The 72,089-nt window shown below is 36.8% G+C and overlaps 2 protein-coding genes across 7 annotated transcripts in view; one reads left to right on the forward strand and one right to left on the reverse strand.

The window, feature by feature from the left end:
• The first annotated feature begins 5,004 nt into the window (after positions 1 to 5,004).
• LOC308697108 (uncharacterized protein) lies at positions 5,005 to 37,127 on the forward strand. 4 transcript variants are annotated; one of them, XM_081376205.1, is made up of 6 exons: positions 5,005 to 5,080; positions 21,107 to 21,140; positions 26,285 to 26,385; positions 29,388 to 31,078; positions 31,202 to 31,229; positions 32,399 to 37,127. In XM_081376205.1, the coding sequence occupies exons 3-6, from the start codon at positions 26,286 to 26,288 to the stop codon at positions 33,949 to 33,951; spliced, it is 3,372 nt and encodes a 1,123-aa protein (XP_081232331.1). In that variant the 5' UTR covers positions 5,005 to 5,080; positions 21,107 to 21,140; position 26,285; the 3' UTR covers positions 33,952 to 37,127. The 4 variants fall into 4 exon arrangements, with proteins under 4 accessions (XP_081232331.1, XP_081232332.1, XP_081232334.1 ...); XM_081376206.1 differs by having other exon boundaries at positions 32,402 to 37,127; XM_081376208.1 differs by lacking the exon at positions 26,285 to 26,385 and having other exon boundaries at positions 32,402 to 37,127.
• A 4,823-nt stretch (positions 37,128 to 41,950) lies between these two features.
• LOC308697129 (GTPase IMAP family member 8) overlaps positions 41,951 to 72,089 on the reverse strand; it is a 49,126-nt gene continuing 18,987 nt past the window's right edge. For all 3 annotated transcript variants that reach the window (XM_081376241.1, XM_081376243.1, XM_081376242.1), the window contains exons 4-5: positions 68,474 to 69,160; positions 41,951 to 45,292 (exon numbers count right to left, since the gene is read on the reverse strand). In XM_081376241.1, coding sequence (XP_081232367.1) covers positions 43,704 to 45,292; positions 68,474 to 69,160 — 2,276 coding nt within the window. In that variant the 3' untranslated portion in view covers positions 41,951 to 43,703. The remainder of the gene's footprint in view (positions 45,293 to 68,473; positions 69,161 to 72,089) is intronic.

Genomic DNA, 72,089 nt, shown 5'->3' on the forward strand with positions numbered 1-72,089 from the left:
ATACACTAATTCTTGATGTCTGTGTGTGCCTAAAAGAAAGATTTTGTTTTATCAGAACAATTTTTAAGAAATCCTTTAGACTAGATAGAAAAAAAGATCTTATACTGTAAAATCACAGTGATGCTGTAATCAACAATATACATTTAAGTCAGAGATTAGACTCTAAATGAGGTCAGTGATTCAGGTGAAATTATAATTATGTCAAAACATAACCAACAAAACCTGATCAACTTTCTTTTTGTTCATCTGGCAGTTATAAGATGAAGTCAAAATTAATATTATGTTTACAGTTTATGGGTCAAGAGCCCAACTAAAGCAAACACTATTCTCCATAACGGTGTCTTAAAAAATTTGATTTTCTCCTTTGGTGATTCTGCTTGTTAACATCAGGTGCCTTCAATAATGATCAATCATCACTCAATGAATCACTTAATGAGCTCATTAAGTTTAACACTCTTGAGTGTTAATTTAACACTCATATTTTAACACTGACTCTGGAGCCATATAAACTCCCAGGAGAGTTAATTTAACACTGGACTTTTTGCTGTGTAGGCTCTAAAAGAGTTCGTTTATGCAGGTCTAATAATGATTATGTTAAACCCCAACCAAAACCATCAGATCACTTTTTCTCTTTATTCATCTGGCTGTTATAACTCAGTTACAGCAATCAAACAAAATAATGTTTATAATTCAATGGACAAAAGCCAAACTAAAGCAAACACTGATCAAAATAAAGCCTAAATATAACAAATATTTTGTATATTTGTTTGCGGTTTGTTTCTGTATGATGCCAAGACCGTACTGTGAACAAGACGATATAGAAATCAACAAGAGGTTAACTGGCTAAGCCAGAAAGGACATGATTTCCAGTAAATGATGCAGAGAAATAACAGGATGTAACACTTCAGCAGAATAACAACTATGAGAATGTGCGGGTATACTGCAAAAAGAGATGTGTCAAAAAACAACACGTGACTGTGTAGATATTTTGACACATGTTGTGTAGATTTTAGCACACAATGTGTGTTAAAATGTAACTCTGGATAGAATAGCACTGGGTGGAGGAGAGTTTGTGTTTATGAAAAAAATTATAGGTATATTTTATATGGTATCCCATAAAATGCTCTAAAATAAATAAAGCAATAAATTCAAATAAATAAATTAAATCTTAATTCATGAAAACTTAAAGATTAACGTTTTTTTTTTGCAGCCAATCACATCATGCCTCTTTTTCAATGTCTTTTTCAAATGCTGCTTTCACTTGTTATTAATAACCAGGAGCCGTATTCACAAAGCATTTTATCTTACCACTAGGAGTACTCCTAAATCGCACTAAAATATTTTAGCTAGGAGTTTTCTCTTAAAAGTTATTCACAACGCCTTTCAGACCTACTCTTAGTAAAGAAAAATGACAACTCCTAAACTAAGAGTGAGTCTTTGTTGCTATGGATGACGTCATTACTCATGCACGAGCTTGACTGAAGTGACCACCTTGATTGGCTGATGATTGTAACGCGGGAATGATTCCAAACACCTCCCCTACGATGATGAGTGACAGGTGACAGGTCTGAGAATGCGTGCGCTACACAAGTAGTGTGAAGGATGGAAGATGATGAATAACTGAATAAATAGCCTAAATGAATAAAGAGTAAGGCTAAACAAATAGCATTGTAGCCTAATGAAACATATGGATTGATGCAATATCTTTGCAACATTATTGAATTAATCTATCACTATATGCCTCTGCCTACATTTGCAAAGAGAAGAACATTTTAATTTGATTCACAATGAAACGATACAATTAGTTTACATGGAATGAGTAGCCAAGTTTTGGTTGTTGTTGGTGGCGTTATTGCATTATGCCTACAATGCAGAATTGTTCCCTCGCGATTGGAAGCTCCTGTAGCCGCCGCATACGCATTTCAAAACATGGCAACGTGAAATGCCACAAAAAGCGGTTTGTGAATAGGTCTTAGTGAGTTAGGAGTCCTCTCGACTTCTTTTAAGCTGCCCCAGGCTTAGGTGCTACTTTTAGGGCTAAAATGCTTCGTGAATTACTCTTAGTCAAAAAAATTAGGAGTCCTAAAGTTACGAGTGACACGCCCATTATTTTTAGGAGTTGCTCCTAAATTCGCCAGTTAGGAGCTACTTTTAGCCTTAAAATTCTTTGTGAATACGGCCCCAGATTAACTTTATTTCTGTCAGACTCTACAGAAGCTTTTATTGAGAATGAACAGGTTTTGGTGTTGACGATTCACTGAATGTTTCATTTAAAGTCACCAGAATTGTGATTAGTGTCAGCTTTATTTGGGCTCTTGACCCTTGACTCTTTAACATTAGTTTTCTCTGATTGCTTTAAATATGTATTTAATTTAACACATTTGAAACAGCAGAAATAATCATGAGAACAATAAGCTCAGATGATAATATTGTCATCATGGACATGTAAGATTGCTAAGCTCAGCAGGAGTTCAATATTAGAAAAATGAGTATGACATATGAAAGATAATTTTTACATGCATTAGCATATTGTAAGTAGATTAAAATTACTTTTTAAATACACAGTTTGTACAAAACATCACGGACTAAGGTATCAAAAAGACCTCAAGAATCAGCGTATGAATCTCAACAATGGTGACAAACGAAAAGCTTCATGCAGCAATGCATGCTGGGTGCCACCATAATACAAATCTCATCCATGTCTCCCAGCATGCATTGCGGCATGAAGCTTTTCGTTTGTCACCATTGTTGAGATTCATACGCTGATTCTTGAGGTCTGTGTTTGACTATATTTTATTGCAGAATAAATTTTTCAGAAAACATTTTTTTTTATTCTGCACTGTTGGATATGAAATGAAATGAGCACCACCCCTATACTGATCAGATCAGGACTTGCTGATTATGACATCTAGCCTGACTTCGTCATACTCATATTCTAGTCAGAATGTGAATCTGAGACTGTTCCATAGAGATTTGATTATGGGGCGTGTCTCAACCGAACCAGGAAAAAAAAAAACTCTGCACTCAATTGGATAGACCTACAACCAATCAGAGTAACGGAGTAAATGACGCATGTTCTTCATTCATATTTTCAACCAACAAAATGTCGCGGCTCTCTGTTCCTCTTTTAAAATGAATGCGCTGTGCATATCTTCTATCACAGACGCGATGGCGGAATCTACACATGATGTTTCATAAACAAAGTTCGGGAGGAGCACGTACAAATAATCAATCCAATATCAACTTGTCATCAAACAATACCATGTCTAACGTTACCCTATATCAGCATGAGGAAGCATATTCACTCTGTCAACTTACCTAACACTCCTTGACAGTTTTTCAGCATCCCTCCACCACCCCGAATCCTCACTCTTGTCTTGTTCTCTCACAACCAGGAACACGGGGGGAGTATGGCTACCGAGCCCACAGCCCTCGGACAGCACGTCATATACGCATTTAGTCTATCTGACTTATTTGTGTGAACTCGTGAAATCTTATATACGCATTTATTCTATCTGACTTATTTGTAAATGTGAACTCGTGAAATCTCAATTCTCCAGCTGCCCTCGTCTTTGTTGTAAACTAATTCAAATCAAGCGCTCTTTGGTGACGTGGGTGATTACGTTACCGTTGCTCATCTGTCAATCATCGTATAAAGCCCGCCCTGACATTGTGATTGGTCCGAACAATTTTTGTTCGGGCATAATAGCTCCTCAACGGAGCGAGTCCAGACCGAACTTCCCAAGCAAAAAATATTGTGGGCGGGGTTCGGGCTGGCACCCAGGCTATATGACATCATCAAGAAACATCTGATCATATTTTCTCTCACCATTACAAATGTATTTTATTAAAATACAGTTAAAGCAGCCAGAGAAAAACTAAAAGAAGAGTCAAGTGCTCAAATAAAGGAGCTATTAATCACGATTATGGTGACATCAAATAAAACATTCAGTGAAACATCAACATCTAAAACTCAGTTAATTCTCAATAAGAGCTTATCTATGTAGATTTATGATGTCTAAACCATCCAGCTAATAAAATGTCCAAACAAACTCTTTATGAAACGTCACTGGATAAACACAAGTTAACAATACGTTTCAGTTTTCATCCAAACACTCAGTTGTAAAAACACAGGAAGTAACTCTGGCAAATACACACCGACTACAGTCACATGTGACACATATCTGACACAAGTTGTGTAACTATAACACATTAGTGTGTAAAGGGTTTCAACACACTTCTGTGTAAGAGGAATAACACATTAGTTGTGTTAAAGGTAACACAAAATGTGTAGTCCTTATAAACACAGATATGTGTTAAGCATCGACACAGGTTGTGTGTTAAATTTGACACAACATGTGTTGTCCCTGAACATACTCACTACATGCATTAAAACTGACACAACGTGTCATTTTTAACACATCTCTTTTTAGAGTGATACTTTCAAATCATACTTTTGGTTTAAAAAAAAGTAGCAAGCGGAACTTATCGAAAGTGAAATTTAAATTGAGATTAATATATTAGAATAATATTACACTCATATTTTAGTTTATATTTCCATAAATGCATATATATTTTGGTAACACTTTAAAATAATATCTAATTTCTTAACATTAGTTGATGCTTTAGTTAACATGAAATAACTATGAAATATAACATACTTTTTTTTTCTTTTGCATTTACCTAAAGCAAAAAATTAATAGTTTTTTTTTTTTTTTTTTTTTTTTTTAGAAAAACCACAATCTCAACATTTTCTCATAAAGGCACACACAGACATCAATAATCAGCATATGAATCTCAGCAATGGTGACAAACAGCATATTCATATAAACATTGGGAAACAAGTGACTAAAACGTCACAAAAAACAGCAGAAATAAAAGGAAATTACTAAGACAATTGAACTTATTTATTATTTATGATGGGAGCCATGAATTAATTTTGATTGGTGGTACCCAGAATGCACTGCAACATGCTTTATAACAATGTCACCATTGTAGAGATTCACAGGCTGATTCTTGAGGTCTGTGTGTCTACAATACGAAACCACCACGGAGTGAAAACCTCAAGCAAAGTCATCCAGTGAGTACTTAATTAAACCTATATTTTGTTCTTGTAAAAATTATAAATTTAATATATATATGATTTTTTAGAAAATACATCTTTATCTATAGATATAATTATGCTAAATACAAGAATTAGTCAAAACACATCTAACAGAACATAAGCTTATTATTTACAATATTATGTGCTTATTTATTTAGCTAAATGTCAAATAACAGAAAATACAATACAACTATTTTCAAGATACAGTATCTTCACATGATAAAACAGATAACAGATATAACAGATTGTCACTGTAAAAACAGTCCATTGTGTCGTGGAACAAGCAATGCTGTATACAAATATATGGATAGCATTGTAATTTAAACTTTAATTTATCATTTTATTAGTTCATTAAGTAATTATGCTAACTCAACTAATTTAATGTAAAGAGCTGGATACTAATTAAATAATGTCAACTATAGTAAATTTGCTGATTAGAGTTGCATAGACTACACTAAAAAAAATAATTTTTGCCTCTTGTTAAAAGTTAATGAATTAAAAGAAGATAAAGTAACACGATTGTTTATTATTTTGTCACAACTTAATTTAATTGTGTTCAGTCAACCTAATATATTTAAAACTGAAGTTTACTTAATTTGTGTGAAAACTACATGAATCATTTTTGTTGACTACTAACTGGGCAGTGGATCTGTAGTTCCCAGCAGGGTAAATTTAGGGATTAAAGTGTTATTTTATGTGTTTTTCTGTAAATTGAAAGATGTTCTTAGTTAATGTTAGTGTTTAATATTCAGTTATGTTAGAAACTTAGAGGACCTTCTGTAATGTTTTTGAATTTTGTGGTTACCATTATGCAGAAGAGTGGCGACTGTGTTTAGCTTAAGGTTGTGGGCACACAGTATACAGCACACTACACTGAAAAAAATGATTCATTGACTTAGTTGAATTAGCTAAAAAAAATTATGTTAATTGGTTCCACATAATTAATTTTAGCTACATTTAAACAAATGCATTACGTTGAACTTAGTTCAACGTAATGCATTTGTTAAAATGTAGCTAAAATCAATTATGTGGAACCACTTACGATAAAAATATTTAGTAAATTCAATGAATTTACTGAAATCATTGAATTTACTAAAAAAAATTCTCGTAAGTGGTTCCACACAATTGATTTTAGCTACATTTAAACAAATGCATTACGTTGAACTTAGTTTGACGTAATGCATTTGTTTAAATGTAGCTAAAATCAATTATGTGGATCCAATTAACATAATTTTTTTTAGTAAATTAAACTAGTTATTGAATCATTTTTTTTCAGTGTACATGCATTAGTTTTAATTTAAGTGAACAAATAAATTAATTGATTACATTTTAATTGAGAACACTCAAAAGCTATTCTTTGAATTAATATAATTAAATCATGGAAAGGATTTTCACGTGATTAAATGGCTTTCTTTCAGCATTAAGTACTTATGTTAGGCTAACTTACATTGTATAGATTGGATCAACTTTGTTAACTAGTGTAATTGTACTACTGTAAAATAAGTTGGATTCAACTATATTTAATTAAGTTGAATGCAAATTAAGTAAATTAGTTGGTCCAAAACATTGCAAATTAGTTGGGCTGACACTATTAAATTAAGCTGTGCCCAACCATAGTAAATAAGTTGAATCAACCTTAATAAATTAAGTTGACCCAACGTAAGTACATTACATTGGAATAACATAATTGCATAATGCTGAAATAAAGCAATTTAATCATGTACAAATCCTTTCCATGATTTTTTTATGTTCATTCAAAGAGTTTTTTTTTTTGAGTGTAAATATTTAGACTAATTGCATGTTTATATTAATCTCTGCTTAAATATGGGTGCATGGTTATTAATAATAAATGTTTCTGAAAAAAAAAATAACGAGGCATTTTAATTGTCTATTAATAAACTAGTGTTTTGTAAATCAGTATTGGCTGCAAACATATCTCCACATATCTCCACTGTAAAGTGTATATATATATATATATATATATATATATATATATATATATATATATATATATATATATATATATATATATATATATATATATATATACTTTACAGTGGAGATATATAATATATAATATAATTATTAATTATTTAAGGTAGATTTTAACTTACAGTATATTAAAATATATATATGTGTGTGTGTGTATAATATCAAGAGACAGCCTCTGCTAAGCCATTTTTTACATTAGGCTATATATATACGGGTGATTCTTCAATTAGGGGAACTTTTATGTCCCCAGGTTATACATTCATGTTAAAAATACTATATTATAAAATAAATAGTTTAGTTATTTCAAATAATATTCATTGCACCACCAAAAAATGTTATACACTAAAATCAGTATGATTTCCATTTTTAAAAATGTCTTCATCACTAACATTTGGCTACTCAGGCCTTGTCCCCAACCCAGACTTTTATTGTGTATTCACACCTGCCTTGTTTGGTTCGATTGAATCGAACTCTAGTTCGTTTCCCCCCTTGGTGCAGACCTTTTGGGCAGGTGTGAATACAGCAATCGAACTCGGGTGCGGACCAAACAATCGAACCGAGACCCAGCTGAAGAGGTGGTCTCGCACAGCAAAAACTCCAGTGTTAAATTAACACTCCTGGGAGTGTATATGAGTCCACTCTCAAAAGTGTAAAGTGTTAAAATATGAGTGTTAAATGAACACTCAAGAGTATTAAAGTTAATGAGATAATTAAGTGATTAATTTAGTGATGATTGAGCATTATTGAAGACACCTGATGTTAACAAGCAGAATCACTGAAGGAGAAAATCACAAATTGTAAGCTACCGCTATGCTGATGGCTGTTTGCTTTAGTTGGGCTCTAGACCATTATACATTTACTTTAGATTTTGTTTGGCTGTTATATCTTATAACTGCCAGATAAACAAAGAAAAAAAAGTAATCTGATGGTGTTGGTTATAATATGACAATCATCATTTGAACTTGATCACTGAACTCATTAAGATCCTTCTTTCTGACTTAGATTTATATTGTTGATTACAGCTTAATTGTGAATCTGCATAAATATCCAGAATTTTAGATATAATACAAAGGATTTCTTAAAAGTTGTTTTGAAAAAAAAATCATTCTTTTCGGCACACACAGACCTCAAGATTCAGTCTATGCATCTCAACAATGGTGAGGAGCAGAATATTCAATTAGGAAAAGTAAATTACATAGACAATTCAGATCATAATTTATTCATACCGCAATGCATGATGGGAGCCATTAATGAGTTGTGATTGGTGGCAGCCACTGCAACATGCTTTATTATTGTCACCATTGTTGAGATTCACAGGCTGATTATTGATGTCTGTGTTTTAAATAAATTTATTTGAAAGTCTTTTGATCAGAACAATGTTATGAAATATTTTTGGATTATATGAAAAATACTGAAAATCATGTGCTGTAGAATCACAGAGCTGCTGTAATTAACAAGTTAAGCCATCTCAATAAGCTTTGTTTCACAGATCACAACATGATTATGTCAAAACATAACCAACACCATCCAATCACATTTTTCTTTGTTCATCTGACTGTTATAAATCAATAACAGCAGACAAAACAAATTTTAAAGTAAATATATAATGGTCTAGAGCCCAACTAAAGCAAACACTGATCACCATAACTGTAACTTACAATTAGATATTTTCTCCTTCAGTGATTCTGCTTGTTAACATCAGTTGTCTTCAATAATGCTCAATCATCACTAAATTAATCACTTAATTATCTCATTAACTTTAACACTCTTGAGTGTTCATTTAACACTCATATTTTAACACTTTACACTTTTGAGAGTGGACTCATATACACTCCCAGGAGTGTTAATTTAACACTGGAGTTTTTGCTGTGCGGTACGGTTCCAAACGAACTCTGGTACGGTTCGTTTACGGTGTGAACATGAACCGACCCAACTGCAGAAAACTGCGTCTTTTTATTTGACTGCTCTTATGAGGATACTTAACAAAACGGACATTTTGGCATAATGTTGTCTTATTATACAGACATCCCAAGTCTCCCGGAAGTTCCGGGAGTCTCCCGCATCTCGATAGCGGCTCCCTGATTCCCGTAAATCAGTTAAAATCTCCGCGAATCTAGAGCGAGCGAGCAGGAGCGCGCGCACGGCAGAGAGAGGGAGCGAGAGACCTTGCGTGTGTGTGTGCGCTAGTGTGCCTCACGAAGCGCATTTAAGGACCCAAGCAATCAATTGTCAGTGCGGGCGGGCTTTTATCTATACTACCATAGTTTCTTCATATTGCGTTTGTAGAGAATAACACCAAATCAGTAAAATAACAAATATTACATTATGAAATATCTCCATGCTGAGCCTGTTTGTGCACTTCCTGCTTTTCCCTGCTTGAGAATTCCTGTCCAATAAATGGACGACCTTAGCACACGTGTGGTTTTGTTTACACATTTTGGTTCACTTGTAAAAAGAGCAGTGTGATAGCGAACCGTACCAAACAAAAGAAATCAACATTCTATTTGGTCCGGACCAAAGCAAGTGAACTATCGGACTTTCCTGGTGTGAATACAACTTTTCTGCTCTGAAAATGTGATAAAATGTTATCAGTTCATTAAAAAATCATAATATATGTTTAAACAGTAACTTTAAAAGGCACTTGATGCATAATTCGGGTTCATGTCTGTGCAATTTGTGAATATTTTTAACAATTTAGTATTGTCCACAACAATACTGTCATTACCGCGACAGTCTATGATTACAACAAGGATATTTTTGAGGGTAAGACTAGTTTATGCCGTAACCATGGAAATGAAGACTAGCAGGGTAGCACGTCAGCCATGAAAGAACAGTGATATTTGATGTCTGAAAAAGTAAGTAATTTAATCATGAATTCCTTCTGATCATGGAGTAGACAATCACTGCAACCTTTTATGTGATGGGAATAGATCTAAATACTTAAAAAACTTCTCACGATTTGTTAATCTCAATAGCTGTAATAGTAAAAACGTACACAGCAAAAACTCCAGTGTTAAATTAACACTCCTGGGAGTGTATATGAGTCCACTCTCAAAAGTGTAAAGTGTTAAAATATGAGTGTTAAATGAACACTCAAGAGTGTTAAAGTTAATGAGATAATAAAGTGATTAATTTAGTGATGATTGAGCATTATTGAAGACACCTGATGTTAACAAGCAGAATCACTGAAGGAGAAAATCACAAATTGTAAGCCACCGCTATGCTGATGGGTGTTTGCTTTAGTTGGGCTCTAGACCATTATACGTTTACTTTAGATTTTGTTTGGTTGTTATATCTTAAAACTGCCAGATGAACAAAGAAAAAAAAGTGATCTGATGGTGTTGGTTATATTATGACAATCATCATTTGAACTTGATCACTGAACTCATTAAGATTGTTATTTCTGACTTAGATTTATGATGTTGGTTACAGCATAACTGTGAATCTGCATAAATATCCAGAATTTTAGATATAATACAAAGGATTTCTTAAAAGTTGTTTTGAAAAAAAAAAATCACTCTTTTAGGCACACACAGATGTCAAGATTCAGTCTATGCATATCTCAACAATGGTGACGAGCAGAATATTCAATTAGGAAAAGTAAATTACATAGACAATTCAGACCATAATTTATTCATACCGCCAGGGCCGGCTCTAGCCCTTTGGTTGCCCTAGGCAAGATTGAGTTTTTGCGCCCCCCCGCGCCCCCCCCCCCCCCCCTGCTCTTTATAAGAAAATAAGAAATAAGAAAATTGATAAGTATCAAGCCTTTATTTGTTATAATTTTGATGATTATGGCTTACAGCTTATGAAAACCCCAAATTCAAAATCACAGAAAATTAGAATTGATATGAATTGATATGTCATAAGCTGTAAGCCATAACAAAGTCTTGAAATATCTCACTTTGCATGTAATGAGTCTATATAATATATTAGTTTCACCTTATAAGTTGAATAATTGAAATAAATGAACTTTTGCACGATATTCTAATTTTTCGAGTTTCACCTGTAGTCACTCCAACACTTCAACAAGCAAAATATTACTTAAATGATACACTCTAATAAATTGCACATACAAAAAATGCTACAAAGAATGTTCATTGATGAACAAACAAAAATGCTCTAATAGTCACTCCAATACTTCAACGAGCAAATTTTGACTTGAAGAATCAACTGTAAATTGTTTATACACAAATTCTACAAAGAATGTTCAAGGATATTTACCAAATTGGATTCATTTAAGCAAATTATGATTGCAATTACTGGTTTAACTATACCTTCTACAAACAAATGTGCTATTATGGATAATGTATGTACCACTACAAAATTAAAATATTTAAGTTATTTTAGTTCTATCTCAAATAATAAAATATTAATAGTTGTTTCTGCCATTTCTATTCACCTTCAAAGTAACTATAGCTAGCAAACTATAGCTTAGTGACAGCAATGAAACGTCCAATATTAGGTGATGTAGGCTACAATACTAAGTAGCCTAAATTTATTTCAATGGACACCTTAATAGCTAAGACGAGAAGACTTACTCTATACTGAGCTGTATTTTTTATCTTCTTCCTTTCTCCGTTTTCGTCCCTGTGCACCAGAGGTTTAGACCGCTTCATTTTCAAACAAATGCGCCAGCAGCTGAGCACTTCCCTAACGTAACGTAACGCAACCACCCCCCCCCCCCCTCCAGAAATGGTCGACAAAAATCATAAATTCAATCAAATAATCAGGTTGACTAGTAATTAAATGTGTGGTTGAGGGGGCGCCCTTTGACCATGTTTAATAAACATGTTTTATTTCGCGTTTCATAGGGCGACACTAGAGCAACCGCCTAGTTCGCCTATAGCAATCGCCTGCCCTGCATACCGCAATGCATGATGGGAGCCATAAATGAGTTGTGATTGGTGGCCGCCACTGCAACATGCTTTATTATTGTCACCATTGTTGAGATTCACAGGCTGATTATTGATGTCTGTGTTTTAAACAAATTTATTTGAAAGTGTTATGATCAGAACAATGTTTATGAAATATTCTTGGATTATATGATAAATACTGAAAATCATGTGCTGTAGAATCACAGAGTTGCTGTAATTATCAAGTTAAGCCATCTCAGCAAGTTTTGTTTTATGGATCACTACATGATTATGTCAAAACATAACCAATACCATCAGGTCACATTGTCTCTTTGTTCATCCGAGTGTTAATATAAATCAATAACAACAGACAAGCAAAATCTAAAGTAAATATATACTGGTCAAGAGCCCAACTAAAGCAAACACTGATCACCATAACGGTAACTTACAATTTGTGATTTTCTCCTTCAGTGATTCTGCTTGTTAACATCAGGTGTCTTCAATAATGCTCAACCATCACTAAATTAATCACTTAATTATCTCATTAACTTTAACTTTAAATGAACACTCATATTTTAACACTTTACACTTTTGAGAGTGGACTCATATACACTCCCAGGAGTATTAATTTAACACTGGAGTTTTTGCTGTGTAGCCTAGAAACTAGACGCACCCTAGCGGCAGCAAAATGTATTTTGCAGCCTGGTGGGTCTAGACACTCTCACTAGACCTTCAAGCTGCAAAAACCCAAATTGGGTCAGGCCAATCACAACGCGTATAGAGTAGGCGGGGCGGGCTTAACATAATGACGACAGAGATGTGACGTTCCCTGGCTTGAAAACAAAGAATGGCTCCTGGCTTTCGAATCGGCTTTGGCCGTGACTCTGGAGGACTTGGAGTTAAGTTTTTCTTTAAGAAAAGAGCAAAGAACGGCACTTAAGTCATTCTTTAAAAAGGAAGATGTGTTCGTAGTTTTGCCGGTGTTACACCAGATTCTGTGACCGTCATAATATGTGACCGTAGTGGGCGCGGTTGTCACTGCGTGCTCCGTGATCTATGCAAACAGCATAACTTCTGACTATAAGCCAAAGGTGAAGTATTTACGACACGTTTGTTTAGAAATGCTTTTTTTTTGCCTGTCAGATATGGCAAAAGTTGAATCTATCATCAAACGTTAGCTCAGCTGTTGGGAAAACGTTCTGGTTGGTTGTAGCGCTGTCCTATTGCGTGCAGAGGGAATTTGAAAGACAGCCGTTTATCCCGCCCCTCGGATTGAGCGTGTCTATGGTGAGTTTCCAGACTAAACATCTTGATGTAGGTCTGGCTTGCCAGGCTAGTAAAAACGTATAATAGCTGTAATAGTAAATGTTTTCGAGAGAGTTTCACATGTAATGCTAAATATTTCATATGCAAGCATGTCAGCCAATCACAGCAGAGGGCGTTTATACTGAAGTCTCATAGCAGCCAATCACAGCAGTGGGCGTTTACACTGAAGTCTCACAGCAGACACACCCCTTCAAACAGAGCTAAAGTTCAGAGGCTAAAATCAGGCTATGAAATATGCCTTTTATTTCTAAATTATAACAACTTTTGATCTAAAAAACATACTAACATTATAACCCCAGGAAACATTCTAAAATAATAAAATAATTCATGCAATGGGACCTTTAAAGAGTTTCTGTTGAGTTTTGTGGGTCACCATTGTGCTGAAGAGTAGAGCCTGTGCTTCAGTTCTGGATGAGCAGAGAGACACTGATGTTAAGCTTCATGTTGCTTTATTTAACAGGTAGTGATTGTGTGCTTGTTGATGCACTGATGATATGTTTGTTAAAGGGGGTGAATTGCTCATTTTCACTCAATCTCCTGTTAATCTTGAGTACCTATAAAGTAGTATTGCATCCTTCATATTTCCAAAACGTCTTTAGTTTTATTATATTTATAATAGAAAGATAGGCTATACCGAGTCTTTCCGGAAAAAAACGAGCGGCTGGGGGCGGGCCGTGTAGGCGGTGTGCTATAGCTGTGCTAACCGAGCTAACAACAACACAGAGAGACATTTGAAGCAGTTTACTCACCGCTTGCGACAGCGAACCTTTATCATTGTGACTGCTCGATCCTTAAGCATTAGCACGATCTGCAAATCCGTCGATCTGGGCTTGGTTTATAAAACAATCATCGTCGAAATGCAGGGAACAAACAGTCTACACAACTCCGTTTATGCTCAGGAAAAACAAACTCCATGCACTGTTCCCTTAATGCTGGGTTCTTTCGGAATCTGTGCAGGGTTGTCTTGCCCTGGCAACCAAAAACCCACTTCTTTGGTGACATTGACTTCCCTAAAAGCCGAGCATAGCGCTTTGAGGTAACGTACTGCTTTCGCTCTCTTCTCTCTCTGGTCTACGAGTGCGCGCGCGCCCGCGGAGAAGTGCCCTTAGGACCCATATAAGGAAATTCCGCCCTCTCTTACGTAAGACAGAGCCATACTCGAAAAAAACCCTCCGAAACTTGTGACAAACCGGAAGGAGTATTTTTGGAACAAAAATACTCCTTCAAACGTACAACTTAACTTTTGAAACTTTGTCCATGTTTAGCAATGGAATCCAACTCTTTAACAGTGTAAAAAACTCAGTATGCATGAAACAGCAATTCACCCCCCCTTTAAGGTCTTCAACTCTTACATGTGTGCTGATGTTAACTAACACTTATATGCAAGAGGATTATGTTGAACTGATGTTTTGTTACCTCAAATAATTACATTTTTTAGAAAACAATTTTTTTTTGCCTCAAATGAAATAAGATCACAGTATACATATGAAATGGCAATTGATCAATTTAAGATAGAATCAGTTAAATCAGTTTACAACATCATGACATCTTGACGTCAAATAAATGTTGAATTCACATTAAATACCAACAAACAAAGCATGACATCAAAATAACATCAACAACATGACATCAAAATGACATCAGCAGAGGTCAAAATCTTGACATCAAATTGACATCGACACTTTGACGTCAATATGACTTTCATTTTTGACCTATTTCGTGATGTAATTTTGACATCAATGTTTGAAGTCACATTGATGTTAAATTGACATCAAATGCCCACTGGGTTATTCAGCGTCATTACCATAAATGCTGTGGCAGCAATATTTTGATAAATGTATATATATATATTCACATGATTTATGTGTATTTAAAGTTCTTTTTGTACTAGCTGTTGAGTGATGTTAGCAAATCCATGACCTAGCATCTTTTTTCCTGAAAAAACAAAAAAAACCGCAACACATCATTACCAACACACAACTTGTGATGGTAATGACAAGTGATGGTGGTGATAACATTTTCTGTGTCACTATCTATATCATATTATGTGTTTATAAATTAAGTTAAAGAAGCATAATAGTGTGATTATTAAGGCCTGGTCCGAATACCATTTTTTGAGCTTTGAAGCTTATGAGCTTCGAAGCTTATGAGCTTATGCGTGATTCAGGTGAAATAATTGTGAAATAATGATTATGTTAAAACACAACCAACACCATCAGATCACCTTTTCTATTTGTTCATCTGGCTGTTATAACTCAGGTACAGCAGCCAAACATAACTCAAAGTTAATAATTTAAGGGTCAAGAGCCCAACTAAAACACACACTGATCTCCACAATGGTGACTTTAATTATGGTTTTCTCCTTCAGTGATTCTGCTTGTTAACACCAGGTGTCTTCAATGTTGGCAATAAAATATATTTTGTAAATTTTACTCATTTTAAATGGTTAACTTTAAGGAATTAATTTGATTAATTATTACTCAATTCTAATTTGTTAAATTTAATTAATAATATTGCTTGTAATCTGTTGCCTCATTTTTATTGATTAGATATCAATAAAATCAATGAATTCTTTTTTACAGTGTATGTCATTACCAGAACAGTATGTCATTACCGCCACGTTGCTTAATTTACAGCAAACATACCTTTAAAACTGTTTTATGTTCAATCTTGAGGTGCTACATGAAAAGCCTAATGAAATACTCATCCACTTATTAAAAAAAAAAAAACATCTAAAATGAATTTTCCAGAAATTAAACAAAAGTGTGCTTTGATGAACACAGAAAAACACATTTTGATGGTGAGAACAAGAAAATATATGTAATTCGCTGAATGGAAACATTTAGTTTTTTATACGTATTGTTGAAGGTTAACAATGTTTGCAATACAAATGAGTTTAAATGATCTCCTTGATACATTTTTTGCATTATGAGACTTTTTGATGTTGTGACGGGAATGACGTTTTGCAGTGCCAGTTGGCAAATAGATATAAAATAGGCTACTCAAATTATATTTAATTACAGTCATGGCCATTATTATATCTTTACATCAAAGCATGTAAACATTTTCTTGACATAATTCTAACAAAATTTAACCAAATTTCATTAATCAAAATGTAAGATGGCTAAATAGCCCCCAATTGAAGAATCACCCATACATACATTAGTGGTGGGCCGTTATTGGCGTTAACGTGCTGCGTTAACGCGAGACTCTTATCGCGCGATAAAAAAAATATCGCCGTTAATCTATTCTCCAAGTTGGGTTGGGAGCTGGCTCTACTACACAAGCTATGATGACGCAATCTACCCACGGCCACGAGGTACACCCGGCTGCAACGCATTATATTCGTCGTCAACTTAAGTAAACACGGCTGAAAGTGAAAGCTGGTGAAAAAGATCGGTGCAACATCCATTATTTGGACTTGGTTCGGATTTAAGCCATCCGACGAGCAGCAGCAAACTATATAGACAGTGTGTGGGGTAACAGTTCGGTAAATTAACACACTACTAATCCGTTCTACCACCTCAAATTCAAAACGAAACATGATATCACTGAATACCAGCGCGCTCGTATTATTCCCAATATATCTTAGTGGTGTAGCACATAATCTCTGTCTGCACCCAATTTTAAGAATCGTTGTTGTGTTTCTTTTTAACTGAAAAGACATCAGTTAGACAATATTCTAATTTTAAATTTGGGGTTTCATAAGCTCCAAGCCATAATAAACATTAGACCTACTTAAGTCTCTGCAGCTAGTGAACTTAAATATTATTTATCTGCAAAATTATGTTGTATACTTACAGTTTTGCAAAATATATGTTCTCAAAACTACATACACCCTTAAAAATTTTTTTTTTTTAAAAATTAGCAGTTGTTTAGCAGGGTCTGTGTAACCTGTTCTGAAATGGTTTTATTATAATATGTATCGTTATCGCAAGAGGCTGCAATGTATATCATAATATGGATTTTATGCCATATTGCCCATCCCTAATTGATAGCCTATAGTACTTGATAATAACATAGGCCTCCCTAATCTTGCCTACGGACGGTAACAGTACAGTAGTAACCTTTTATAGTCTATGAGTAGAACAGCTTTCTCAAGCAGTTTGTGATGCATTTTGGAAACAGGGGATGAGCCCCTGGTCTAATGTGCCACCTGGCTTGAGAAACCCGTTCTCAAAGACTTACTTTTATAGTCATTATTTGGGTAGCACACATATTCTGAATGCCTTCGGCAGAATTCAAATGAGCCATTTTAATGTAGATTAATTTCAAAATTAATCTAGATTAAAAAAATTAATTTATGCCCACCTCTAATATACATGCATATATATATATATATATATATATATATATATATATATATATATATATATATATATATATATATATATATATGAAGAGTTCAGATGCAAAAGCCTCTAAATGCCATCTGAAATTTTCTTATACAATGATAATTTTTATCAAGCTTGTATATTTAAGTTCAGTAATTTCACTTAAATGACAATTAATAGGTAATCTTCATTGCCATTTGAGTGAAATTATTGAATTTAAATATACAAGCTTGATAAAAATTATCATTCTATAAGAAAATTTCAGATGGCATTTAGAGGCTTTTGCATCTGAACTCTTCATATATATATATATATATATATATATATATATATATATAATGTAACCCCTCTCACCGGGTCCTTCACACCCCGCTCCATGCGGGTCTCGAACCCGGGTCTCCGGCATGAGAGTCAGGCGCTCTAACAAGGAGGCTAAAGACTGCAGACCTACTGAGATCAGAGGAGTGAGGTTTACTCGCACACACACATATATATATATATATATATATATATATATATATATATATATATATATATATATATATATATATATATATATATATATATATATATATATGTATATATGTATATGTGCGAGTAAACCTCACTCCTCTGATCTCAGTAGGTCTGCAGTATATATCTATATAAGGAATAATTGACGACAGGCCATTGAATTATTAGAAAAATAATGCACACCCGAGGTGGTAATGCGGTCATGACGCGAAGCGGAGCATTATGATTACAAAGCCATCAACAGGTTACCATCATCACCTGCCCTGATTAAATTTAGCTTTCTTTGCTGCTGCAAATGTGCTTAACAAACACACTGTCACAGCAGCCAAAAAAGACGAAAACATAATAAGAGTTAAGAGCCCAACTAATGGCAACACTAATCAATGTTATGGTGACTTCAAATTAAACATCTCAATAAGGGGTTCTAACAGAAATAAAGTCAGTCTGGTTAGTAATAAGTGAAGCTGGTAATGCTGTTTGTGGAGTTGTTTAATCCTCCTCTGCTGAGATCTTCACAGATTTAAAGTCTTCAGTTTAAATCTCTCTTCAGTTGATTTCATCTGAGGCTGTGGCTGAAATTACTATTTTTTGGCTCAGATAAGGTCCAGTTCTGGTTTATTTCTTTACTCTTGGCTGACATGTAGTCAGAGGAGTAAAGTCCATTCAGAAAGTAAAAGTCCTCCTCAGTATTTTGTTCCAATCACCTGGATTATAATTCAGCAGGAGAGAGAACTAATTAGTGAAATCAGTTGACTGAGTTCATGGGTGGAATAAACTATGGCAGGACTTCTACTTTCTGACCCCTGGACTATACAACTCTGGTAACGGAGGTTTGAGCCACTGATAGCAGACTAATGCTGGGGACACACGACTAGCTGACACATTCTCTGACTGTTTTCATCGCAGCATATTTTAAACACCGACTTTGAACACAGACTGAACGCGCAGAACACGCGTTTGGGCATGATCAGTCATAAGTATCAAATTACATTCATAACCGGCCTTAAAGTGTGTCCTCGGCTCGGCTTTATGCAGTTATTAGAGAGAGAGATGTTGCAATAATGAGACAGAAAAGCATGTGCGTCAATATTATTTATTTATTTATTAATTTAATTTGTTTTAATTAATTCGTTCGTTCTTTTTTTTTTTTTCATTGACAGACAGTAAATAAATAAATGAAACACAAAGCCCTTTTAACAGGTTGGCCTATCAATAATTATTTATTTGTTATATTATCTGCAATACAAATCCGTACTGCAGGACTATCCATTTATTTAGCCTATATTCAGTGTAATTTTTTTATTGATTATAATAGGCCTATAGATAGGACTATATACTTCATTTATTAAAAATAAACTGCATGTTTCTATTGATTGTGAAGCTAGACATTGAAAATTGGTGATTAAGCGCATGCGGCTAAATGATTTTTCTTGTTATGAATTGTATCCTATTTTCCGTTATTACAGTTGACTACGCGAAGTGATATGGAACTGTAATGCGGTCAAGACCTGCCTGGAACTACTTTAGCTGTGCGTTTCCCTGAAAATAATGCACACCTTAGAACGTTCGTCAACCAATCAGATTCAAGCATTCAACGGCCCTGTAGTATATATATATATATATATATACATTATATATATATATATACATACATTATATACATTGTATATACATTATATATATATATATATATATATAACATATATATATATATATATATATATATATATAACATACATACATATATATATATATATATATATATATATATATATATATATATATATGCATTAGGGGTGGAACGGTACATGTATTCGTATTGAACCGAAATGGTACGGGCGTCACGGTTCGGTGCATAGATTTACACGGAGAATACATGGTATAAAAATAAATAAAACTCGCATGGAAATTAATTAATGTAATGCGGAGCTACTGTTAGATACGCGAGTTCTTAAGTCGCAAAGTGTTTACTTATATTTGTGTGTGGTGTGTGTGTGTGTGTGAGGAGCAGGCGCGATCGAACAGTGGAAACATAAAAACATACTCTGTCATTTTGTTTATACAGGACATCATTCAAACTGCAAAGTGTTTAAGTTACTGTTAATTAAAATTTTAAGGAAAACAAATATTTAATCTGAAATGTTGCAAATTAATTTTCAATACATTCAGGTACAATTACAAAACATATCTCAATGTCTTTTTGTCTTTTTATTAATTTAATTAATAAACTAATTATATAAAACTATTGTCAGTGCACTACAAATAAACTGGTTCTATGCCTTTACTTTATTAATAAAACTTATTTAAAAAATAAATACAAGGCTTAAGTAATTTATTTTCCTTTGGTGGTTCCTTTTCCCTCCATTGTACCGAACTCGTACCGAACTGTGATGTCTGAACCAAGGTATGAACCGAACCGTGGAGAGATGTTACTGCGTCTTTATATTAACATTTCTGATTGTTTAAATCAGTGGTTCTCAACCTCTCCTGCAGGGACCCCCTGACAGGTCATGTTTCTGTTTTAACCTTGAAATGGCACACTTATATTTAGCATTTTTAATGTAATCCAAAGGATTTCATAAAAGTTCTTCTAATACAAAAAAATAAATAAAAATAATAATAATAAAACAATAATAAATAATAATAATAACAATAATTATAATTATATATATATATATATATATATATATATATATATATATATATATATATATATATATATATATATATATATATATTGTATTAGAAGAACTTTTATGAAATCCTTTGGATTACATTAAAAATGCTAAATATATGATGTACAAGGACAGTACTGCTATAATCAATAAAATAAACCTATTAGGCTCTAAATGAGTTCAGCAATTCATTCAGGTCTAATAATGATTGTCAAAAATAATAAATTTCAAGGTAAAGAGAAATATCTAAACAATGTCTTACTTTTATTCATTGGTCTAAATACATGTTTAACTCCTTTTTAACAGGATAACAAAGGAAGAGCTTTGGAGAACAGAGAAGGTGAGTGAAGAATCATGTTAAACTACATGCTGCACATTTAGAAACGCTGGAACTCGTTTCTCTAATCTTTTTAAATAACATTTTAATGTTTTTACCTGGTCTACAAGTCTGAGGAAAGTCACAGAGATAAAACGTGTAAATATGCCAATAATTTATGTAAAATATAGAACTAATAGTAATTGTTAACATGATGATGTAAAATAAACTGGGCAAGAACTTTATTAAACCAGAAAGGACAGTATTTACAGAAAAACGATGTTAGAACAATGAACGCGCAGTATCACATTTAAGCCTCAGAACAATAGGCCAACTTAGTTTAAAACAAAAAGACACTATTCAGATTAATATATTATAATAATATTACATTCATCTTTTATTTTAAATTTCTTTGTAACCAAATACAATTTATAATTCCTATTCATTTTTTTGGCAAGTATACTGTTTAAATTAAAACATGAAAACTTGTGATATTCCTTTAAAATAATGTTTTATTATTATTATTATTAAAAAGTACATTTTTACTGTGCAATTTCTTTAATATTTTCTTCAAGTTATACTGAACTTTTATTTTGATAGGTTGTGAAAAGTTGTGTGTTTATGATATAACGAATGAATGACGATAGTTTTATGTTTTATCAAAATAAAATGGTAAAATGCTGGTGAAGTGACTCTCATAGCAGCTCTGCGATTAAGTTCACATGTTTATGTTCTCATACAGTGATATAGTTCTAATACACCACGTTTCACTTGGAATTTTGGAATGAACATGTCAAAAAGATGTTGATACGTATCCTCACGGATATATGTCCCATATATGTTTATATAACCAGAAAATATGTCCACCCTGTCATGGACAAATTCAAAGTAGAATAAATACATTTCCATTGCATAGTGAAATTATAAGATGTAGATATGCAGAAAGATAATGTGTCCCTTTCCCAACAAAACATTTTAGTTATATATACCTTATCTGAGCCACAAAATCTGTGTATATATTAAATATGAATTCATCTGAGCCTTAATAAGCCTGTTAACAAGCAGAATCACTGAAGGAAAGAAGAGAACAGAAAAAGAGATGAGCAGAAACACAAGAACTACAATTGACTTCAGCCACAGCCTCAGATGAAATCAACTGAAGAGAAAAGAAGACATTAAATCTGTGAAGATCTCAGCAGAGGAGGATTAAACAACTCCACAAACAACATTACCAGCTTCACTTATTACTAACCAGCAGTGTTCGGAACGTTACTTTAAAAAAGTAATTAGTTATAGTTACTCACTACTTGTTCCAAAAAGTAACTGAGTTAGTAACTGAATTACTCTATAATAAAAGTAACTCGTTACCAGGGAAAGTAACTATTTGCGTTACTGTAAAAAAAAAAAGTTGCTATATGTCAAAGAATTTGGATTTTTTTGAGCAGTTTTCACAAGTCAGTTGAAATGAGTAGAACAGACAGGCGTTTGTACATAACTTTAGATATTTATTGCACGTCGACAGACAGCAAGAGGTTTATCCTGCACTTCAAGCATTATCTTTGTAAGAAAAGTAAACAGTTACACCATATAAAGTGCACTTAACTCTGTAAATTAAATCAACCTCTCTCAACTTTTTATTAAAACTTTTATTAATAAAGTAAAGGCATTGAACCAGTTTATTTGTAGTGCACGACTGTGCACATTATATAAGATTAATATATTTGTTTTCCTTAAAATTTTAATTAGCAGTAACTTAAACACTTTGCAGTTTGAATGTCCTGTACAAAATTACGGATTATGTTTTTGTTTCCACTGTTCGATCGCGATCGTGTCTCACACACACACACACGCACACACGCACGCACACAAATGTAAACACTTTGCGACTTTTCGATCGCGCCCGCGCCTCTCTCTCTCTCTCTCTCTCTCTCTCTCTCTCTCTCTCTCTCTCTCTCTCTCTCTCTCTCTCTCTCTCTCTCTCTCTCTCTCTCTCTCTCTCTCTCTCGGTTCAATACGAATACATGTACCGTTCCACCCCTAGTTCTTGCCTTTGACCTCAATGAATTTGAAGTAGTGCTTATATCTCCACCTTGAAAATGCCAACTTTTCATCGGATTGCTCCTGACTCGCCATCTCTGCTGCTTCATCGAATCTCTGTTTAGCTGGTGTGTGTGTGTGGCGCGTGTGCTGGCATGTGTGTAAAAACACTGGCTCTGATTGGCTACCATGAAACACATGACCCTGCCTTAGCCAATCATAACCGCTTACCTTGTTATTAACCCACCTCCTCACTCGCTGTGCGAGCCAGCTAGGGGTGCGTTCGGATTACACAGTTTATTCAATCAATGCATAAAAACGCACCGCATTTAACGTCCAGTAATGTTAACGGCATTGTAACGAAGGGAAAAGTAATTAGTTATATTACCCCGTTACTGAAAAAATAACGTTGTTACTTAACGCCGTTCTTTTAAACGGCGTTATTCCAAACACTGCTAACCAGACTGACTTTATTTCTGTCAGACGTCTACAAATGTTTTTATTGAGAATTAACAGAGGTTTAACTCTGTGTTTCTGCTGAGATCTTGAGATATTTAATGTCTTCTATTATCTTCAGTTGATTCATCTTATGCCGAGTTCAGACTGCACGATTTTAGCCCCGATTTTGGCTCGCCGACAGGTTTTGAGAAATCGCCGACAAATGGCTGAAATCACAGGCAAATCGGTGCTCGTTCACGTGAGTGACAATCACGCAGTGTGAATGAGCAAAGACGCGATCTGAGAGAATCGCCGACGAGTCGCCGACGCCCGTGAGATATTTGGCATGCTAAATATCTGGACCTGTCGGCGATTCAAAATCCTGCTGTGTGAAAAGTGTTCTGACTGAAAACTACATCGGCGATGACCGACAGCCAATGAGAGAGCAAGATACAGAGCAGTGGGGAGTTCGGGGAGGAGTTATAGGCCACAATATCAGTATTTTAATAGATATATTTACAAATATATCAAACAGAAACAAAGCACAAACATTTGCTTAACCAGCAGCAACAGCAGCACATTGCAAAATTATTTATTTACCCCAAACTCTCTTTGCAGAACACACAGTCCTTGCTCCCCTCGTCTTCCCAGCCATTTCCTCACGCAGAATGTTTTTCTTTTTCTCCTTTTCGCTGCAAATCAGTGCACAGACAATTTGGATCGCAAGCTTCTTGCAGGCTATCATTTTTAATAACAATTTCAGACTCGCGCAAGAACTGCGGTCTTACGCACGCGGGATTTTGCGCTATTACCTTATCACTTCTCGCATGTGTTTGGTTGCGAAACGTAGTTTGCGGACCAGACAGAAGTTGTCGGCGATTCTTCCTCCTGAAAGTCATGCAGTGTGAAACCTCCTGTCGCCGATGCATCGTGCAGTGTGAACACACCAGCAACTGAATGTTACCCCAGATAGTCACACAGTGTGAAAAGAACAGTGACCAGACTACTTTGAAAATCGTGCAGTCTGAACTCGGCATAAGGCTGTGGCTGAAGTCAGTTGTAGTTTCTTTGTTCTTCAGTGATTCTGCTTGTTAACAGCAGGTGTTCATCATTAATGCTCAATCATCACTTAATTATCTCATTAACTTCAACACCGCTTTACCTCTTTAGTGTGCACACATATGAACACTGAGCAGTGTTCATTTAACATGGGTGTTTTTCTGTGTACTATTACATAAATCTTACCTGTTTCATTTACATATGACTGACAAATATAAATCACATTCAGTTTATTAATACAATTACATAAATCTTATCTGTTTCATTTATATATGACTTAAAAATATGAATCACATTCAGATTATTGATTGGTTTATGTTAAAACTATGTAATCCAAATGGATGGAAATTTTATATGCAATTCAAATACATAAATCTTATGTTTAGACTTTTTTTTTTTTTTGAGTGTTCAGAGGTGATCTGTTTGTCATTGTTGAGATTCATACACTAATTCTTGATGTATGTATGTGCCTTCCTGAAATACTTTAGAAGGATTTTTTTTTTTTTGTTTGTTTTTTAATTGATTTGATCATTTGGATTTCATTGAAAAGGCTAAAAATGTCATGCTCTAAAAGGACAGTGCTGATATAATCTATAAGGTAAACTTAACTCAGAAATTATGCTCTCAATGAGTTCAGTGATTCAGGCCAACTAATAGTTGGTGACTAGTGATCGTTGCGACGGAGGTGAGTCAGTCGGGACTAGCTTTGACAGTGGCTTTGTTCTGGTTCTGCTGTAAAGCCGAAGCAATCTCTGTTACTTTAATTTCCTATTGTCACTGTAAAGCCACTTTGGAACAATCTACATTGTTAAAAGTGTTATATAAATGATCTTGACTTGACATGACTTGACAAATCATGCACTATGGTAAAAAGTGTTTTCAGGTCATAACATAATTGTGCAAGGAGCCACATGAGTCTCAGGATAATTTATAATTGTGTGTGAAAATGATTAAAAGTGCTTGCTGTTTTACTGCCTCTAGTGTTTCTTTATGTTGGAAACTGCAGTGATATGAACGTAATTTGCGTTTTGCAAAAATGTTGCCACAGGTATATGTTTTTTCAATGAGCCTGTGTTGCCTTAAACACAACAATGCAATTTGTAGGCCTAATTCAAAATATGGGTAAAATCAAATCGAAAAAAAAAAAAAACTCTTATACTTTAAACTTAAACACTATATTTTAAAACAGTAGCCTATATTTTGCCCTACCTGGAAGCTCGTTTCTGTCACAGCATAAAATATATAAAAAAGTTAATTGCAACATTTTATCTCACAATTCTGACAGTTTTTCCTCTGAATTCTGAGTTTACATCTCACAATTTTGAGTTTATATAAAAAGTCAGAATTGTGCATACAAAAACTGTTTCGCTTTTTTTTTGTTTACTTTTTTTTCCTCCCATGATGAAAGGAACCCAGTTTCCAGACTTTTTATATACAGTAGTGTATTAATGTCAGTGCTGCATTCAGCAGCTTTATTTCTCAAAATGTGCATCTAAGACACTTAATTAGAAACAAAGTTATCTTTTTCTTTATATTGTTATTCCCTCCGCATGGCAACAGCTTTTAATGTGTTGTAGCCTAGTTCATATAACTGCAACCTCACTGACCTGTTTTTCTCATCTGATTGTCTTTAGTATGGATTCAGTGGGAGTGAACGTGATAAAAAAAGCAGCTTTGGGGAGATCCTTCAAGTTGGGCATGTTGTATGACTGCAGAAGAGATGCATTAATACCAGGTACTAACATATATATATATATATATATATGTATATATATATATATATATATATATATATATATATATATATATATACATACATATACATACATACATATACATATATATATATATATATATATATATATATATATATATATATATATATATAAATAAATGCATATACCATTTAATGAAAACAAGCGCAAATCCAATTCAAAATTAAAACAGAGAACTAATAACAACCCAGGTAACAATTTTTGGTTCCCAGAACGTTCTCAGGTCAATCCAAACACATGCATATTTTAAGAGGTGCTATAATGCCCTTTTCACAAGATGTAAAACAAGTCTTTGATGTCCTCAGAGTGTACATGTGAATTTTTAGCTCAAAATACCCCACAGATATTTTTATATAGCATATTAAAATTGTCCATTTTTGAGGGTGAGCCAAAACGCACCATTTTGTGTCTGTTCCTTTAAATGCAAATGTGCCGGTGCTCCCCGCACAGGGGGCGGAGCTACAACAGCTTGCACTCACACAGACATACACTGAAAATTTCTAAAAGGTTTAGCCTTTTATGTTCAAACCGGAGTCAGACAATGATGGAGAGACTCAAAGAAGTGACAACATGTAGAAGCAACAGGACATTTCTGAATGGTTAGTTGATTAATTGATGTAGCTTATGTGTAGTTATCTTCTAGTCATTGATTAGCATATTCTCTCTTGATAATCTATAAATTGTGTCCAGGGGGCGGGGTTTATGTAGATTTTAGGATTGGTGATGTCACTAACCCGGGAGGAATGTCATGTAGTCTCTACCAGCCATTTTTTGTAGTCCTTAAAAAGTTAATTATTTAAAAGCAAGTATCTCCTTTTGCTTTGAACTTTGAGCATTGTAACTTTTGGTGCCTTTCCACTGCATGGTACGGAACAGCTCGGTTGGGTACGGTTCACTTACGGCGCATTTCCACTGCATGGTTCAAACTGGTCGAATAAGTGCAATAATGTGTAATGACTCGAAGTCAGTAGTTCTTGTGTTTCTCTTTTTTCTGTTCTGGTTGTTTCTCTTTCCTTCACTGATTCTGCTGATTATCATCAGGTATCTTCAATAATGCTCAATCATCAATTAATAACTTAATTATCTCATTAACTTCAACACTGCTTCAGTGTTAATGTTAACACTCTGTAGTGTGGACATATATACACTGAGGAGTGTTAATTTAACACTGGGGATTTTGCTGTGTAGAAGATCAGAATGTCAAGAAGAAACAAAGCTATACAAAGCTACAATGTAATTCACTCAGGCAGACAGGAAACTTCTGTGCAACAGTGGAAGTGGGCCGTCAGTAAATAATGTAGGAGCGTGAGTCACGCAACCCTTGAATCAATTTAGTAATCTCATAAACCCAGGCTTGTCTTTCTCTTGTCTTCCCCCACGTCAGTAGATTTGTGTCGGTCTACGAAGCACCACCAGGCAAAGGGCCTGTATGAATTGGTATATTCTTAGAGCCCCGACAAGCGCATTATACTCGTATCTATCTTCAGACTTAAGCAGTAACAGTTCAGAATGTCATCTGTAAGACACATAGCCCACTCAAGAGCTTTGCGGTTCTCTGACCAGTTTCCAGCATGAGCAAACAGATTGATCTGTGCATAAAAAAACCTTCACATTTAGAATGGATTTACCTGATAATTTGGGGGCTTTACTGCCACCTTAGCCCGGGGAAGCTCGAGCGCCGCCATGTTTATTCACTTTGGAAAGCAGCGCAACTCCGAGAGTGCCGCCATGTCTATTTACAGCGGCAACCATCGTGGTTCCGTGGGCGCCGCCATGTCTGTTTACATCCAAAGACATTACTCGCCGGCACTCGGCTCTGGCAACGAAAGCCTGCCATCTGCAGCCATCCTCCTACTAGTAGCCTCCTTCACACAAGTTTTTTGCGATTCTAGAAGGTCTTTCTCTTTTGTGAATTTATTGGAAGGCCACGCTAAAGTGCCCAGAGCCTCATGAAACATCCGTCTTAAAGGGATACTCCACTTTTTTTGGAAATAGGCTTATTTTACAACTCCCCCAGAGTTAAACAGTTGAGTTTTACCATTTTGGAATCCATTCAGCCGAACTCCGGGTCTGGCGGTACCACTTTTAGCATAGCTTAGCATAATTAATTGAACCGGACAAGACCATTAGCATCTCTCTCAAAAAAATGAACAAAGAGTTTCGATATTTTTCCTATTTAAAACTTGACTCTTCTATAGTTACATTGTGTACTAAAACCGACGGAAAATTAAAAGTTGCGATTTTCTAGGCTGATATGGCTAGGAACTATACTCTCATTCCAATTTGACTATACTCTCAGACAAATTGATCTGCTTCATCAAAGCAGAAATGTTCTACATGAACACCTACAAATTGATAAAGCACAAACTTAAAGAAAGTCAAGGGTCAAGATCCCAACTAAAGCAAACACTGATCTCCATGTTGGTGACCTCAAACAAAACATTTTCAATAAGACATCAACATCTAAATCTCTGTTAATTCTCAATAAATACTTCTGTAGACATGACAGAAATAAAGTCAGTCTGGTAGTAATAAGTGAAGCTGGTAATGCTGTTTGTGGAGTTGTTTAATCAGATCTTGATAGAGTTAATGTCTTTTATCTTCAGTTCATCTAAGGCTGTGTCTGAATAAAGTTGTAGTTTGTGTTCTTATTACTCTTTCGAAAGATGATTGAAAGAATGTTTCAGGAACATCACACTAACCTTTAAATGACATTCTAGTGGCATTAAAGAAACTGGATTTTTTATGTTCTTGGAACATAGTTCGGAAGGAGCCTATACATTCAGTCCTGTCATTCATCATTTTGATCCCCTTCGAGGACAGCAAGTTTGTTTATCATTAACTATTAAGACTGAATGAGCAGGAGAACATGTGAAACAAGACATAAAATATTTTTTAGACAAAAAATGTGATTCTAATAAAAATTTATTGTTGAAAGCTAATACACATTTCCCTTCTTCAGGGATCAGACCTTGGAAAATAGAGGAGATGGAGAAGAATACGGACTCTCGTTCCCAAATTAATACAAAATTCAATGTCGAAGCTTCAGACTCCATTAAGGACAAATCGAAATTACTAGATATTGATGGTGGGATGAGCCTGAGTGTTTTAGGTGGACTCATTGAGGTTAGTGGAGCAGCAAAGTATCTCAATGACACCAAGAAGTCTTTCATACAGCAGAGACTGACGCTACATTATCATTCAACCTGTGAATTTAAAGAACTGATCATTAACCATTTGCCTAGCATGCAAAATATGCCAGACAATTATAATGATACAGCTACACATGTAGTGACAGGAGTGCTGTATGGAGCAAATGCCTATTTCATTTTTGACAGAAAAGTTCAAATAGATGAGGACACAACCACTGTGAATGGAGATTTAAAAGTGGCCATTGAGAAACTGAAGGGTTTTTCAGTGAGTGGAAATGTTGGTCTGAAGATGAATGACAATGAGAAAAAGGCAGTCCAAAATTTCACATGTACATTTTATGGAGACTTCCTGCTAGAGTCTAACCCGACCTCTTTTGAAAAAGCGATGGAGGTTTTTGCTGATCTTCCAAAACTGCTGGAACAAAAACAAGAGCTGGCAGTTCCTCTGAGAGTTTGGCTTTATCCTCTGGACAAACTTAACTCAAGAGCTTCAAAACTTCATAAAGACATCAACATGAATCTTATCACACAGATAGAATCAGTGATTGAGAGTTTAAATACAACTGAGATGAAATGCAGTGACCTAATAGAAGACTCTCCTGCTCGGACATTTGCTGCATTTCATGATCAAATTCAGCAAATGAAAAACAACTGCTGCACGTACAAGTTGAGACTCGTGAAGACACTCGGCTCTCTGCTGCCAAACATCCGTGGAGACGTGATGAAGGAAACTGCACTGAATGATCTTCTACAAGAACATGATAAATCTCCATTCAGAGGAAGTGATCTTGCAGAATGGCTGAATGAGAGACAAAGAGAGTCTGAAATCATTAAAACAATCCTTGGACGGCTGAAGAATGCTGGTGCACAGGTAGAGCTCAATGTAGATGCTATCTGGATGGGCCTGGAATACGGAAATTTGGTGAGTTACACATTCACATCATTGGACTGTTCAGATGTGCTTCTTTCTAAACAAACTGCCTATCTGAGTTCTTCAACACAAGGAGAAACTGGTGAGAACAGCCCTGGTTCAAAGCAAAAGTCTTGGCTCACTTCAGATAACAAAAAGACCATGAAGAGAAACTTGAAGATATTTGAGAATTTGATCAATTCAAAGGAAAGGTGTAAACAAGACAGATTCATTGTGTCCTCAAAGGAAATGGAGAATCATCCTGGATCCTGCATTATTCTGTACGAAAGTGAGTGTGATGAACCTGTTTGCTTTACTCCTCCATCCACACCAGCCTGTCCAATCACTGAAGAGGTTAAAGGTGACACTTTGGTTCTGAAGGTTCTTCCATCATGTCCTGCTACAGTGGAGCTCAGATTACTGTATAAACCAAAGCATGACACAGTCTGGAGATCTGAATCTGTGCTGAAGGATCAACACACAGTTACTCTGACTGATCTGAGACCAGGAACTGAGTATGAAATCAAGTGTGCAGCGGTGGGGAAACTCAAGTACACCCTAGACAGTGACGTAATCAACGTTACCACAGAGGTATGATCAAATAGATTTAAATCACTATTTAGAAATATATCCAACAATGCGACAGTGTGTTTTTATAATTAACTTATCCACTATTTGCCGGTTTCACAAATCAGTATCAAATGTGTTTTTCAGAAAAGTTCAAGGAAAAGAGCAGTTACAGGTGAGACATTTACTTTTTTATTTTCTACCTACTATGGCAAATTTACACCTATGTTATGAAAATAAATGCTGTAGTCATGTACATTATTTAGGCAATGGCCTTCAAAAAATGTATTTGATTGTCTCAGCAGTTTATGAAAGGCAAAAATTCAGGTGGTCATTCATACTTTATTGTTTTAATTATTATGAAATAAAGCCGAATGCAGTTTCTCCCACAGATTTGGATACAATCGGCACTGTGGTACATTAGCACAAAGTGCATTTAAAGGGATAGTTCACAATGAAATTAAATTTTGGTATGTTTTAGCTTACCTCAAGGGCATCCAAGATGTAGGTGTCTTTTTTTTCCGCAGTAGTTTAAATTTGGATATTTTTAGGTCAATCCGTTCTTGTCTGTCAGTCATATAATGCAGGTCGATGGTGACTGGTTCAAAACACAAGCAAAGAGTCCAAATTAAAACAATTCCCCATCGTCCAAATTAAACAATTCCCCATCGTAAGTACACATTGATGGCCTAAGACACGAAACGAGCGGTTTGTGTGAGAAAACGAACAGTATTTATATCGTTTTTAGCTCTTATAAACAGCCACGTCTAAGTGATCTGATCTGAGGGCGCAGTATAGATATATATACACTATATGTCGCATTAAAGACATTTGTTCCAATGAACTGCCATAGCCAAGGCGACATCTAGTGTATATATCTATGCACCAGTCTGCGTACACGTCACACACCAGGATGCGCGCGCACCCTCAGATCACTTGGACGTGACTGTTTATAAGAGCTAAAAACGATATAAATACTGTTCGTTTTCTCACACAAACCGCTCGTTTCGTGTCTTAGGCCATCAATGTGTACTTATGATGGGGAATTGTTTCATTTGGACGATGGGGAATTGTTTTAATTTGGACTCTGTTCATGCGCTTTGAGTCAGTATCCATAAACCTGCATTATATGACTGACAGACAAGAACGGTTTGACCTAAAAATATAAAAAAATTTAACTACTGCGGAAAAAAAGACACCTACATCTTGGATGCCTAAAACATACTAAAATTTAATTTCAAAGTGAACTAACCCTTTAAAAATTAAACCTTTAAGCAGATGAAATTATGTTTGATCTGTGTATTTTTGGAGAATTTCACTGTAGTAACTGTCTTCTTCTGTTAGCAGATGTAGCACACAGTGATGATGTGAGGATTGTTTTGCTGGGAAAGACAGGTGTTGGGAAAAGTGCAACGGGAAACACCATACTGAGACGAGAAGCTTTTAAATCAATCCTGACTTCACGCTCTGTGAAAGAAACAACCGATTTTAACGGAAGACATATCTCTGTGATCGACACTCCAGGCCTGTTTGATACTGGAGTTGATAATGTTGAGATCAGGAAGGAGATTGTGATGAGCATCTCAATGGCGGCACCTGGTCCACATGTGTTTCTGCTGGTGATTCAACTGGGACGATTCACTCAAGAGGACAAAGACACAGTGAAGATGATCCAGGAGACTTTTGGAGACAAATCCAGAATGTACACCATGGTGCTTTTCACCAGAGGAGATAAACTTAGAGGAAGAAGAATGGAAGATTTCATTGAAGATGATGATAGTTTAAAGAGCCTCATCCAGCAGTGTGGTAACAGATACCATGTGTTCAATAACAACGAGACTAAAGATCAGACACAGGTTTCTGAGCTGCTGGATAAGATTGATTGTATGGTGGCAGGAAATGGAGGGAGTTTCTACACCAACGAGATGTTCCAGCTGGTGGAGAAGAACATCAAAGAGAGACAAAAGATAATAATAAAGGAAAAAGAAGAAGTGATCAAGAGAATAGAAGAAGTGCTGAGAGCCAAATATGCAACAGAAATAGAAGGAATGAAGAAAGATAAAGAGAGAGAAAGACAAGAGATTCAGAATGAACTGAGAAAAGGAAAAGAAGAGTTTAAAAACAGAGAAGAAAAGATCAAGAAGGAAAGAGATGAGAATGTACAAAAAGAGATGAAGAGAAAACTGGAGATGAAACAGGGAAAATTTGAAGAGGAGATTAAACAAAAAGAAAAAACTCTAGGAGAACAACAACAGGCCTTTATGAAATACATGGAAGAAAAACATGAGGAAGAAAAACAAAACCTACAGGAACGAATTCAAAGAGAAACAAGAGAACAAGCAGAGCATGAATATAATGTAAATCTTGATAGACGAGTGGCTAAAGCTTTAAAAGAAGCTGAAGAAAAACATGAAACCGAAAAGGCTCACGCTTTAAAAAAAGCTGAAGAAAGACATGAAACCGAAAAGGCTCACGCTTTAAAAAAAGCTGAAGAAAGACACAAGAAAAAAGTGGATGAAGTTTTACAAGATGCAGAGAAAAAACGAAATATATTACTTGGTGAAGCCAATAAAGTTGCTGAAGAAAAATACAAGAGAGAAGTGGATAGAGCCTTAAAAGTTGCTGAAGAAAAATCCAGGGCTAAAGCTTTAAAAGAAGCTGAAGAAAAATTCAAGACAGAAAAGGCTAAAGCTTTAAAAAAAGCTGAAGAAAATCTCAAGATAGAAAAAGCTAATGCTTTAAAAGAAGCTGACAGAAAATACAAGAAAGAAAAGGCTGAAGCTGAAGCAAATGAATCATACAGATCAAAACGAGCTAGTTCCTGGAGTTACTATGTTCCTTTTTTTGGAGGAGCTGCTGGAGGTTTAGTTGGTACTCTTGAAGATATAGTGTATTGATAACAAATAATGTTATCATTGTCAAGCTCAAAATCTGAGGAGTAAATTCAGGTATATTGGGACAAAATTTTATTCAATGCTATATTATAACTAATATAATACTAACAAGGGTTATTAGGATGTTTTGGTTTAGTTGGACAAAATTTCAATTTCAAAAGGTAACTACTGTCTCAATGGCTAAATACTGGTTTGAGACATCATTCCCAGATGAATGTCAGACATGTGATTGATTTTGACCAGGGAACAGACTTTAATGATCTGGTATGTCAGACAGTCTGTAGACTTCTTTGGGTTCAGTGACATTTTCGTTGTAAAAGGGATAATGTGTATTCAGCCGGTTGTTATCGCAGAATAAACCTAGACAGGAAGATCAGGACTGATGTGAAGTGAAGGGGTCTTGCATCACCCTGAAGGGGTTTATTCTGCGATAACAGCCAGCTGAAGGTACATTATCCAGTTTATTACATGGCTACTTGTAAATAATTAGACAAAATATTGATTTGAGTTTAATTATTTTATTAGCTCTTTCAACACAAAGCTTCTGCAAAGAAAAAGTTCCTTATTAACGGCTTTGAGCTCAGATGAATTTCAGACAAGACGAACATTTAAGGCATAATGTAAAGTCGTACACTTGCTTTTGGTAACTAAATTTTGGTCAACTATAACCAAAACTCTTAATAACGCTTGCATTTTAGAGTTATAAAATTACATTGATCTTGAGAGAATGAGCTTCTAGTGCAGTTATGATTTGTCTCAATATAAGTGAATTCTACAGGAAATAATTCAAAGAGAAACAAGCAAACGAGCAGGGGGGGGGGGGAGAAAATAAAAAATTGAATTTTGCTAAGTATTTTAGGCATAGAAATTGTTAGAGAAGACTAGATGGACACATATTAGTCACTGTAAATTAGCTAATGTTTAACATTTTGAATGAGACCAGAGAAATGCTGTAGGATGGAGTCATGGGGAAGAACCTTGTCTTTTAGTGACTTAGGGGCCAACCTCTTGATGAAGATATGGGTATGATGATTAGCTTACACCAGACTACAGTTTAGTTGACAGCCAAATGGTCTCTATGGTCTTTGTTTAGGCTATCTCTGGTTATAATGGAGTCAAAATAATTCCAACAAAGTTTAAACAGACTTGCTTTTCAAAAAGACCAGACTGTTTTCCGTTCTGTTGTTTTTGTGTTTTCGCAGATCGATGTCTGTGATCTTTAAGAAATTTGCTGAGAGGTTCAAGCATTATTATACCGGCAAACAGGCCGAGAAACGGAACTGCAATCTTCAACTTCAAGATGGTTGTTTTGGAAGAAAAGACTACCGAGACATTTTAAGAACAGATACAGTACATTCTGAACTACAAAGGATTGTATAATTGTTCTACACAATTTAAATCAGGCCAGTAAATAGAAGGTTTTTAATCATTATGCTGACCCAGCGGGCACCTTGGCGTCAATTTGACATCAACAAATAGTCAAGATTTTGACCACCATGTATGACATTTATGAATCTGCATATTTTCATTATATTTTGTAATTATTTCCTTGTGGTTGTAAAGAGGCCCAACAAAGGTATCAATCTGACATGTTTTTTCTGGTCCCTACATCTCAGGTCAATATCATTGACATCAAATTGACATTGACACTTTGACGTCAATATGACTTTCATTTTTGACCCATTTCGTGACGTCATTTGACATTTTGTTTGATGTCATATTGATGTTAAATTGACATCAAATGCCCACTGGGTGGAAGATGTGATCAAAATTAACATGATGTTGATTCACTGATTTGTCTATAGCTAGAAGGCCATTGTGATGCCAATATGGCTTTGACTTTACACGTATGCCAAAGATCTAAAGGTTCACATATTGGCAATTGTATGCACATTCATTACGACTGATTTTCTGATTTGATCTCTATAACTGGACAAATAACATGGGCAAATGTCCTTGCAACTGTTTAATTTAGTCATTATCTAGCTAAAGCTCTTCAGGAACAAGTTGCTAAACTCAATGAAGATGTTTTTCCCCTAATCTGGAATAGTAAGAAATAGTGAGATACTATGTTAGATACTTGGAATAATTTGAAGAATTTTAGAAGTTGCAGTTTCAGGATTGTTTATCATCTTACTTCTGTAAATTAGTTTACAGCTTTGTCAGATCACTTAACAGCTGTAAAGCAACATTTTGAGACACATTCCCCTGAACAGACGCCGGTATGCGGTATGACAGAAGAGACCTGTTCTTTCCTTTTAAAGGACATGTAGAAAGTATGTTTCTATACTTTCAAAGTTTGATAAGGATTATGAAAGTTTGCTTGCGCTCAATCAATTTGTGTTTGCATATATGATTAAAAGGGGGGAATGAAGGAGCTAATAATTATTTCTAGCAACCTGTGTGTGTGTAGCTTCAAGAGAGCGACCATTTGTGTTGTGGTACACAAATCTTTTTATTCATTTATAATCATTTATCATTTAATTATACCATTGAATCATATAATCATTTTCAATAACCATTTAAAGGGTAACTAAACTCTAAAACAACTTTTTTTAGTTAATGATCTGTTAGACTGGGGCTTTATTAATGCTGTTCATTGATTCAAGTAACTTTTTTTTTTGGACATTTGGCTTTAAAGTGTTTTAATTCTACAACATATGGTGTAAAAACGTCTGAGTGCCCCCCTCTTAAGTTTGAACAGTGGCTACAGCAGTTGAATTTTCCTATTGGATGTTATGGTGGCCGGTGATGTCAGAGGGTACCAGCTAACCACGCCCTTGCCTACAGAGAGATGCGTCTCAGGTGCACGCCCCCTCTCCACTGGGCTCTTCCCACTTTTCCAGCATTTTTCAAATATTGCCAGTGGGTGGAGTCAGGCTCTGACCAGGGGTTTAGTTACCCTTTAACCATTTATGTACTCATTTAACCAATTCATTTATCGTTAATTTCACTGATACATTTATCGTTCAGTCATTTGATATTATTTTTCCATTACTGTTTAATCTTATGTTAGGTTCTGTTGTCTTCACAAGCAAGTAAGAGATCAGAGAGTGTCTCCATTTAAAGGTTTTTAACGTAAAACGCTTGTGATATAATAACACAAAGATTTGTGCCTGTCAGATTCAGTTTTACTGAAACAGACAAAACTAAGATTACTCAATAAACTCTGCTTATTTACCTTCAGTTTGTCTCCTGCTTTCTGCTACTGGACAAAATGCATGAAAAAAAAAAAACACTGATTTTGGGGGAACAAGACTTGATGTGAACTCATTTTGGGTACACATCAAAATCCCCAGTGACTGCTCAGTGTTTATAATACACACTCTCAGAGTGTTATAAGTAGGGGAGACCGGGGACAGTTGCAACACTTTTTGCATTTGGCTCTGTTACTCAGAGACGGTTTGGATTAGACATACCAATTGTTTATACAACAAACTTACATCTGTCTGTTAATAGTCTAAACCATTGAAAGATTATTCTAGAATCTACATTTTTCACAATTTGCATTTGAATGTAAGGAGTCAAATGTTGCAACTGACCCCGTGCCCGGGGACAGTTGCAACACTGTTTGGTGATGGTTGCAACATGTTACAAATACAATATATGTCAGTTTTAGCAAAATGATTATTATCAAAAATGTAAGTTGTAATAATATTACACTGTTATTTATTCATCAGCTTTGATTAATGACAATTATACGTTTTTCTAGATGAGTAGGCCTTATATGCAGATGTAAAATATTCAAATTGATATCAAATACAGTAGGCTTTCAGTAAAATAAGAAGTTACATCTCTGCCTTCATCCCTGATGTTAGAGGCTCTCTCCAAAATATAGAGTGGGGCCCCTCTGTCTGAGACTCTCTTTCTCACTCTGGGCATACTGAAAAGAAATATAAATATATGTATATTTATAGATAATTAAACTATTCACTGTGTCCTCCTCTGCAGATAAACACATAAACTTGATGAACTATATTATATTTAAGTAAAAACTTGTGTGCAGATGAATGAACAATTATGAATGAACTTTTAAAATGTTAAAAAATACTGCTATGTGGTCTGTTTTTATATTTATGCATTGTACGGGGACAGTTGCACCAGTTGTTGCAACTGTCCCCGTACCTGTCAGCCATGATAAAACCTCATGTGCTAGCTAAATAAGGTGGCATTGATACATGTTAACCATATTGGCTTAAAGTTAACATATCACTAATTTAAACCATATAAGTTTGAACTGAATCACAGAAACAGTGACAACATTTGAACAAAAACAAAGCTCAAGAAAATAAATACTTTCATACCTCAAAAACTATTTTTTTTTAAATAAATCCTGGAGCAGCTCAGGAATCTCCTTGATTTTTTCTGCAAGGGAGGGGCAGCCAACTGAGCATGTGCAGTGTGAGTGTCATCACTCTAGCTTCTTTCTGATTGGAGAAAAATGACATGTTGCAACCATCCCCTGTTGCAACTGTCCTCGGTCTCCCCTAACACAGAAGCAGTGATGAGATAAAGAGATAATTGTGCATCAATTAAAAAAAGTTACACATAGCTACATAGAGGACAAAAATGTCTGTGTCAAAAAAACTGTCATAAAAAATTTAAGCTTGAAGTTGGCAGATTATTGCTGAAGTAAAACAAAATAAGTAAATCCAAAAAAAAGTTATATAGGTTTAAGTTTATCAAAATTATTTATGAATATTATTTTATATAAAATATATATTTAATGAAACAAGTTGAACTCTAAAATGGCTAGAAAATCAAAAGGCTAGAAAATCAAATCAAAGTTTTGATATAGAGTCTGAATGCTTTCACATGAAGCCCAACAGGTTTGCTACAGTCCAATTAAGTTAAACAAAGCACATTTACTGTCATATGTATTGTTATTTACAATATGTACAATGACCTTCTTGACTATTTGGGTGGTATTAAATGTCCATGACATGTCCTCGCTCATATCAACCTCGAGGAACTTATAAAAGCTTACCATCTCCACCTCTGACCAGTCTATATAAAGTATTTGTGATGTTGTCCTTGACCTACACCTTCTTGTCAGGGTTTCAGCCTGTCTACTTTAGATTCGAGATTTGTTAAGTCAGCAACAGTAAAAATAGGCTTCATTCTAGTTCTGACATATTCAAGGCACTTTAAAGTGTTACTTTTAACAAGACAAGACAAATGGATCCAGATTGTTCGCTTTGATGGACACATCTGGTGTCAACACGGAGCATATTTTCTGCAGGTATTACAGGTTTCAGCTCCACAAGTCATGAATCTTTGGTGTAATCTCATATTTAAAAAAGTCCCCCTTTCTAAAATATTGCCTCCAGTGGTACTGCCCCATTGAGAAATCGTCCCCTTGGAATTATAAGGTTCTCTCTGCGTTCTGAGCAGTTTTGAGATATTGAGCTTAAAAGTTTTTGCATTCCATTCGACTGTGTAGAAAGAACCTTTTTATTTTCTAAATAAAAAGTTCCAAAATGTACACAACTTAAAAAACAACATCACATAAAGTCAAGAAGTGGTCATAGAATAAAAATATGTGAATAACTAAATTTGGACAAAAATGTCAGATAGAACCTTATAATTCCAAGGGGACAAAATGTTGCTTTGCATTATTTAATACGCATCTACTACAGCACACATGTGAAACTCAGCTATTGGAGGACCAACATCCTGCAGAGTTTACAGGGAACTTTCTTGTAATCCTGAATACCTTGATCCGCTGTTTCAGGTGTGCTTGATTCGGGTTGAAGGACAGTGGCCCTCCAGGATCTGAGTTTGAGACTCCTGATCTTCAGTCTCTTTCTCTCCTTCAGCTGCTTTTCTTTCTGCTGCTGTTTTTAGTTTTACAGCTGGACGTCTTGAACATCTCAAGGCCTTTAAACTTCCGGTTAAATCTTTCCAGCAATTTATTTTCGTCGTTGTTGTATCAACGAGCTAAAATACTTCACTCGGGTGTAGAAACTAACTAAAATAATCGAAAGTGGGTCACAATAAACATTAAAATCAGTCTTAAAAGAATATGTTGAGATTCCACAAGTTATATAAAAAAATTGCATAGAAATGCAAATTTTGCTTGAGAAAGTTTGGGTTTCTCACGGCACCATCTTGACCCGCCTCCGCTTCTCAGTTCGTATTTGTGCATCCTTGTTTCCTTTCCTCGTGTCTCAGCTCCACCCCTGTAGAACACTGAAACAGTTTAAGCAAATGTGTCGAGGCTTCGAAACAATCTGACACCCGTCTTCACGTTGACCCCTAGTGGTCAGAACAGTGTAAATGCAACAAAACAAAACAAACATGCATAACAACACCTTTTACAAATCTATTGCAACATTTTTGATTGAAAGTAAAATCTTTCAAATGCAATTATCTAATCATCTAATAAGATTATCAAGTGTCTACGTTCTTTTGTCAGGTTTTTGTTTGTTCTATGACTGTTCAGCTAAACAATCTACAAATATATAAAACTGATCAGAGATCAGGTAAAACCCACAGACACTTGTTCATTTGTTCTCAGTGACTCTTCATGATTCATGGGTTGACAGAGATCATTGCCCCCAGCGGTAAACCATTGAAATTTTTATTTTTTTATTACATTGAGTAAACAAACAAACAAACAAAGAAACAAATATATAAAGAAACAGTGACAAACTTAAAAGTTAAATAAAAATGTGAAAATTCTTTTAGCTAAATTTAGTATTCATAAATGCCAATTTGAAGAAAAAATTGTTATTGAATATTAAGTGAATTTGAATATTAATAATATTCAACTATATTATTAGATCAGAAATTCAACATACCAAAAAACAATATTGTTTAAAAAAATAAGAAATCTGCAAAGTGTGTTTAAATGTTTAGCAGATTAAGTAATATTCCTTATGATAGGATTTGTCATAAGAGAAAAAACAAATAACACATTTTTAAAGCACAGTTGAAAGCTGGGCATAAGAGCCTTAATAAAGGAACAGTAATCTGACCAAAAACAAACTGAATGAGGACAACTCCAAAATAAAGGATAAAATGTTTCATCATGTAGACCACAAAAATGTACAAAATAAATCAATATCACAATTAAATCTGTTCACAAGATACTAATTAAGGTAATATTTATAAATGAGTTTAAGCGACATTTCTTTGATTTTGTTTGATTAAATATTTATGAGGAAGATTCCAGATTTTATTCCACATCAGACTATCAACACAACCATTTCAAAATGATATGATAGCAGGTCTGGAGACAATATCCCTTTGAAACAAAGCCTGTGCACGACGATTATTATTTTTAATATAGGAAAGAAAGAAACAGATACGGCCTACTTCAGTATCAGCAGGATCCAACGAATATGGAGAGAGCGGAGGACAGGTATTTTTAAGAAGCATTTTTAGACCAGAGGGAACAGCATCCAGAACCACAGCAAAATATTTAGGAGTAACTGGAATATATATTTTAAAAGAAATTGAGAACAGATCAACATAAGTTATTCACTGTAATACAGTTGTCTAACAAAAACGATATCATTACAAAATCAATTCCTAAGAAATAAAAGACTTAGATTCATACTTAATGTGCTTATTATTCCAGATAAAATACCGGTTTGGAGAAGTTGTATTTATAAATGTAATTCCAATAAAGAAGCATCTGGCCTCGCCTCCTTTATTTCGTGTTCCCGGAGGAGGGGTTTATGGAAATGTTGGGGTTGGTGATGTCACTAATCCGGGAGAAAGCTTGTGTAGTCCCTACCAGCCGTTTGTTGTAGTACTTAATGTATTTCTTTAAAAGAAAATATCTTTCTTTGTATTGACCTTTGAGCGTCGTAACTTTGCAGTTTGCAGCTCAAACAGCAACATTACACACTAACTAAAGTTATTAAAGTGAAATCATATTCAACCACCCCTTTAATTCTAGAAGCAAATAAAGAGGCTAACATTTTATAATCACTATTAAGTAGGGAAATTAATCGACAATTGTCTAAAATTAAAGTGTATTTTTTTTGGTTTGCGAATTAAGATAATTAGGCCTTTAGGCGGGAGATTATATTCAATAGGCCTACATTAGAAGAAAATATTTCAAAGAAAAGGAGCAAGTTCTTCTGAAAAGGGTTTATATTCGGAGGTTTAAGCATTTACACCAAGCGGATTTATTAAACTTGAGCTCTGTAATAGCTTGAAGGAGTTTATACATATAAAACTATCACAATTTTCTTTTTGATCTACATTTATAGATTTCAAATTAGTAAGCCTATCTATAAAAACAGAGGATTAATTTTCATTAAACCCTAATTTGTAAAGAGTGCTAAAAAAAGTCGAATAGTAATCTGCAATGTCCTTTGAGTCATGTGTTAACGTCCATTAATATTCGAATGGAAAATTGTATTTATGTATTAAATTTTTCTACTAGAAAGAAATATGCCGAAATTCTGTTCACCCTTTTCCATCTCTGTCTAGATCTAATAAAGGCCCCCTGCCCTTCTTTTATAAATATCATCTAACTGGCTTTGAAGTGTGAGTAACTCAAGATATTCATTATCTGAAAAATTAGTAAAAGCCATAATTTTAGAAATTACTGTATAATCTTTTAGCTTTAAATAATAAATAATACGTATTTTAGTTTTAAATAATAAACTTCCTAATTTTTAAAGAAATTTACAAGCTTCAAATTTAAATGACTCCCAATTAGTGCAATAAAGCTTCCAATAAGAGTTATGGTTTGAGGAAAGAGAGGAATGTAAAGAAATATTAATATACACTGCCATACGATATGTTAATGGCGAGGGAAGGATATTAACAGAAATATCTTCTTTATGTAAACTGCACGAAGTTAACCAGTTGTCAATATGAGACATAACGGTACATGCCTTACTATTCCATGTGAAAGAACTAATTCCAGGGAATTTCTCTCAGCAAATGTCTCTTACTCCAAATTTCTGCCTAAAGGCCTTCAGTGTGGAGTTATAAGAGTTTACACTACGAGGTGGCCACCGGTCAGGAAGAGTTGTTTAAAGTGATATTAAAATCTCCTCCTTTTATAATAAGTGAATTTGGGAATTTAGATAAACAATGTGTAAAAAAAATCTCTAAATTGTTGATTAAAGCATAATTTTCAGGTTTAGAATCGTACCCATAAAAATGTATAATTGATGATGTTTATCCATTGTAAACGTATAAATCTATATCCATTACTGTGCTAAAATTTCCAGAGAGTTGTCATGATATAAATATATATATGCTGTGACCATGAATCCACACTCATCCACAGCTTCATCATGAAATGCCTTTGTTATGAATAAGCGACCTAATTATTATTTGAGCTGTCATGTGAAAATCACATTACGACACAATTTGATTTATTTGATTCCTTCCAAAGTTTTTCAACTTCTTCTTTTAGCTTTTTTAGTTCATCTCCTTCTGCATCTTTCAGGCGTCCATGTAAATTTTCAACTTTGTTTTCCCCTATTAGGCGTTCATAGAGTTGCGTTAATACCCCTTTCTGGAGCCCCAGGATTTGACAGATTTTTTCCAGAATTTCATGTTGTTTCTGATGTTCTTCCAGCATATTTTGGAGCACTTCTTTGCTCCCTTTTAAATTATTTGTTTCTTCTGCTTGTTTTCTGGCTTCATCTTCATGGTTCTTCTTCATGACTTTTATATCCTCTTCATGTTTATTTTTCATTTCATCTCTCTCTTTCTCTTCTCTTTCTTTTCTCTCAGTTTCTCTTCTATTGAACGCTTCTTCATGTTCTCGTTTCAGATCTTCAATCCTTTTGTCCCATCTCTTTCTGTCTTCTTCTTGTCTCTGAACCTCTTCTCGTTTTTTTTTTCTCCCACTCCCCTTTTCTCTCTCGTTCCAGTTGCTCATAATGTCTTTCCATTTCTGTTTTCTTGTTATTATATTCTCTCTCTTTTTCGTCTCTCTCTCTTCTTTGTTTTTCTCTCTCCTCCTTTATCTTCTTTCTTTCATCTTCTCGCTCTTTTTCAAATTTAGTTTTAAGGTTTACCTGTTCTTTGTGTTTTTCTCTCAGTTGTTCCTCGTGTCTCTCTTTTCTATTTTTTTCTTCTTCCTCTCGTTTTCTCATCTGTTGTTTCTTTTCATCCTCCCATACTTTCTGCTGTCGTTTAATTTCCTCTTTAGTCTCTTTTCTTTCATTTTCAGCTGCCTTTATTTTTCTCTCCCATTCGTGTTTTTCTTTCTCTTCTTGTTCAATCCTTTTTTTCTCCTCTGACTCTCTCTTTTTTATTTCCTCCTCTTGTTTTTTTTTTAACTGTGCTATAATACGTTCTTGTTCGTGTTTCATCTTTTCTTGATCTTGTCTGTATTTCTCTTCTCTCTTTCTATCTTCTTCTTCTCTGTCCTTTCTCTGTTTTTCATACAGTGATCTCTGATATTCAACCTCTCTCTTCATCTCTTCTATATTCTGACGATATTCAGCTCTTCGCTGTTTTTCCTCTTCTGATCGTTTCTGGTTTTCGATCTCTCTTTTCCTCTGTTCTGTTTTCTCTTTCTCTTCAAACTCTCTTTTGAGTTTTTCCTCTTTCTCTCTGAATTGATTCTCCATTTTCATTTTCTCTTCGTCTGCTCTTTGTTTCTCTTCTTTGACCCTCTTCGTCATGATTTTCATGTCCATCTCATATTTAGTTTGTAATTCTTCTCTCTGATTCTGCATTTCTCTCTCTCTCTCTTTCATTATTTCCTCCATTCTCTTTTTAATGGACATCTCTGCCTCCTCAAACATGCTGTTAGTGAAGTATCGACCCTCATTACTATTCTTCACTTCTTCTATCATGTTCAACAGTTGAGTAACTTGATTTTTGTCTTGTTTTTCTCTGTTATTGAAAGCCAGGAATCTGTTTCCACAATCTCTGATTATCTTCTTCAGCTCAGCAGAGTTACTTCTCTTCACATAATCCTCTATAGATTCATTCCCAAGTTCATCTCCTCTAGTGAACAGAACGATGCTGAACTGAGCAGATTTATGACCAAAGATCTTCTTTATCAGATCTACAGTGTCTGATTCCTCCTTGGTGAATCTTAACAAACTCAACACAATGACAAACACATGAGGTCCAGGTGATGACATTGAAACACATTTCACTATTTCTTCCACCACGTGTTCATTTGACAGTGTTGTGTCAAAGAGTCCTGGAGTATCAACAACAGTTACTGATTGACCATCAACTTCACCAACTCCCTTCTCACAAACAGTCGTCACTGAATCAGTGTTTAATTTGCTCTGAAACTCTTCTCTTCCCAGAATAGTGTTTCCTGTTGCACTCTTTCCATTTCCTGTCCTCCCGATCAGCACAATCCTCAGACACTCCTGATCATCTGGTTGATTCTCAACACCTAGAAAATCCAGTAAGAATGCATTTATTAATGTCACACACTAGGTGTGGTCGTTTTCAACCCGTATCTACACAAAATCATACACTGAATGTCACTGATTGTCTTTGTGGATTTTTACTGGAATAGACTGAAGTCAAAGAGGGGCTTTTGCTTTTAAAATTTTGAATTATTTTCATATTCATAAGTTCATATTCGATTACATAAAGAATTGATGAAAATATGTTCTATTGTTATTCCCAGTCAACACTTTGGTCTCTCCATATGATCACAATGTGAATCACCACAGCTAGAAATATTATTGGACATGGACTCCAACATTGCTTTGACGTCAAATTTGAGTTGAAAATGAAAATTGGGTTGATGTCTAAACATTTGTTTGATGTCAGACTCCAACGTCATTAAACAACTCCACGAATAGCATTACCAGCTTCACTACGCAGGCGCGTTTTGCTTGATTTTTTTCACATAGCAGCAAAATAGACTTAAAATACTCTGTCATTTATGGTCATACAGACTTAAGAAATATGAATAAATAAACTGTTAAATGTCTACTTTTTGTCCACTTACAAGCGAAAAAAAACATTGTGTTTTTGTAAAATAAAGAAAATAAACAGGGTGAGCTTTCTGCCTATGTCTCGGTGAACTTTTTTTTTTTTTTGGAACACGTCTCTAAACTTAAACAAAACTCAGCGAATACACAGCAAAAACTCCAGTGTTAAATCAACACTCCTGGGAGTGTATATGAGTCCACTCTCAAAAGTGTAAAGTGTTAAAATATGAGTGTTAAATGAACACTCAAGAGTGTTAAAGTTAATGAGATAATTAAGTGATTAATTTAGTGATGATTGAGCATTATTGAAGACACCTGATGTTAACAAGCAGAATCACTGAAGGAGAAAATCACAAATTGTAAGCCACCGCTATGCTGATGGGTGTTTGCTTTAGTTGGGCTCTAGACCCTTATATATTTACTTTAGATTTTGTTTGGCTGTTATATCTTATAACTACCAGATGAAAAAAGAAAAAAAAAGTGATCTGATGATGTTGGTTATATTATAACAATCATCATTTGAAATTGATCACTGAACTCATTAAGATCGTTACTTCTGACTTAGATTATGTTGTTGGTTACAGCATAACTGTGAATCTGCATAAATATCCAGAATTTTAGATATAATATAAAGGATTTCTTAAAAGTTGTTTTTTAAAAAAAAAAAATCAGTCTTTTAGGCACACACAGATGTCAAGATTCAGTCTATGCATCTCAACAATGGTGATGAGCAGAATATTCAATTAGGAAAAGTAAATTACATAGACAATTCAGATCATAATTTATTCATACCGCAATGCATGATGGGAGCCATTAATGAGTTGTGATTGGTGGCAGCCACTGCAACATGCTTTATTATTGTCACCATTGTTGAGATTCACAGGCTGATTATTGATGTCTGTGTTTTAAATAAATTTATTTGAAAGTCTTTTGATCAGAACAATGGTTATGAAATATTTTTGGATTATATGATAAATACTGAAAATCATAATATAGAATCACAGAGCTGCCGTAATTAACAAGTTAAGCCATCTCAATAAGTTTTGTTTTACGGATCACAGCATGATTATGTCAAAACATAACCAACTCCATCCGATCTCATTTTTCTTTGTTCATCTGACTGTTATAAATCAATAACAGCAGACAAGTAAAATCTAAAGTAAATATATAATGGTCTAGAGCCCAACTAAAGCAAACACTGATCGCCATAACGGTAACTTACAATTTGTGATTTTCTCCTTCAGTGATTCTGCTTGTTAACATCAGGTGTCTTCAATAATGCTCAATCATCACTAAATTAATCACTTAATTATCTCATTAACTTTAACACTCTTGAGTGTTCATTTAACACTCATATTTTAACACTTTACACTTTTGAGAGTGGACTCATATACACTCCCAGGAGTGTTAATTTAACACTGGAGTTTTTGCTGTGTACTATTCACCAAGGCATGAGCAATATATCTTTAGAATCATTCAAGTGTGTACTTTTAAATTATCTAATTCAAAACTAAATCAAATATTCAATCAAAAGAGAGAGATGTCAGTCACTCTCATTTCAGCTTATTAAGTTTAATGTGACCCCACCCACGGAGAGCGCGCACTATTCAAACGCAAATGATCTGAGGCAATCCATGCAAACTGTGAATGCCCACATATCAGCTTGAGAAAACGCATCAAGTTTATTAAGATTACTGTACTTGTTAACACCATCTCGCGGCGCTGTGAGGAATAATACTATCATAATCATATAATGGAAAATGTACCTCCAGAAGTGCTGGTATTTCAAGGAGCAACGGATCCAGCTGAGCTGAGAAATACTATAGTATTTTTTTTCATTCTAAAGTGAATCGCGTTTCTGTGTGAATGAATGAACGGCAGAGATGCGTGCTGTTTACCACAAATCGCAAAAAGACGGTTTAAATTTGAATCGCGTGTCTGTGTGAATGAATGATCTGCTTTTAGCAAACTATATTGCTATACTGAGATGAGTAAAAATTGACGTAAATATGTTGAAATAAAATGTATTTGTATAAGCAACTTATTAAACTGCAAATTAACATTTATATTCCCTATAATAAAAATGATAGACATATGTTACAGACATATGAAAGACAACTTTTCTTTGACTAGTTTTGAATAGATTATAAAGTTTTTACTGTAAAATAGACTGCCACATCAAATAAGCTTTTGTTTGACAATTTTTGCTCATATGTTAAATATAGTATGTTTTGTCAAAAATAAAGTCATCAACTAATATGTTATTATAGTGTTTGTTCCAATGTAGGCTATATTCAAAGTAATGAATCCTTAACTTTGAAACATGAAAGTATAAAATGTATACTTTAGTTTTTACAAAGAAATATTTTTAACAAAGAAAGATACACTTGAATTGTTGTTGTAATTGTAACCTTTTTAATAAAATAGCAAAAAATATATTTACAAGGTAGATGTAAACAAAATATTAAAAGGAAAATATAAGCCTTTTCTTTAAATAATTTGTATTGTGTTTTATTAGTGACAAATTTGGGGAGAGGATACATATTCCAAAACTTTCTGAGAATACAGTATGAGAATTAACTGCACAATTACTAGACATGTTTACCCTGGATATTATAGAATTTGCAAGCACAATTTGTGAAAAAAGAGATGCTTCCAATATATATATATATATATATATGTGGGGTGTAACGGTACGCAAAAATCACGGTTCGGTACGTACCTCGGTTTTAAAGTTACGGTTCGGTTAATTTTCGGTACAGTAAGTGAAAGAAATGCAAACATTAAACTGCAGGTTGTTTATTACTATAAACATTTTTTAACAATTTGCTTACACTTTTTTAAACACGTTTTAATAAAATATAATAGAATATATAAAATAAAAAAAGAATAAGAAATAAAATACTGCTGCAAAGTTCACCACTAAATAAAATACTCTCAGTCTCAAACCAATATCACATAATAAAATATAATGAAAAATATAAATAAATAACTATGATTACAGTGCAGCATTACCAATCCCATCTTGTAGGCCTGCTCATATTTAAAAAAAATATTTATACTGTCTATGGGCTTGTCTGCATTGGCCATGACGCTAGTTAGCGAGAGGCTGGGCTAAAGTGTGCGCTGTATGTTGTTGTACAGCGCGTGGTGTGTGATTTTTTTTATTTATTTATATATATATATTTATTTTTTTATTTTTTTTTTCGAATCAGCTGCAGGGCGGGCCACTTAATATGTTCGTGTGGAAACACGAAAATGTACCTATGTTCCACACACAAAATATTGCATTCGGTCACACGTACACCGTACCAAAAGCCCTGTACCGTTACACACCTAATATATATATATAACAATACATTGTTATAACAATATATATTATAACAATACATTGTTATAACAATATATATATATATATATATATATATATATATATATATATATATATATATATATATATATATATATATATATATATTATATGTATATTTATCTTGCATTCTTTCTTGTGGCTCAGTGACACACCTGAATGAATTGCTCATTAAGTATGCAGCCCATTATTGGGGCCATTGTCTCCGCAGGTGTGAACCACTTATTATAGATGATCGTTCACACCCCTGTGCATATTGCCTTTCCAAACAAAAAGTGTCTTACAAAATTTAAATCAATGTATTGTTTTATGTGAATGATTAGGCAGGATGATTTTCACATCATTTTGAAGAAAAAACTCTAGGCAACGACATCCATTAGTCAAAAGTCTTGTGGACACATTCAGTATGTGTTTTGTGGCCTTATTTCAGAAACCTTCATTTGTAGATGTTGATGATTTGTTGAAATTAATAGTTTGGTTTGATGTCACCATTATGGTAATCAGCGTTTGCTTTAGTTGGTCAGTTAACCTCTTGAAGTTTTAATGTTAGATTTTTTCTGGTTTCTGTAACTGTTTGTTATGGCAAGAACAGTAAGAGAAGATGTGATCAGATGATGTTAGCTACTTGACGACGACAACAATAATGATATAATCCTCATGTAGTGCTCTGTTCAGCTGATCTCTTCTAGATCGTTATGTATGATGTTAATTTTATATATCCTTAATCATACTAATGTTTCTATAACATGACATCCAATGGTGTCTTAATAAGAAAACAAGTGAAAACAAGTGATAGGCAAATTAAGCTTTGGTGAAGCACTGAACCACTGAGAAGAATTGTTTTGAAAATGGGTTCATTACTCGAAGCTTCAGCGACCTCGCCTGGAGAAGTGCCAAGGCTGCATCTAAATTATCCCGGCTAGATAGTGGACACAGCAGCTTGATGCTATGCGGTGAAGTGCCTATTCATGGATGAAGTATTTCCATGGTAGTTCAGTTCAGCAGAACACACCAAGCAAGCACCTTCAGAGATATTTTTTATCATTATTTGTAAATAATTGTAGGATTATCCTTGAACAGTCCATTTCATATTAACCCAACACCACATTCCACAGTTCGGAACGATTCCCCAGTGAATCATTAGTAAGTCATAAAACACAGTCATGGTGCCGAGATGGCTAAAGGAGATGTCACCCCCCTTTCCCTTGTTGTGTGTGTCTAATCTCAAACCAGCGATGCCAGGACAGCAGGAAAAGATTCCTCTTTGTTCTACAAACTTAAGACCAAATGGCCAAGAACCCTGTGGTGACCCCAATGCATAAATCCACAGCCTTATCAGGAAACGAAGGATGCTAAAGCATTCTTATGGCCCAGAATCACCACAAACCCTAAACCAGGGGACACCCCCCTTTCTGCAGTTGTAAATTCCAGAGACTTTTGTCTCCAAAACCAATAGACTGAAATTAACCCACTTGTGGTTTAATACAAACAACGATCTCAAAATTGCTTCCAATAAGCTGAATTGATCACCAGTATTTACCTCACATATATCTTAAGTATCATGTATATTTTATGTAACCTGTGGAGTTCTTTCTGTGTGTTTAACTTTCATTACAGCCTATTTGTAAGGTTTTCTACCTCAGTAGGAACTAATCACCAGAAGTTGCCTCATACATGTGTATTCTCTGTAGTATGTATGCTGTATATTACTGAAGTTAATTTTGTGTGTTAAACACTTATCACAGCGAAATCCTTATTTAGTTCCACCTCCACTATGGGAAGTATATGTATTTTGGTACCTACTTGATGGGTAAATGATTTCTAGAATGTTGATATAAAGTAGATGTGTGTAGGATGCACCATATTTAAACTATTAAGTTTACTTATTAAAGTGTTTAACTAAACTCTCAGGAGTTTGGGCACACGTGATCATGTGGACTTTACGCTAATTACATGCAAGAACCGGAGAACGGGGCGTAGGTCCCGCCCAAGACAATATCTGATTGGCTGTCGCACTAGGAAGGACGGGTCAGATGGACACGCTTATAACCCAATGACAAGCAGCTATGAGTTGCTTTTTGCCTTGCTTTTTGCCTGCCTTGTGCCTCGCTTTTGCAGTGACTTTTGCTCTCGCTGACCTTTCCATCGTCCAGCGTGTATGCTTACATACTCTTCAAACCACCAAGAGCTCACGCAAAACTCATCAACTCTTCCGTAAGATCCTTCGCTGAACTTCGTCAAAGAAACCCCTCTCAGAGTCGCTCCAGACTCAGAGGAAACTCCGTTGCATAGCAACCCGCAATCCAGGAAATCCCGCGAACGAAGCGCCACCCGGCAAAGCCAACCAACCACTCACCATCGAGTGCTGTCCCTCAGAACGCATCATCGACCGACTGCCAGCCAATCAGCGCCGAAGAGATTCCCTCTCCAGCAACTTCGTCACAGGGAACGCACGCGCTCAGGAGCATCTAAACGCAAGTACACAATTCTCCTAATTCTGGCTGAAGTGAACTGGTGCAAATCTTATTAAGAAAACGAACTAAGATTAAAGTGCTAGTAGTTTGATTCTCTCAGGTTGCGGTCAAGAAATAGTGTCTAACGCTAGACATTTGGGACTCCATTCACACTCCGTTAACAACGTCACTCTCTGTCACTGTTTGAATGAATGTTTGTGTGTTTTTGTTAGTTTAGTTTGTGTGTATTAGAGTAGTTCAATAAAGTCTTGGTTGATTTTACATACAAGCGTCTTGTGCTGTGTGCTTACAAGTTACTGCCTTAAACTAAAAAGATTTTGCTACCTTGCTCATATTAATCAGTTATCATAACTTTATGATATTATTACCGTAGGCCACGGAATAATATTCTGTCCAGAATTGGTAAAATACCCTAATCTCAACTTATCGGTGGACGAATAGTTGATAAAGTGTTAAATATTAATTCTGAATAGTTTGCATAATAATTCGGTTCTTATTTCCTGTAATTCAATCCCCTTTGAGTTATATTGATCTTAATTCCCTTATTAATCTTACATATCTGGTGGAGACATATTTCGGGCAGTTTAAACTAAATTGTAAGCACAAAACAAGTCATTTGTGATTGTATCTAATCTATTGGTCCGGAAAGATAGATTAGAGACACAGGAAAACGAGTATTTTATTGTTGATGTGTAACGTTAAGAGCGCATAACAGGGCGTTGTGTGAATGAATGGAAATCTAAACTCACGTTTAGTTTGTATAAGTGTTTTGTTGTTATTGTTAAAACTGCAGTAAACGAATTTAAGATTGTCTGTTGAGACAAAAGAAAGTCGCCTTACAGCGCACCAGGAGAGAAGTAAGCGTGTTCCTTACTTTCTTTCTAAAAGGCCTTGTTATAGCTAGATTGATTAATTATTGCGTGTTCCAATATTAAATCAACTAAGCTGTCTCCCTAGGTTGACATTAGAGTAGCTAACTAATGTACCTGTTTGTATTGACTCACTTGGTGAAGTAGATACTGTTACTCGTGAAACACTACATGTGTCCGAGCCTGATTTGAATGGGAGTTTTGTTAAACTTGATCAAGTAAATTGATGCAGTAAATCCTGCATGCTGTGTTGCGTGTCCACAGAAACTGACACGAAGAATTCCGATCCGCCGAGATCGCAATAACGTTATTGTTTTAACAGTGCATCTGCAGTGCACGAAATATTTTGCCTCACTCACAAAGAGCTGAGATTTATTGAGCGCCATATCGTAAAGAATAAGCGCCCAGTGTTTGTGTAATACTGAAATGCGCCGCCATTTCATGTAATGTTTTGAACTTTGTCTGCACGCAGACATACCCACGTGCGTCTTGAACTGTTAGGCTGTGCGTCACCATAGTAACAGCCGTGACACGGAAGTCTTAAAAGATTTTCGGGTTGACCCTCAAGTGCGCATGCGCGCACTTTTGTAAACAACTCAGGAGTTCACGGAAGTCTATGCTAAAGCCATTAGCCTCGTAGGTTAGCGCAAGCATTGGTGTGGCTCGCTGAAGCTGGATGCAGTGTGTTGTGTAGCAGTGTTGAAATGATTTAACCTTTTCACATCTCCACTCTAACAATCTGTGAACATTCCCATTTTATGTTTTACTTTATTTTTTTTTTCACCTCCCTATCCCCATTAAAGGAATATTGACTCAGAAGTATTTAATTTGTGACGAATATACAATTAACTAGAGTTAAATCTAGGCTAATCGTAATCACCAATACCCTAAGCATTACATTGGCAATAGCTCTTCAATTGTGTAATAGGAAATCTTGACCTTCAAAGTTTAAGTAAACCAGTTACCAATTAGATCAGCCATTTTATTTTTCTTTATTTTTGTATTATTTTTATTATTAATTTTTTTTCTTCCTTTTTTTTTATTCCTTTATTTTACTTTATTTATTCACTCTGTTTTGTTGTTTATTTCCCATTTTCATTTGTTTTCTCTCTCATTCTGTACCGTCATGGGCGGTCCCTTTGCATGTTAATTATTATTAACGCTTGGATTACACTGTTAGTCTCATTTCTTTTAAACAAATAACGAGGAACTTCATCGTTCATTTGTTTTAAATAAAGAGACTACGATAATTAATTTTGTTTATTTACTTTTAATTTTACATTAATTTTATTTTATTTTTATTTTATTTTATTTTCTTATTTTCTTTTTAATTAATTTTGTTTTCAAAATCTCCTATTGCCAGTATTGTTTTCCCTTCCGCTCCATTTTCCCTTCTCCTATTTTCAGTGGGAGCAGTAATGTATGTATATATTTATTGACATAAATGTATAGATAAAACACTCTGCGAGTTTAATGATAAAGTGGAAACAACTCCCTTTTGACATTGTTTTATTTAGATGTGCACCAAATAAAAGCAGCCTTTAATCGCAACAAGGCTTAGTGGATTAGCATATAACCATAGCATAACTATTGGTCAACTAGATCCACATGCTAATTGAGTCAGTATCCCTTCCCTCACTTGCATTTAACTCCTTCCTTGTCTTTTCTGCTTCTTCTCTCTTCTACCCATGATATTTCTGGAACTGAACCTGTGAGAATCAATCAGTAATTACAGGAAGTTTTCAAAGAAACTGTTCGCAAACATTCTGAAGTTTTAACAGTTGTGTGAATTCACCCTCCTTGCACCGCACGCTACCCTACATTTTGGCATCCTACACAGTCGAATAAATTGGAATAAAATTAAAATAAATTTATTGGCAAATAAATAAATAAATTAATAAATAAATTGATAGGAGGAACCATAAACGACTACCGCTCACTTAACGCATTCCAAAAAAAAAAGGAGCACGTAACAGGTGTATGGTGTCGATCCTATAAGAAGGAGCACGATTATTGTCGTTAACACTTTCTTTCTACCAGGAGGAAGTTATAACGACAATAATACACAGAATTAAGAGATTCCAGGTACCGTTCAATTTGACCTTCATTGAAGTATCTCTATTGAATTATTTACAAAAAAAAAATCTTCCCTTCCTTGAGAATATTACTATTATTTTATTTTTAGTTCTTTGTTTCACAGCCCTGATTGCTATCTACTGTCTTTGAATATCACCTTGCTTTGTCTGGTCTTTGCTCACTCTCCCTCCTCTCAGCTGTATCCTCCAAGCTGCACTATTTTCTCCCACAGAGACTACGAGTAGCAGTACACGTCAAAGGAGGCCCACAGCTCCAGCAAACCACACTTAACCACCCATCACATACTTAGCTCACACACACTTTCACAGATCTGTGCCAGTCTCTTTTCCAGGTTTTCCCTACCTTGTGCCAACATGTCTCGCACTGATGATCACACCACCCACTGGGAAGACTTAGAGAACTGGTTAAGTATCGTGACATGCAACTTCTTGCCCCAGGCTGCCAACAACCTACGACAGCACACGCAAGAACAACTGGATGCCAACATCTCTGACATCACAACACAGGATCCAACACACAGCTACAACCACAAAGAGATTGCAAAGATCACTGGTTCCCTGAGTCACACGCTGATAGCCTCACTCAAGCTGAGCGACGAGCAAGAAGCTCACCTCCAGGAGCAGCTGACTCACGCAAAACAACGCATCAAGCAGTTAGAACTGGAAGCACAGGACCAACAGGAAGGGTCCGACGAGGTGGAGCCAGGCGCCAAAGAGGAAATCGAAAGGCTTCAAGAAACATTGACAACCACCAACAGAGAATTAGAACAAGCTAGGGCTGCCCAAGATGATCTGGCCAACAAGTTACAGTATGCAGAGCAGCTACTGGAAAAAGCCAAGGCTGACTTCAGAGACAAGAACAGCCGAATAAAGGCCCTTGAAAACCATCTTGAAAGGTCACGAAATCAGATCAGCGACTTGACTCAACAGCTCGACTATGTAAAAGAAGAATCCGACTCAATCAGAGAGGAACTCAAGCATGCGTATGAGCTGCACCCTGAGCCAACCAGGACAAGGCGTCCTCTGGTCTCACCCCTGCCCAGCAGAGCTGCGTCCCCTATCCTGGGACTGCCACATCAAAGAAAAAGTGAAGAATCACCACCAAAGCCCTATACAGCTGTCATGGAGGAGCGCTACCCTGCTGACAAGAGAAGGGGGTCTCTCCGAACCGACTATGAAGCTGCACATGGCCTGGAACTCAAGGACCTTGACAAGCTGGCCAGGAACATCAACAAATTCACCCCAAATGTGGCAGGAAGTCAAGATGTCCAGGCCTACCTGCAAGATATTGAATTCCACTTGGAAATGAGATCCAATGTGACAGACAGAGACAGACTTTATTTGCTTCGAACAACATCCAGTCCTGAGGTGCGAAGTTTCTTGGATAGACAGCCTACACACACCAAGTCAGACTTCCACCTCCTCCGAGAAGCCCTAATTAAAGAATTTGCAGACCCAGAGGCAGACCAAGGACTGGTGGCCGCCCTAGAAACCAAACAAGGCCGGCATGAGACACCCCAAGCCTTTTACAACAGACTCAGACGAGCTTACTTTGGTGCACGTAATGAACCTGACATGGAGGAGGACTTGAACTTCAAAACCCTCTTTCTGAGAAACCTCCACCCTGGAGTAAGCCACCACCTAGGCGTCATGGCCTGTCCTCGCACAATGACTACACAACAGTTGAGGGATTTGGCCCACAAAGCCTATGGCAAACAAAAAATGGCCTCAGAAAAGGGAACCAAACCACCAGCAGTTTGTGATTTCAATACGCAACATCAAGGATTAGCCCTAGAGGGCACCCAGCATCACGAAAGCACCAAGCTGCCACCTAAAGAACAAAGACAATCCTCCTTCAGAAAAGAACGGGACTCTCATGTCAGTGTCAGACCCAAACAACCAAACAATCACTGGCACAAGCAACGAGACACGCCACACACGTCTGGACACCACTGGGAGAAATCATGGGACCAGTCATGGCCGCACGAAAACCGCTGGGATAATTCATGGAACCAGACACGGTCATATGGAAACTCAAGAGGAAAAGGTTCATGGGAGGCCAACTGGACGTCTAAAGGAAAGCGACACACGCCCCCAGGAACAACTAGCCCAAGGGGTCGACGACGAAATCCACCCAGGCATCAATCAGACCAACCCCACACTGAGTCCACACAAGAACAACAGACTGCACCAGGTATCAGTTCACAAGAAATGATGCAGATGTTCATGAAAGAATTCTTCAAACGCAATGAAGAGGACAGGAAATGGGAAAAGAAAGACAAGTCAGACTCAGCGTGACTAGAGGCGAAGCAAGGGAACAGCGACCACCTGGTACACATCAGCCAGAGCAATAACCACCTCTCTCACATTCACCACCCTCAAAACACGACAAGTAACGCTGCCATAACACCATTGTCAAGGAAACAAGAGACTGGACCTGAATGCCTAGCAACAGATTCAGAACCTGATCCGACACATGTCAACTCATACCACGGAAACCTCCAACAACCAGAGGAGGATGGACCCACTCAAGTACCAGAAAGCGCCATCTTGGTTGTCTGTCACCCCTGCGAGCAACAGCAAACAAACCACAACACTCTACCTGTCTCAACCCAAACTCCAGTTCCTCAACTTCTGGGTGACCTCATCGAGAAAGGTGTGGCAAGGAAGTTCTATCTCTCCATCACACTAGAACACCATGTCAAACTAGAGGCCCTGGTAGACACGGGAGCCGACATCACCCTAATGTCCACTCAGCTCTTAGAAGAAATTCAAGAAAGAACCAAAAGAACCAGTGGAACCCTCAGACTTCAAAAGTGTGCACTCAACGTTCAAGCCTATTCCCACACGGGACTGCGGTTGGAGCAGGTGGCCCCAATCCACCTGACCGTAGGACCAATGAGCCTTATACACCCTGTGTACATCTCGCCGTTGGACACATACCCTCTTCTCATCGGCAAAGACCTGCTGAATCGCTTTGAGCCCTTAATAGACTTTAAGCAACTAAAGATATGGGCCCAAGTTCGGGAGCCCCTTCCCTTTCACTCACAATGCTCCACAGAAGCGCATTGTCAAGTCACAGACACTGGTTCCAGCTCAATGAGCGAAAACGCAAGCCCAAGACCAAGGCAAGTCTCAAACTTGGTGCCACATGGCAAGAGTCAAACTTCTCTTCTGTGCGCATTCAAAACCACAGAACCAGGCTCAAATGGCTTTCAACTGATGACAGCTATAGACATTCAAGGCATGTCAGTACCTGACTCGGTGCTAGCCCTATGGGCCGAAAACTCAGCCATCAGCCTGAAGCTCTTCAGAGCCTTAAAGAAAGACAAACCTGAACTGCCACATGCCACCAAGCATAACCGCTTCCCTCTGAATCCATGCTCCTTAACCATGATTACCTCTAAGACTGTCTGTGCCCTAGACATGTGCTGGAACGACAGACACCTAAGTCACTACTTCCTTGTTGTCCCCGACCTGCCACACGATATCTACATCGGAGCAGACATTATGGTCAGACTCAATGCCTACGTGGACACTTTGAACGAAGCTATATGGGCTCCCTTGTCTCGCCAAATAAGCACTTCAGTCAACCTCAAGAATCTCCAATCTGGGCAAACCATACCAGAAGTATGTGCCACGACCAATGAACAGGAGGTCACAATACCTGCCTACACCAAGAGTGTCAGTGTCCGCCTTAACATGCGACCTGGCCAAAACCTCAACCACAAGCTGGGCTTCTTCGAGCCTTCCCAGAACTGCTTAAAACTGGGACTAACTCTAGAAGCCACACCTCTCATGGAAGTGTCATCTCGTGCTGTGTATGTACTGTTCAACAACTGTACCGCCAACGACATCAAGATCCCCAGAGCAAGTCACCTCGGATGGCTCATCAGCCAAACATTCCATGACTTTGAGCTCTCTGTACCTGTCATAGGCCCCATACCAGCCCACTTACTGCCAGAAGAAAGCATTGACCACAGAGTTTTCACAGCACCCCTCAAAACCATTGCCATCACCTCCATCCTGCCAGTGTCCCAAGAAAACGTCTGCAGATCAGAACTTACGGATGACGCACACCTCGCTGTGTACACCATCTCAACACAACCTGTGACAGAACCAAACGAACTGGTAATCCCCACAGTCAAGGGCCTCTCCGACGACCCTACGGTGGAAGAGCCGTATGCAGGGTTCAATGCTCAGCTCCAACAAATTCTGAACGAGGCAGACGCCCTCCACAATGACACTGACCGACAGGGACTTCACAAAGTCCTGTATAAGTACAAAGACTCCTTTGCAAAAGACTCTTTGGACTGTGGACTCACCAACATCCACACGGTACGCATACCGACGCACCCAAGTGCGCCACCAACTTTTGTACGGCAGTACAAAATTCCCATTGCATCATATGAGCCCGTGCAGGAAATCATCGACTCAATGTTGAAAAACGGAGTCATCCGTCATTGCAACAGCACCTACTCAGCCCCCATATGGCCAGTCCTGAAACCCAACGGCAAATGGAGGCCCACAATAGACTATCGTAAGTTGAACCAACAGGTGCCCTTATCACGATGGCCCATGACACAGCTGGACCAAGAAATTCCAAAAATCAAAGGTGCAACCATTCTTTCAACTCTGGACGTCGCTTCAGGATTCTGGACAATTCCTGTGCACCCAGAGGACCAACACAAACTGGCATTCACCTTTGGGAACCGACAATACACCTTCACCCGGTGCCCCTTTGGGTATGCCAATTCACCAGCAGAATTTAATATCTTCCTCAACAAAGCATGCCCCGATGCACGAACCAGAGACAACCTTATCTATGTGGACGATGTACTCATGAAGAGTACCAATGTCGCTGATCATCTGAAGGAGATAGATCATGTTCTGAACCAACTAACAAATGCAGGTGCGAAGATTGCTCTCCACAAAGGACAGTGGTGTAAAACCAAAGTAAACTATGTGGGCTTGCGCATCGGACCTCAAGGTATCGAGCCACAGTCGAGCCGCACCCAAGCAATTCAGAACATCAAAATGCCCACTAATGTGTCAGAACTTCGCAGCTTCTTAGGCGTATGCAATTACTCACGACAATTCATAGAGAACTACTCAGACATTGCACGTCCACTCACTTCCCTTCTCAAGAAGGACCAACCATTCGTGTGGGCAGAAGCTCAAGACCAGGCCATGAGTGAGTTAAAACAGCGCCTCTGCTCTGCCCCATGTCTGGCCTACCCTGACCCAGGGAAAGAATTTTACCTGGAAGCTGGATTCTCCAGCCAATGTCTCAGTGCGGGCCTATACCAACTCCACGACAGAGATAAGCGAGTGGTCGCCTATGCTAGCAAGACGCTGCTTCCACCAGAGTCCAAATACTCAGACTGCGAAAAGGCCTTGCTCTGCACAGTGTGGGCCATCCAACGTTTCTCAAACTACATTGGTGCCCAAAAGGTCATCATAGAGACATGCCACCAACCTGTAACTTTCCTTAACAGCCAGAGAATCAGAGACGGCGTGGTCACCAACGCTCGCATAGCCACATGGCTGATGACACTCCAAGGACGTGACGTCGAAGCACGCTATGCCCAAAACCACAAATCATCCTTAGGCAATGGACTGGCAGCCTGTCAAAACTGCTCCGACGATACCCCAAACGCATTACCTGAACCTAAAGAACCTCCACAAACAGCACAAACAAACCACAGATACTTTGAGGAGAACGTATGTCAAGGGATGCCCACAGCATATGTTGACGGCTGCTCATATAATCACCAGGGTAACCTCAAGGCGGGAGCAGGTGTGGTCTGGCTCAACGACAACCCCTGCCCACCACAACGGCTCCAACTGGGCCCTCACACATCACAATATGCAGAAATAGCAGCCATCCTCATCACCCTCCAAATTGCTGTGTCTCACGACATCAAAGAACTCCTCATCTGTACTGACTCAAACTATGCTCGACTGAGCTTCACATGCCACATACCAATATGGAAACAGAATGGGTTCAAAACATCCAACAACAAACCTGTCAAGCATCAAGATCTCTTCCAAGCATGCGACGACATAGTCACGAAACACGACATGCTCGTCTATTGGAAAAAGGTCCGCGGTCACTCACGGCAACCGGGGCAAGACAAAGACTACAACGACCAAACTGATGCTCTTGCCAAAGCTGGCGCGCTACATGGTGATCCTTGGACTTTTAAACCCCTCCCACCCAGCCCATGTGTTTCTGTCATCACACGACACCAGCACACACAAGCCGTGCAAAACCCCGCCTCCTCCCAAATCAGCATCTCACCCCAAATTTCCAATGACGACATAATAACTCTCCAAACTTCGGATGCAGCCATCCAAACTATTGTTAATCACCTCTCTGACCCACAATCAAACCCCATAACCACCTCTGACCTTGCTGCTTCCTCTGACCTCCGGCATTTTAATGCACTCCTGCACATGCTACATCTAAACAATGGCATACTGGTATATGTCCCTGATGAACTCACTACGCCCAAGCTTGTTGTCCCTCAGTGCCAAAGGGGGGTTATGCTCACACATTCCCACGATGCACCATGTGCCGGACACCACGGCGCCAAAGCCACTTATGAAACGCTAAGACAAGTGGCATACTGGCCTGGCATGCAGCAAGATGTAGCAGAGTATGTAAAAGGGTGCCTGGTGTGTTGCCAATTCCAACCTGCGAACCCGAACCACAGAGCACCACTACAGCGAAAAGGAATGTCCTTCCCATGGTCGGACCTCCAAATCGACTGGGTCGGACCCCTACCAAGGTCAACAAGGGGTAACAAATATTTCCTTACCGTCGTCTGTGAATTCACAAAATGGGTAGAGTGCCTTCCCGCTCCCAATGATACAGCTCAAACCACGGCCTGCCTCCTAATGAACCATATCTTTTCAAGATTTGGACTGCCGCTGAGAGTGAACTCTGACCGCGGAACACATTTCACTGCCGAAATCATGCAGGAAGTCTGGAAACTCCTGGGCATACAGGCTAAGCTTCATATCAGCCACCACCCTATCGCCTCTGGGCAAGTGGAGCGTTCCAACCGAACCGTGGTCAGCATGCTAAAGAAGTATGTGTCTGCGAACCAAAAGGATTGGGATATCAAGCTCCCGCTAGTGCTAATGGCTATCAGAGCAACTCCTAACAAGTCCACCGGGGTGCCACCCTTTGAGCTAATGACGGGACGGCAAATGACACTGCCGCTCCACCTGCTCTACCAGCCAGGTGACATGAGCCTTGTCACGGCATATACCACCCACCAGTATCTTGAAGAGTTGCATCGCCATCTAAGAACCGCCTTTGCTTTTACGCAACAACAACTACAGAAAAGTGCAGAAGGTCGCAAAGCCTATTACGACCAGAAGGCCTCTCACCAAGAATTCAACATCGGAGACAAAGTGTGGTACTACAGTTTTGTGCAGTCACAACAATCGGGTCCCCATCGCCTGTCAAAGAAGTTCCTGCCTCGCTGGACAGGACCCCATGAAATCGTGGACAAGCTCTCACCTGTCGCATACCGAATCAAGATGAGCCAAAAGCGCAATGAGCCAGTCCTACGTTGGGTCCACCGAAACCAGATAAAAGGGCACTTGGGCTCCAACAGACAAGAAAAGGGGGAAACCAAAAGTGACTGACACAGATCAATTACACCACACACTACACCCTATTTCATGAAACACTCAATTGTCTTCATAAACACCTTACTCAGAGTTGTTCAAATGATATGCACCCACTCTTTTGAGATTGCCCCACTAACAAGAAGTAATTACTAGAAGTCATTACTAATGCTCACTTTCTTTATTCCCTTCCTTCTCTTCCACTCTCCACTCCTCTCACCTAAACAATCTTAAACCTACAGAAACTTGGTATAGGGCCTGACGATAGGATTGACTCACTACGTCCACTGTGCAAAAACGTGGATTGCAGAGTCCCGTGAGCTACCCGTCATGGCACTCTTGCAACCGATTAAATAATTATAACCATGCAGTTGTACGTAGATCCTCCATACCGATGATTTAGCTTCGATCACCTATCAGGCGACGAATCTCATACGGAACGCGAAATTCTAGGAAAAACGCTGGCAACCAAGAGCGAGCAGAACCAGATCCCGAATCTGAGAACTCGACCAATTTAATTGGGATTACGCCCCTACCCGTGCGTCGCACACCAAAACTAGGGTAATCAAGAAAAGCCACCATCATCATCATAATTGTTAACCTGTCGCGCCATAGGCCCACAATATTCTCAAAAGCGAAATCTTGCACCAGAACTCAGCTAAGTGATGGAGTGTTGTGTTGTGTTTGTATGTGTTGTCTCTCTCTGCCTATTTTATCCAGCGCTCGCCGATGTCCTCACCTGGAACATCACCGACCGAAAGGGGGAATATGTAGGATTATCCTTGAACAGTCCATTTCATATTAACCCAACACCACATTCCACAGTTCGGAACGATTCCCCAGTGAATCATTAGTAAGTCATAAAACACAGTCATGGTGCCGAGATGGCTAAAGGAGATGTCACCCCCCTTTCCCTTGTTGTGTGTGTCTAATCTCAAACCAGCGATGCCAGGACAGCAGGAAAAGATTCCTCTTTGTTCTACAAACTTAAGACCAAATGGCCAAGAACCCTGTGGTGACCCCAATGCATAAATCCACAGCCTTATCAGGAAACGAAGGATGCTAAAGCATTCTTATGGCCCAGAATCACCACAAACCCTAAACCAGGGGACACCCCCCTTTCTGCAGTTGTAAATTCCAGAGACTTTTGTCTCCAAAACCAATAGACTGAAATTAACCCACTTGTGGTTTAATACAAACAACGATCTCAAAATTGCTTCCAATAAGCTGAATTGATCACCAGTATTTACCTCACATATATCTTAAGTATCATGTATATTTTATGTAACCTGTGGAGTTCTTTCTGTGTGTTTAACTTTCATTACAGCCTATTTGTAAGGTTTTCTACCTCAGTTATAGGAACTAATCACCAGAAGTTGCCTCATACATGTGTATTCTCTGTAGTATGTATGCTGTATATTACTGAAGTTAATTTTGTGTGTTAAACACTTATCACAGCGAAATCCTTATTTAGTTCCACCTCCACTATGGGAAGTATATGTATTTTGGTACCTACTTGATGGGTAAATGATTTCTAGAATGTTGATATAAAGTAGATGTGTGTAGGATGCACCATATTTAAACTATTAAGTTTACTTATTAAAGTGTTTAACTAAACTCTCAGGAGTTTGGGCACACGTGATCATGTGGACTTTACGCTAATTACATGCAAGAACCGGAGAACGGGGCGTAGGTCCCGCCCAAGACAATATCTGATTGGCTGTCGCACTAGGAAGGACGGGTCAGATGGACACGCTTATAACCCAATGACAAGCAGCTATGAGTTGCTTTTTGCCTTGCTTTTTGCCTGCCTTGTGCCTCGCTTTTGCAGTGACTTTTGCTCTCGCTGACCTTTCCATCGTCCAGCGTGTATGCTTACATACTCTTCAAACCACCAAGAGCTCACGCAAAACTCATCAACTCTTCCGTAAGATCCTTCGCTGAACTTCGTCAAAGAAACCCCTCTCAGAGTCGCTCCAGACTCAGAGGAAACTCCGTTGCATAGCAACCCGCAATCCAGGAAATCCCGCGAACGAAGCGCCACCCGGCAAAGCCAACCAACCACTCACCATCGAGTGCTGTCCCTCAGAACGCATCATCGACCGACTGCCAGCCAATCAGCGCCGAAGAGATTCCCTCTCCAGCAACTTCGTCACAGGGAACGCACGCGCTCAGGAGCATCTAAACGCAAGTACACAATTCTCCTAATTCTGGCTGAAGTGAACTGGTGCAAATCTTATTAAGAAAACGAACTAAGATTAAAGTGCTAGTAGTTTGATTCTCTCAGGTTGCGGTCAAGAAATAGTGTCTAACGCTAGACATTTGGGACTCCATTCACACTCCGTTAACAACGTCACTCTCTGTCACTGTTTGAATGAATGTTTGTGTGTTTTTGTTAGTTTAGTTTGTGTGTATTAGAGTAGTTCAATAAAGTCTTGGTTGATTTTACATACAAGCGTCTTGTGCTGTGTGCTTACAAGTTACTGCCTTAAACTAAAAAGATTTTGCTACCTTGCTCATATTAATCAGTTATCATAACTTTATGATATTATTACCGTAGGCCACGGAATAATATTCTGTCCAGAATTGGTAAAATACCCTAATCTCAACTTATCGGTGGACGAATAGTTGATAAAGTGTTAAATATTAATTCTGAATAGTTTGCATAATAATTCGGTTCTTATTTCCTGTAATTCAATCCCCTTTGAGTTATATTGATCTTAATTCCCTTATTAATCTTACATAATAAAGCATTTAGTCTTCAAAGAGCCTAATGATAATCATACAATTATCATTATAGACCTATAATTATAAAGTAGGCTATTGTTTTTATACAGACTTGAGACAGCTATTATATAGGCTACTGATAGTTACAGTTCTATAACTCTACTTTTAGCCTAATATTTAATAATACTATTTAAATGCCAGCGTACATATATTATCAGGAGCGATCAGAATAAAGTTTTCTCACGTCAGAACGACCTCTCTTTAGATGCTTCCATGAAAATAAATCGGTACAAACCAACTAATGCCTGTCACTGAAGAGGCTACTATGAACCAAACGCAATGTTGTGCATTAAAGTTTTTATGCTTTGAGGCTGAGCGCTACAATTCAGACTCGAAACAAGGTGGTGCCAGTTGCAGTGGCAGCACTGACTGGTTTACGTGTGGCGGTGGCACTGGGAAACACTCAGGTGATTCATTCAGAGAATGAAACAGTTGCTGCTTCGGACGTAATATGTCACGTGATTTTTCTGTACCAAAGCAACCTTTGGGAGCAGTGCTTCAATTGGAATTGTAGTTAATGGTTTGAAGCATGTTTCAAAGCTTCAGTGTCAGACTGCCATCACTAGTCTAAAGTTGATCTTTTTATCGGAATATATACCAGTCCCTCCAGGATTTCGCGATTTTTTTGTGTGATTTTTGCGATCAAAATGACTGATTTTGTGGTGATAATTTCCAGAAATTTGCGAAAAAATTTGCGATTTTTATATTTTATAATTAGGACATCACATTTACCATAATAGTATTATGTCAGATGCACAATAGTCATACATGACACAAATCACAAACAAAAGAATTCTAATCAAATTCTCATCAAATGAAAAACTTTTGAAACAGCCTATTAAATATTAGAGCAGGTGTAGTAATCAGGCATGTGATTGGCGAAGGACAAAAAAGCAGGAAAATATACTGAAATTCAATCAGGCAATCATACATTTCACAATTTTATATTTATATATGAATGTCAAGAATTCAGAAGTGTGTATATTTATATAGCCTACACTACACAGAAATAACATACAATTATGATTATTTTAAATGTATTGTGCAGGCTAGGTATACATAAATACAGGCTTTTAATAATCTTTTAGTGCGCAAAACCATGAAAATATGAAACGCTTCAAAACAGAGCGCGTATGCGCATCGTGGGTGCAGAATGATGTGCTCAAAGCGACAGTTTATTGATCATTTGTTTCTTCACAGTTTTAAATCCCAGTTATTGTGCGTTGATGTCGATTCATAGTCCTTGTGATGTGTGATCTAACAGGCACACGGTAACGAGTCGTTTAAAAACAGCAACAAACTCCAACAAAATAAAGTCATTTTTTGCAAATACACAGCCTTTTCTCTACAGATCAGGCATTATAATGTGAATATCATATTGGAGAGAGAGTTTTACCGTGCATGTATGCTGCTGTAACCGGATTGGAAGAGGCGCGCGCGCTGTTTGAATACTGAATGGAGAATGACAGCCGCAGGAGGAGGGAAAACGAGTTTTCGTGAACTTTAATGATGTAAATAGACTTCTGTCCCTCACATTAAGCTATGAAATAGGCTTCAGATGAATTTGTCTCCCAAACTGACGTGAAAAAAGTGGGAGGCGCCGAAAAGCGCGCTGTTTGCATCCCTGTACTTGGAAAGGAAGGAAAAATGCATCTCTTTGCCATGGTGACGTGCCGCCCGGTGTCGCCCTGTTGCGCCGGGACGGCGATTGTGGTTTAAATGAAACTAGAGATATCAAATGGGTGATTATAATTTAATGTGTTGTTGTGAGGTCTTTTTCATTTTTGTGATTATTTTGCGGTTAAATTAGGAATTATGCAGGATCGCAAAAAAATGCGACAATTTGTTGATTTTGCGTTGTATTCAGCGATCGCAGAATCGCGAAAAACTGGAGGGACTGATATACGGTTTGTCACCATTGCTTAGATTAATATGCTAATTCTTGATGTTTGTGTGTGCCTACATTAAAGTTTTTTTTTTTTTTGGTATTAGAACAACTATTAAGAAGAAATCAATTGGATTTCTTTGAAAAGGCTCAAGTTATTATGCTGTAAAAGGACATTGCTGCTACTATCAATAAAGTAAATCCAACTCAGAGATCAGGCTCTCAATGAGTTCAGTGATTCAGGTCCAATAATGATTGTTAAAACACAACCAACACCATCAGATCACACATTCTCTTTGTTCATCTGGCTGTTATAACTCAGTTACAGCAGCCAAACAAAATCTAAAATAAAACAATTAAGGGTCAAGAGCCCAACTTAAAGGACAATTCTGGTGAAAAATGAACCTAGGGGTAATTTACACATGGTTACCGAGTCGATCGTTGATACGTTTTCATGAAAATCGAATGTGAAGAGTTTTATCTCTAAAAACTTATAACACTAGTATATGGGGCAGAGAGTACATCTCTAGTTAAAGTAAATCTCTAGTTAATACCAATAAGGCTCAAAATAGCCTCACACTAACACGGTAGCATGAGGGTCTCTACAAAAGTGATTTACTTTTACGTACTCTCTGCCCCATATACTAGTGTTATGAGCTAATCTGTTTTTAGAGATAAAACTCTCCATATTCGATTTTCATGAAAACGCATCCCAGGGAACAATCGACTCAGTAAGCATGTGTTAATTACCCCTAGGTTCATTTTTCACCGGAATTGTCCTTTAAGCAAACACAAATTAAAATTTTCTCCTTCAGTGATTCTGCTTGTTATAATCAGGTGTCTTCAATAATGGCCAATCATCACTAAATTAATCACTGAACTGCTTTAGTGTTACTTATAACACTCTTAGGCCTTGTCCACACGGACACGGGTATTTTTATAACCGTGACTTTTTTTACGCGGTTCGGCCGTTCGTCCACACGGAAACGCAGTATCAGGTCACTGAAACCGAACATTTTTGAAAACCCCTGCCAGGGTGAGGATTTTCAGAAACGCCGGTTGCAGTGTTGTCGTGTAGACAGTAAAACCGGGGTTTTTGCTTCTGATTCAGGCTTCTGATTGGCCAACGTGGCTTTACGATCGCCGCCTGCTGGTGTGGCATGCTCTTGACAGCGCGTGATAGCGTGTTTTTTGCGTTTTCATGTAGGCGGAGATTTCTTTTAAACCGAGCATGTGTGGACGGGATTTTTTTTTAAAACGCAGGAGGGAAAACTCCGGTTATAAAAATACCCGTGTCCGTGTGGACTAGGCCTGAGTGTGGACTCATATAAACACTGAGCAGTGTTAATTTAACACTGGGGATTTTGCTGTGATGACTGAATTTTGTTAGAAAGAAATGTTCTACATCCTTATGAAGATTCATAAGATAATTTACACACACACACACACACACACACACACACACACACACACACACACACACACACACACACACACAAAACTCACCTTCTGTCTCTATCTTCTGCTTTAATTCTTTAATTTCATTCTCCATTCTCTTCAGACTTTCTTCATATTTCTTCTCAGTTTCATGTCTGACTCTATTCTCTCGAGCTTTCACATACATCTGAAGTGAATATGGTGCAATCTTCATTTTATCCATATAATCCAGGAGTTCTATGATCTGTCTCGAGTTTTCAGGTTCATTTAACCCAATCACTCTGTACTGATCCCCATAGAAGCTGATTAAACTCTGAGATTCTGGATTAGATTGTATGGATTCATTCACATGTTCTTCAACAGAGAGACTTGACCCAAAAATTTGAATGAAGTGATCTCTGGAGTCAAATATCTTCTGGATCATCTCTATTTCTGCCTTCTCTTGATTAGTAAGTGGAGAATTAGGAACAATGAGGAGGAAAAAATGAACTCCAGGATCACAGAGAGACACGCAGCGGAGAGTCTCACGCATCACTTCCTCCTCTGAGAGCTGATTGAGAGCTGGAAGCTCCACCAGACTGATCACACATCCATGAAGCTTCAAGTCTTTCTTCACACAAAGTTCACTACTTGCTCTCTGATGTGATTGTTGTATCTTTTTCCCTTGTAAAAGTTTTGACACAGAAACTTTAAGTGATTCATCACTTCCACACAGCACCAGGTTCAGCTTCTCTTTTCCAGAAAAATTCACTGACGCTGAAAAAAATATTAAAAGCCATTTCAAGTTTTGGTTCTGTACATTTCCTTAAACACACATATATGTACATGTATATCAAGTAAAGGTACTGTATACAGTAAATTTTTATAAAGGTATACAGTACAGATGCAGGCAGGGTCTCATTTCACATTCAAGGACTTGCTGGATGTACATCATCCCACATATTTCAAAAGAAAATAATTGGATGCAAAATATAAAGAGTTGCTGGAATCACCATACTTTAATACATAAAGTAATACATCATTTTTTTTTTTTGATTTTAGTTTAGATTAGTTTATTTGTATTGCACATTTTAAAACATTGTGAGTTGGCCAAAGTGCACTCTAAAAAGCGATGTGTTAAAAATGACACATGTTGTGTCAGTTTTAACACATGTAGTGAGTGTGCTCAGGGACAACACATGTTGTGTCAAATTTAACACAATAAATGTGTAAGTCATTTTAACACTCAAATTGTGTCATTTTAAAAAATAAAGCGAAAGGGCCAGATGCAAAAATATTAACCGTTTAATCATTAGTCGAGTACAGAATGCATGTGCACACAAAGTACAAGACAATGTTTCAAGCTCAATGACTGGACAGACTCACTGTACTGGACATTATTCAGTTATTCACACTTCAACCCCTAATTGATAATGCTGCTTTTGACAAAAGTTCATGAAGAGATTACAGTTAACAGAGTTTGCACTTTGAATTTAATTAAAATGTAGCAACTAACAAAATATTGTATATCAATAACTTATATTTACACAGGCCTGTGTGTTTGAGAACATAGCAAACACTGCATACCATTCACAGTGATGGTGTCGGTGCGCTCTTATAAAATGATGAGTTGAAAACAACACAACCACTAAAAAGAGATGTTAAAAATGACACAGGTTGTGTCAGTTTTAACACATGTAGTGTGTGTGCTCAGGGACAACACATGTTGTGTAGATTTTAACACATGTTGTGTAGATTTTAACACATGTAGTGAGTGTGCTCAGGGACAACACATGTTGTGTCAAATTTAACACACAACCTGTGTCGATTCTTAACACATCTCTGTGTTTATAAGGACTACACATTTTGTGTTACCTTTAACACAACTAGTGTGTTATTCCTCTTACACAGAAGTGTGTTGAAACCTTTTACACACTAATGTGTTATAGTTACACAACTTGTATCAGATATGTGTCACATGTGACTGTAGTCGGTGTGTATTTGCCAGAGTTACTTCCTGTGTTTTTACAACTGAGTGTTTGGATGAACACTGAAACGTATTGTTAACTTGTGTTTATGGAGTCCAGTGACGTTTAATAAAGAGTTTGTTTGAACATTTGGATGTTTTAGACATCATGAATCTACATAGACGAGCTCTTATTGAGAATTAACTGAGGTTTAGATGTTGATGTTTCACTGAATGTTTTATTTGAAGTCACCAGAATCGTGATTAATGGCTCCTTTATTTGAGCTCTTGACCCTTTACACTTCTTTTAGCTTTTCTCTGGCTGCTTTAACTGTATTTTAATAAAATACATCTGTAATGGCGAGAGAAAATATGATCGTATGTTTCTTGATGATGTCTTAATCTTCAAGTAGTCATCTGATCAAGAGTTTGAGTATATGGGTGGTGTGCATTTATTTTATTCATGTGCTGTTAGTTATAATGGTTTTGTGAAACTATATCATGCTGTCCAAAATGGCAGAATATCCAATATAAAAAAAAAATAATGAAATTTCAGCAAGTTTTAATCTGCAGCAGAAACTAGTCAAACACAGACATCAAGAATCAGAGTATGAATCTCAACAATGGTGACAAACGAAATGCTTCATACTGCAATGCATGCTGGGAGTCATGGGAAGTTAGTGTAGACTGACACACTGAGTATTAAAAACCAAACTTTAAATTAATTGCAGTATGTTAATATTGCTAAACCTTTTATAACTCAAAGATATGTATCTCTTGCTAAGCTTAACAAATTTACATGATGATAATGTTATTGTACAGTTCTCCTTGCATGTACAGATTAGGGCTGGGCGATTTAAATCGCGATATTGTTATGCGTATCTCATCAGTAAAGCCGGTTCCTTGATTAGTAGTAAATCACCATCACCTGCTTTCAGATGGAGCGGCATTTACTACAAAGAGCCGTAGTTAACTGACAAGCTGAGCCAAATCACATCAATATCGCGGATGTATCGCCAGCGATATTTAATGCGATATGGCTCAGCTTGTCAGTTAACTACGGCTCTTTGTAAACAGCAAAACCTCCAGTGTTAAAACCTAGAGTGTTTAAGTTAATGAGATAACTAAGTGATTAATTTAGTGATGATGAACATTATTGAAGACACCTGATGTTAACAAGTAGAATCGCTGAAGGAGAAAATTGCGAATTGTAAGTTACCATTATTGTGATGGGTAGTTGCTTAGTTGGGCTCTGACCCGTTTATGTCTACTTTAGATTTTATTTGGCTGTTAGATCTGAGTTAAAACTGCCAGTTGAACAAAGACTAAAAAGTGATCTGATGGTGTTGGTTATATTATGACAATCATCATTTGAACTTGATCACTGAACTCATTAAAATTCTTCTTTCGGACTTCGATTTATGTTGTTGCTTACAGCATAACTGTGAATCTGAATAAATGCCCAGTATTTTTGATGTAATATAAAGGATTTCTTTAAAGTTGATTACAAAAAAAACAAACATTATTTTAGGCACACACTGATATCAAGATTCAGTCTATGCATCTCAACAATGGTGAGGAGCAGAATATTCAATGAGGAAAAGTAAATTACATAGACAATTCAGATCATAATTTATTCATACCGCAATGCATGATGGGAGCCATTAATGAGTTGTGATTGGTGGCAGCCACTGCAACATGCTTTATTATTGTCACCATTGTTGAGATTCACAGGCTGAT

Source organism: Scardinius erythrophthalmus, assembly GCF_964197995.2.
Source record: "Scardinius erythrophthalmus genome assembly, chromosome: 1".
Classification (NCBI taxonomy): domain Eukaryota; kingdom Metazoa; phylum Chordata; class Actinopteri; order Cypriniformes; family Leuciscidae; genus Scardinius; species Scardinius erythrophthalmus.

Bases quoted from the DNA above. Each gene is read 5' to 3' on its own strand.
- LOC308697108 (XM_081376205.1), top strand. From the start codon at position 26,286: ATGGATTCAGTGGGAGTGAACGTGATAAAAAAAGCAGCTTTGGGGAGA. The intron at 31,079-31,201 runs GTATGATCAAAT...TGTGTTTTTCAG, and splicing joins TAATCAACGTTACCACAGAG to AAAAGTTCAAGGAAAAGAGC. The intron at 31,230-32,398 runs GTGAGACATTTA...TTCTTCTGTTAG, and splicing joins AAGGAAAAGAGCAGTTACAG to CAGATGTAGCACACAGTGAT.